At 49.9% G+C, this 58,765-nt stretch overlaps 5 protein-coding genes across 5 annotated transcripts; all 5 read left to right on the top strand.

Annotated features, from left to right (window-relative positions):
- The first annotated feature begins 2,710 nt into the window (after window positions 1–2,710).
- On the top strand, window positions 2,711–6,064 carry S100A2 (S100 calcium binding protein A2). Its single transcript, XM_081121167.1, has 3 exons — window positions 2,711–3,045; window positions 4,729–4,876; window positions 5,810–6,064. Exons 2-3 carry the CDS (start codon window positions 4,736–4,738, stop codon window positions 5,960–5,962), a joined length of 294 nt encoding a protein of 97 aa, XP_080977293.1. The 5' UTR covers window positions 2,711–3,045; window positions 4,729–4,735; the 3' UTR covers window positions 5,963–6,064.
- An 8,231-nt stretch (window positions 6,065–14,295) lies between these two features.
- On the top strand, window positions 14,296–17,302 carry S100A3 (S100 calcium binding protein A3). Its single transcript, XM_081121166.1, has 3 exons — window positions 14,296–14,349; window positions 16,211–16,356; window positions 16,795–17,302. Exons 2-3 carry the CDS (start codon window positions 16,216–16,218, stop codon window positions 16,957–16,959), a joined length of 306 nt encoding a protein of 101 aa, XP_080977292.1. The 5' UTR covers window positions 14,296–14,349; window positions 16,211–16,215; the 3' UTR covers window positions 16,960–17,302.
- Window positions 17,303–18,574: 1,272 nt separating this feature from the next.
- On the top strand, window positions 18,575–20,770 carry S100A4 (S100 calcium binding protein A4). Its single transcript, XM_081121165.1, has 3 exons — window positions 18,575–18,672; window positions 19,532–19,687; window positions 20,472–20,770. The coding sequence occupies exons 2-3, from the start codon at window positions 19,547–19,549 to the stop codon at window positions 20,634–20,636; spliced, it is 306 nt and encodes a 101-aa protein (XP_080977291.1). The 5' UTR covers window positions 18,575–18,672; window positions 19,532–19,546; the 3' UTR covers window positions 20,637–20,770.
- A 2,130-nt stretch (window positions 20,771–22,900) lies between these two features.
- S100A5 (S100 calcium binding protein A5) lies at window positions 22,901–26,341 on the top strand. The gene is made up of 3 exons (XM_081121168.1): window positions 22,901–22,939; window positions 24,172–24,323; window positions 26,060–26,341. The coding sequence occupies exons 2-3, from the start codon at window positions 24,186–24,188 to the stop codon at window positions 26,201–26,203; spliced, it is 282 nt and encodes a 93-aa protein (XP_080977294.1). The 5' UTR covers window positions 22,901–22,939; window positions 24,172–24,185; the 3' UTR covers window positions 26,204–26,341.
- A 670-nt stretch (window positions 26,342–27,011) lies between these two features.
- LOC308549344 (protein S100-A6-like) lies at window positions 27,012–28,511 on the top strand (the record flags this gene model as incomplete). The annotated part of the gene is given in 4 exon segments (XM_081121883.1): window positions 27,012–27,062; window positions 27,791–27,853; window positions 27,857–27,941; window positions 28,321–28,511. Coding segments are annotated over 4 exon segments (390 nt in total).
- Between the last annotated feature and the right edge of the window lie 30,254 nt (window positions 28,512–58,765).

The raw sequence follows: 58,765 nt of genomic DNA, 5'->3' as shown, positions 1-58,765 counted from the left end.
CTGATCTTTTCTTCCACTTTCCATCTGACCGCCTCTGTGTTTCTCCTTCTTGTCTCCATCTCTCCCGGATGGGGAATTTGCTCATTGGGCCCCTGGAGTGAGATGTTTCCTGCAGTCTTTCCTCAGGGACTTGTAGCTCTCTGGAGCTCTGTTTTCCATCCCAGTGTCTCAGTTCCACCCCTGGGAACCAGAAAAGAAGTTATGACTTGGTAGCATAACTTGGGGAGGTGAGAAGGCCTTCTGCCTTCTGAATACTACCCCTAGTGACCCTCTTCCCCGTTGCCACTCAGTAAGCATAAACACTGGTTGGCACCTGGTGTGGGAGAAACCCTTTGCTCACGCAGAAATGAGTAAGACCCAGTTCCTGCCCAGTGAGCTCACCATGGGGGGTGGTGAGGGCAAGAGAAGACGAGTGATTCAATCTAGAGAAGAATGCTCTACGTACACAAGAACAAAAGGAGTGCTTTGTATGGGACAGAGCAGGTAGAAATGGAATCTGGTCGGGCCTGGGGAAGGCTCTATGAAGTAGGTGGCATATAATTTGCCTTTGAAGGATAGGTGGAATTTCAACAGGGCCCCTCTGCACATTCCGATCAGAGGGATCAACATAAGCAAAGGATTTTGGCCATATCAGGTGCAGTATCCATGCATTTAAGTCACAATGAGAAAGGCAGTTAGAGTACATGCAGGGGAGAGTAGAAAGCAGGTGAGGACCAGAGCCTGAGCACCTCACTGCTGGGCTTCATAGAAGAGCTGGGGGGACACCACTGCAATTTCTGAGCAGAAGAGGCATCTGCTAAAGTCCTCAATTAAAATGAAGAACCGCTGAGAAAAACAATGCAGTGCACCTGTTGATGAGCACAAAAGGGTCAGGAGGCTTGGGTTAGAAATAGAGGCAAAGCTTTATTCAAGGGTCTTAGGATTTGCAAATCAAAAACACAACTAGGCAATAACCTGAGTGTTTTGAAGAAGAACGAAAAGCTGAGAGTCCTTATAGGAAAAAGTACATTCTTGAGAACAGTCAGTCCTGCATTTTTAGCCTCTGGATTGGTCTGTGACAATAATATTCCAGATGTTCAGTGGTCTGGATAATGGATGTCAGGTGGTCTGGACACACGGACTTTTTTCCCTAAGTCCTTCAGAGGGCTATCTGTAGGAATTTATGTCTCTCCAGGCACTGATGCACAACTGGAAAGTTCAAAAGTTTAAGACCTCAGGCCTTAGCTAAAGTAAAATAAAATCTATTCCTCATGCTTCAGCCCATTTGATCTGAACCAGCTTGACAACAAAGAATCCATTTTAAGTCAGCTTAGCTGTACCGACTCCATGTTGTTTTCTTCACTCATTCCTCAACACCCCCATCCCCTCATCGGCCCTTACACTCAGGGTGAAGGATTTTTATTCCAAGCTCTATGTGAAATAGGTTTTGATGGGGAAGGGCAGTAGCACGAGGGGTTCAAGTGCCTTGGGGAAGAGGGCACACTGGGCGGCGTGCAAAGGTCTAGAAGACATTTGAGCTCCAAGCCTGACTTTATACATGGTGCTCAGGTGGCCCCTAAGTCCCAAGGTGACCCCCAGGCAGAGACCAGTCTGGCTTCACATCTGATCCTAGCTGGTTTTCGTCTGAACTCTGTGGTGTGATAATCCAGAGCTCCCCAGGGTGGGCTACTGCAGGCCCTGGTATCAGCACTCTCCCCCCGGCAGGGTTGGAGTTTCCGCCGGCTGCCCTGGCCCTGGGGCAGGGGTGTGGCGAGGGTGCCGCTGAGTCACTGCCTGGGCATCTGGGCTTTCACCACAGGGTGAGTCACCTAGGAGGGGGCGGGGAGGTTGGGAGCTGGGGGAGGGGAAGAAGCTGCTGGACATCCGGAGGGGGGAGGGGAGCTGGGGCTGCAGGAAGGGCCGTGCCCAGACTGGCGGGAAGGGCGGTGCCCACACTGGGCTGGGGATAAACCAAGAGCAGTAGGTAAGGTGGGCCTAGGTGGGGGCAGCGTGAATCCTGGCCTCCCGGCTTAGAAAGCTGTCCTGCCCCGCCCCTTCCCTCCAGACTATGGCTTACCCAACGCCAGTTATAAGCAGAGGCATCTCCATCTCTCATGGTGTCTCTGTCTCCTTCCAGACCTTTTCCTACCCAAAGTGGGTCTTTCAAGGTATTTTTTAAGCACACCCACGCTCCTCATTAACAGGTATTCTGGTGGTGGCTATTATTTATTTATTTATTTATTTGAGAGCAAGAGAGAGAGAAACATCGATTTGTTTTTGCACTTATTTATGCATCATTGGTTGATTCTTGTATGTGCCCTGGCGGGGATCAAACCCACAACCTTGGTGTACTGGGAGGACGCTCTAACCAACTAGGTTACGGGGCCAGGGTTTCTGGTGGTGGCTATTCACAGTAACTCTGTTTACCCCCCTCCATGAAGCCTTACCCTCCTCTCCTTCCCGAGATGCCCCTCCCCACACCTTTTCTGGGTCTCAGCTTTCTATGGGTGGCACAGACTGCTTCAAACTCTCTCTCTGTGTCTGTCTCCCCCCCCACACACAGACACCCTCTCTCTCTCTCTCTCACACACACACACACACACACACACACACACACACACACACACAGAGGCCTGTGAAGTCCTAGTGTGCGCCTGCAACCTATGACATGTGAATGAGCTGTGACTCACAGGCATGTCATGAGAACAAGGCCTGGCATGAGTCTCCAGGCCACACAAACAGCTGCCTCCCCTCACCCTGGGCCCGGGCTGCCTCTTCCCATGACACCTCCCATTCACCCCGTGCCCTGGGTGGGCCCGAGGGCTGCCTTTTGGGCCTAGGGCTCTCTTCCAGCTGGTGGCAGAGCTGGCAGTCTCTGAGAGGGAGGGGACCCGGTGGGAGGGCGTGGGGGTGGCTGGAGGCCAGGTTTTGACAGGATCAAGTTAGGGCAGGTTCGGCTGCCTGAAAATGCCAAGTTTGGGGCCAGTAGGGCTGGCATATAAATCCCCATTCTGTGAACCTGGCCCTTTGCTTTCCTCCCCGAGTCTCTCTCTGCCATCTGGCCTGGTGAGTACCTCTGTCGTGCTGAGGGGGGTGGGAATGACCCCTACGGGTATCTGCCTTTGCTCCTTTGTCCTGATCTTTTTCTCCATAGTTTTCTCTTTCTGGCTTCCTTGGTAGATCAGCCTGGGACCTCTCTGCATCTCTTCCATTTGAGGGGATCTTCTGTGAAGTGTCAGTTTGAGTTTTATTTCCCCAGTTCCTCTGTGAGGTCTCAGTTTGGGGGTTACTCTGAGGCCCTCTCTTGGGTCTTAGTCTGGGGGCCCCCTATGGGTCTCTCAGTCTAGAGGTCCTTCTTGGGGGTCTGGGTCTAGGAGTATGAGGGGGCGGGGTGTGTGGGTGCTTTAACGAGAATCCTGAGTTTGTTTTGTTTTTTGCAAAGTTCTGGATTCTAGCAGGACTAAGGAGCAACAGCCAGGGATCTCAAGTGTGTGGGCCTGCTGGGGTCTGCCCTGAATAGCAGCATAGGTCTGCCCACTACACTTCCTGTCTCCTCCTGCCCTGCTGCTGGCTGGCAGGATGGGCCTGGGGTTTTTCTTGCCTCCATCACCAGCTCCTCTGGCCTCATCCTGGGACCTGCCTAATCCTCCTGGGCTGGTCTGAACATTTTCAGATGCAAGGCCTTGGAAAAGATGACCTCTGAGGTCTGTCCTTGTGTTCCCAGATTCCACTCTGATTTCAGAGCAATGGACATTTAATTTCTTTAGTACCAAACCCAGTGGTATCCTTCCTGGTGGGGAGGGTGTTCATGCCCTATCTGCAAAGAGCCAGCACCCCAATATAAAGGGAGACATATTCCCTATCCTCTAAGAGCCCATAGTCTGAGGGAGGAGACATCTCTGCCTGAGGGAGCTTCCATTTATTCTTATTTTTTAATTTTTAAAAAGTTTGTGTTTATTTTATTTATTTTATCTTTATTGTTGAGAGTATTACAGATGTCCCCCCCCCCCCATTGCCCTCCTCCATCTGGTTCCACCCCACCCCAGGCCTTTACCACCCTATTGTCTGTGTCCATGGGCAATGCATATATGCATTTACATTCTTTGGTTAATCTCTTCCCATTCACCCTCCCCACCCCCGCCCCACCTCCACCTTCCCTCTGAGATTCATCAGTCTGTTCCATGTTTCCATGCCTCTGGTTCTATTTTATTCATCTGTTTATTTTGTTCATTAGATTCCGGGGAGAGTGACATCCTTTGGCCTTAGGAGCCCCATCTGAGGATGGAATCGACTCCTCAGGGAACCTCGTATCTAGGCTGTAGCCACGTTTACTGCCCTAGCCCAGTGAATCTCAGCTAACTAGCCCATGGATATGCCTGTTACCCCAGTGTTGGCACAGAGTCCACTGGCCTGGGAAGGAGCCAAATGGAACTCTGATCGCCCTGTCATTCCCTTTCCCACAGACACTCAAACAGGGGAGCCCTGCTCTGGGGTGTGTCCCAAGGGCGATCAGAGGAGACATGAGGCCCTGCCCTTGGTGACTTCCAAACACAGGGGAAGGTTTAGCATCTGCCTTCAGAGTGAGGTGGAGGCGTGGCCCCTGCCCAGGGAGCCACAGTCTGGGGGGGAGATGCAGCCCCTGCCTTCCCTTCGGAAGGTTTGGAGAGGCAGGTTAGGGCACAGGGGCAGCGGTGGGCCCTGCAGGCTGGGCTGAGGCGTCTCCAACACCTGTCATCCATTTGGCTCCAGATCCAAGATGTCCAGTCCCCTAGAGCAGGCGTTGGCTGTGATGGTCACTACCTTCCACAAGTACTCTGGCAAGGAGGGCGACAAGTTCAAGCTGAGTAAGGGAGAGATGAAGGAACTTCTGCACAAGGAGCTGCCCAGCTTTGTAGGGGTGAGTGGGGTGGCCTCAGGTGGGAGGGTCCTGGTGTATGTGAAAGGGCACCGGTTATCTCTTCTCCCCTCTTGAGGGTGCCTGCTGATGCAGACACCGGGGTGGGGCTGGGCCCTTCATGATCTCATTGGAGTGGGAGTAAGGCCACGTGTGAGAACCCTCTTACTGGCTGTTCCCTGCAGCTTTCTAGAGAATAGATGTGCTGTTAGTGCCCTCAAAGTCTATTCAATCCCCTCATTGGAGAGCTGAGCAAACCAGAGCCCAGAGAGAGGAAGTGCCTGGCCCAAGATCACACAGATCTTTCTCTCTCTCATTTTTTAATATTTATATGCCAAATTAAGGTGTGTTGGGGGAGAAAGGTCCAGCTAAGACACACACTCTGAGATATTTGCAGAGAAATGCAGTCAACTTTCAACCTGCCCCTCCCCCTCCCCATACCAGCTCCTGGATAATCCCAAAGTCAAGTCTCAGACTCTGAACCTATGAAGTGGGTCCTTCTTTCCTTAAAAATATTTTTTGGGGTCAAACTTTTAAAGTTTGATTTTACTTTGGTTGTTTTAAAAAGAGTTTGCCTTTTCTGAATTCACCTTTCTGGTGATGGAGATTGGCAGTGGCTCCAGAAAGCTTTAATTTCTTTGTCAGCAAAATGGGAGTTATGATGCCCACGCTGGGCTCCTGTGGGGAGAAGAGCTGATCCTGTGCTTGGGGGTGCCTGGCGTGCTCCCTGCAAGGAGAACTGGAGGATCTCACCAGTGAGCATCCATCTGTCCTCAATCATGGGCCCTCTTAGTAGCTCCCAGGGGCTCTCTGCCCAACGCTTCCCAGGTTTCCCAGTTCAAAGGGAGAACTGGGCTCTGACCAGTGAGTGTGTGTTTGGGGTGGAGGTGGGGTAGAGATTGGCCTGGTGATCACCCCATTCTCTCTTGCTTTCAGGAGAAGGTAGATGAGGAGGGCCTGAAGAAGCTGATGGGCAACCTGGATGAGAACAGTGACCAGGAGGTGGACTTTCAGGAGTATGCTGTTTTCCTGGCCCTTGTCACTATCATGTGCAATGACTTCTTCCAGGGCCTTCCAGACCGGCCCTGAAGCAGGGCTCTCAGCTCCCTGCCATGGGTCTCCTGGGGCCCCGGAGGACTTTGTAACTTTTTTAGTTTTGTACTCAATAAACTTTTCTGTTTGTTGATAATATTTTAATTGCTCAGTGATGTCTTGTAACCTGACTGGCAACGTTGCGGTGCTGAAAACTGAGGGCTTCCTAGATCTGACTCCTTTTTGAGCTCTGACTCTCCATCTGGAAGTCTCCCCAAGGCCAGAGCTATGCCTTAGGTTTCACACTTTGGGGTTTCAAATACCTGGAAAATTTGGAAATTGAGATAGTTTGCTAACATTTTTGAAAAATTAAAAAAAAATTGATTTTAGAGATAGAGGAAGGGAGAAAGAGAAACATTGATGTGAGAGAAACACATGGATTGGTTGCCTCTTGTATACACCCCGACCAGGGTTTGACACCACAGCCTAGGTATGTGCCCTGACTGGGAATTGAACCTGTTGCCTTTCGGAGCATGGGACAATGTTCCAACCAACTGAGCCACCCTGCCAGGGCCATTTGCTGACTTTTTTTTCCCTTCCAAATAAAGATATTAAAAAAGGCAAATCCCATCTACTATCACTATCATTTCATAAAAATATTCCAACAAAGAATGAAAGATATAATCTCAGAACAAAGGACAGACTTTGACATTCAATACTGTGAGCAGCCAGTTGTATTGGGATCTGCTCAAGAGACATAAGTTAGTCTAATCAACCAACAAAACTTCATATTAAGGACTTCTTGTCTGATTGCAAGCCATAGGCAGTGTCCCTGTTTTCAGTAAAGCTGTATTTCTTTTTATATCTGCTTTCAGATTTCCTAGCTCTAGTTAGAGTTCATTCTTCTCCTGTTGGTCTCTGCTGAAAACTACTAGGGACTAGCTCATATCAACATTCTGATTTTTTTTCTACCATTTTCCCTAAAATTGTAACCTAGGATGCTGTATATTATGCATCCTATTGTGCATTATCAGATGATAGTTTGACCAAATGCTTTGCCATCTCATAACAAGATCACTAACTTTCCAGTTTGCAAAGGTCCTCATATTTTATTCTTTTTTTTTCTTCATCCAATTCCACATTTTGGGTTCTTTTTATTTTTTATTTTTATTTATGGATCTCACTTCTAGTTACCAAATTCTCTACCAGTTAGGAATATATCCAGTTGCAAATTATAGGAAACCTCACTAATTGTGGCTTAAATAAATAAGCATTTAAATGCCTCATATAATAAAAAAGTCTGGTGTATGCAATTCAGGTTTGGTTCAGTGACTTGAAGATGCTGTTCTGGTTACCTATTGCTGCATAAGAAACCACCTCAACACTTGGTGAATTAAAATGTAAACTTATTATTTCTCAGAGTTCTGTGAGTAAACTGGGATCAATTGATTGGACTTCCACCACATGGGTTTCTTATGTGGTTTCGGCTGGAAGTTGGGGCTGGATTCATCTGAAAGCTCAAATGAGCCCAGTGGGAGTGGCTCAGTTGGTTGAGCGTTGTCCTGTACACCAAGAGGTTCCTAATTCGATTCCCAGTCAATGTACATACTTTGGCTGTAGGTTCGATCCCTGGTTGGGGTGTGTATGGAAGGCAACCAATTGGCCTCTCTCTCTCTCTTTCTCTCTCTCTCTCTCTCTCTCTCTCTCTCTCTCTCTCTCTCTCTCTCTCCCTCTAAGTATGTCCTCGGGTGAGAATTAAAAACAACCACATTAAAAAACAAAAACAAAAACAAAGTTCAAATAAACTCAACTTCCAAAGTCGCTCACTCAATGTACCTGTCAAGTGATGCTGGTTGTCAGCTGGGAGCTCAGCCAGGACTGTCATCTGGAATGTCTACCCATAACCTTTCTCAGTGTGGCCTGGCTTCTCAGAATTTTGTTCTGAGAGTGAGTGTCCCCAAAGCGAGCATCCCAAGAAGCTCAAATAGGATCTGCAAGGCTTCTTAAGATTTATCTCAGAAATCCCAGAACGTCACTTCTGTTGCATTCTATTGATCAAGCAAGTCATTAAGTCTGGCTCTTATTCAAGGGGAGGAGAATTAGCTCCATCTTTTAAGGTAAAATTGACAGTAACTATCTTTGGAGACTATATGTCATAGTCTGTCTTTCAGCAACCACAGTTCACAGTTCATTTCATATGCAAAATGCACTCACCTCCTTCCCAAGACCCACACAGCATCTTATCCCAATAAGGCATCAACTTGAAGTTCAGAATTTTGTTATCTAAGTCAGGTTGAGATATGAATGAGGCTTCCCAGGGGCAGTTCCTCCAGTACAGCTATTCAAGAATAACTCCCCTTGACCTGGAGATCTGTGAACAACAAATTCAATGTACAAAGGAGAGACAGAGATAGATAACTGAAATAAACACTCCTTTTCAAAAGGGGGTGGTGGTGGGTTGGAGGCGCAGAGTGGTCATTGGTCTATAGCAATTCTGAATTAAGTCAAACACATGTCACCAGATTCTTAGCTATTCTTCCTATAATGGTTCTTGGCTCTACCCTCTAGGCTCTTGGTTTTATTTTCTGAGCTAACTTTCTTTTCCATCAGAAATGTCTGTTTGCTTCTTGCCCATAAAAAGTTGAAGACACAAAGTTTCTTTTTGTTTTGAGGTGTCTCTGACCCTTTCAGTCCAAGATGATACAATTCTTTTTAAAATGTTGTGGCATTCCTATGTATTAACTTATAATTCACTTAATTAGACCCAAACCACATTTACAAATCTTTGAGACTGGCCCTCCTCTACCTTAGACTGAGAGTCAGGGTGTTATGAGAAAATGCCCTTTTGATTAATTTTTAAAAAATATATGTTTTTATTGTTTTTTTTTTTTAAAGAGAGAAAGGGAGAGAGGGAGACAGAAAGAGAGGAAGAGAGAGAAACATCTCCTGCATGCCCCCTAGTGGGGATTGAGCCCCGCAATGAGGAGGAATCGAACTGGGGACCTCTACGTGCATGGGATTACACTCAACCTACTGAGCTACACCAGTCAGGGTGCCCTTATGATCCTTAAAGACCCTCTTGTCTGAAAAGCTCTAGGAGGCACACTTCTAAAATTATCAGACACCATATCGTTTATCTGAGAAGATCTGTGAGACTTGCCCTTGAATCTTTTCGAGGTTTTCATAAAGAGTCTTACCTCATCTTTACCGTGAGGTCTTTTTTATTGGCAGGGCCCTGGATTTTAATCTTCGCCCTGTGATCATTTATTACATTGAGAGCCATTTACTGGCTGAAAAGGCTGTCCTGGGTCCTCTGTATTTTCTCTAAATTCTGCTAAAAAACTGAACAGCTCCTTCTTTAATTCATCTTTTTCTTCTCATATTTTACCATTAGCACCCAGAAGAAACCAATTGGCAATATTCTGTCTAAAAATCTCCTTAGCAGAACCATGAGTTCATTTGGCACCCTTTTCTATTTCCATTAGTTACCCTTTATATTTTTCTCATTGTCACAGAAAGTGGTACTTCCAGATACTCCACCAGGGTTTGCCTTTTCTTCAACTTCCAGTAGCAATTTTTCACTGCCCTCCAAATGATTATTAAAAACCTCTTTGAGGTAATTCTAACTTCGTTCATTGCCTAGTCCCAAAGCCAATGATACCTGCTTTAGGTTTTTGTAATAGCAGCATCTTACTCTTGCAGGTCTTTGATGAAAGATGCAAGGAGCCCGCTCATGCTTTCTAAACTTTTCCTACCAGTCTCTCTATCACTACACCAAGGTTGCCCTTTGGTCTGCACCCCAAGATATATCAGGAGACAGTTTGACTAAATATTTTCTCATTTCATAACAAAGATCTCCGACTTTCCAGGCTGCACATATTGGGTCCTCATATCTCACTGCCTTCCTTCCTCCACTTAGCCAATCCCACATTTTAGATTATTCTACTTGAGGGCTCCACTTTCAGATATAAAAATGTTTTCTACTGGTTAGGAATTTATTCAACTATGAGTTGCAGAAAACCTGTGTAATAATAGTGGCTTTAGTTGTCCTACATAGTAAGAAGTCTGGATAGGCAGTTCAGGATTGGCTCAGGGGCCCAGAGATCCTGTCTGACACCCCGTATCTTTTCGTTTTTTGCCCTGTAATCTATAGCATATATGTTTTCCCCCTTGTGCTTGTTGCTTCATGATTACAATATGGCTGCTATACCTCCAGGCCTCACTGTCCGTGTTCCAAGCTGGAAGTCAGAGAAAAGGTTAGGTACAAAAAGTTTTCTTCTTTGCCCTTTTATTATGCAAGAAGTACTCTCCCCAGGTATTTCCACCTACATCTCTTTGGCAATATGACTAGCCTTAGCTGCAACCAAGTATTTTTAGCTCGACATGTTGACACTTTGGTAAAAAAAAAGAATGTTAGTAATAAGGAAAGAGGGGATGAATAGTAGACAAGCAATAGACAACATTTTCCTGAATTGTTTTTTTACTTTTATTACTTCCCTGGGAAACTCTGATGCTTGGGAACCACTTACAGAGTAGCTCAGACTAGCGCTCCCCAGAGATGGAGAGGAGCTGAGTGAGGAGGTGCTGGGACAACTTATTTGTTCTCACTGTTCTGCCTCAACTGCGTGTCTAGGGCTGGGGAGGCAAGGCCAGGCAGGCTCTAGCAATAAAAAATGAGAAGCCCACTTTCCTAATATCCTGTAGGAAAGGGAACCAGTGAATACAGGTCAGGGAATCCTGATGATGGTAATTAACATTTCCACAGCAGTTCTCAAAGCTCTGTTGGTGTACATTGTCATTCCAGCCTCATGGTAATGTGGGGAGGAGCTATTATTAGGCCCTTTTAGAGGGAAAAGCACCTGCCACTCAAGGAGCACCCCTCCTGGCCAGGCTCTGTGCTGGGCCTGCTCCAGCACCATCTCATTGACTCCTCAGCAATTGGATGAAAGATGTGCCCTTAGTTTCTGCACTTCACAGAGGAAGGAAATAAGGGCTGGGAGAGGTTAATTAAGGAACAGTGCTGGAACTTGACCTGGGTCTCTAAGAAAAGGTCTCACTCCTATGCAACATGGGGGTTGCAGTTCAGGTTTTCCTCCCCTTCCCCCCAGCCATCTCCAAAGCCTTGGCTTTGTGTCAGGTGAAGGGAACCTTGGGTGAGCAGAGTCCAAATGCTCTGGATCAACGGAGAACCAGGCCCACTTGCTGGCGGTGGCATTAGTATAGTCTGATTGTTCATGTATTCGTTATTGCCTGTTTTCTCCATTCAGGTGTCATCTTCACAGAGCAGGGACTTCTTTTGCTTTGTTTATAGCTATATCTTCAACGCCTTGGACAGGTGTTTCTAAATATTTGTATGAATAACAAATGGCTCTGAGCCCTGCCACTGATTAGTTATGTGACCTTGGGCAAGTTACCTACCTCTCACATCTATGCCCTTACCATGTGCCAAGCACTACTTATCCATGAGCTTTGTATATATGTATTAACTCCTTTAAGCCCACAGCAACCCTATGAAGTGGTTACCATTATTATCCTCAGTCACTGACAGATGAAGAAAATGAGGTTGGGGGGTGGTGGTGGAGTGGGGTGAGGGGGTGACCTGCTTCTGGGAGGTGGCTGGTGGCGAGGCTAGGATATCATAGGTGAGAATAAGTGCTTGACCTAGAAATGAATTAATTGCGGGCCCACTCTGGCCCCACCTCTATGCCCTGCTCCCCATAATTCCTTGCCTATAAAACAGGGCTGTCCTGGCTGGTGTGGCTCAGTTGGTTGGAGTGTTGTCCCATGCACGTAAGGGTTGCGGGTTCGATTCCCGGTCAGGGCAAGTATAGGAGGCAACTAATCGATGTTTCTCTCTCACATCGAAGTTCCTCTCTCTCTCTCTTCCTCTCCCTTCCTGTCTCTCTAAAATCAATAAAACATATCCTCAGGTGAGGATTAAAAACACACCCAAACAACAGGGCTAATCGCAGCCCACTCTTCCCTCCCTGTCGCTCACTCCCTTCACCCACAGGGACTGTCTTCAAGGAGCTGATGGCATGGGCAAGGCTTGGCTGCTGGGGACCTGGAGTGAGCTCAAGATATTATATCTCTGGCTACCTCCAGGAGCACTAGGGCTTCTTCAGAGGCCTGGGAGATGACCTCTCCTCCCCCTCCCACACTCTTCTGGGTCTTGGGTTCTCTTTCTGTGAAATGGGAAGGGGTCTCTCAGGCTCAGGGATGAGGGAGGGAATGGAGAAGGAATATGAAGTGTGGCCAGGAAGGAACTTTCCTCTCCCCTTCTAGGTTCTTCCAGATGGTGCAATAATGAAATCAACATGAGACATATTAACAGCAACGAAAACAAAAAAGCCAAATTTAATTACATATATATGCATGGAAACCCCACATACACGAAAAAGTCAGAGGCCCTACATACCTGAAAGGTTCAGAGACAGAAAGTTAAAATGAGGTGTATGGGACATTCTGAGCTAAGGATGAGGTCTGGAGCTGGGGCTTCAGAGGGGACGAGGGTCATTCACTGGACGATAAGAAAAGCAGGTGTTCAATAATTACATGTTTGCACTGCCATACAGATAAGGCAAAAAGTTATTTCTAGGGATAACTCTTATTATGGACAAGATCCCTAATTAAAGTTCTTTAAGGGAGAGGTAAAAGTTTCTCATGAACCCACAGGGTCTCAGTTGCCTTCAGGTCAAAATAATTCACATGCCCAAGTGGCACATCTTGGAGAGGTCTGTTCCGAACCCCTTCAGAAGGGATTTCCATTTCTGGTAATATGGTAATCTGTGCCTGCTCCAACCTAAAACAACAAAATATGCTGCACAGAATTAAATAAAAATCTTTTTCAAGTATGCAAGTGCTGACAAGGCAGTAAGGAATGTAGAAATCAAGATTTAAGTGAAAGCAGACTCCAGGAGACCAGCAGGGCACCAGGGCCCCTTGTGCCCTGAAGGCATTGATCAAACTGCCAAAACGACCTTTGGTTTTGATGGTTAGTGAAGTGATGAAGACAGAGATAAAGCCCCGGGCTCACTTGACGGGGGGGGGGGGGGGGGGGGACGGGGGGGGGGACGGGGACGGGACACGACACACGAGGGGGACACCTCTCCATCATTCTGGGACCCTAAAGGGTTACACATTTAAGCTAAAAGCCAGGGGAAACCCACCTCACCTCATGGGTCTTCAAGAAAGGGTGGCACTAAACGGAGCTGGGGAAGGCAGGAAATGGGCTTAAAGAGCTCTAGCCACAGCCAGCCCACGCGGAGCCTGCAGTCCACGGTCACTCACAGCACCGTGGGGGGGGCGTGCGTTCTCTCCAACTCGGCCTAGACTGCTGCAAGTGCCCCTGTGAGCAAGGCACCTTCCCCCTGTGCCTCAAAGACATCTGCAGGGGTTTGGAATGAGCATTCCCAGAATGTACCACCCTGGCATGTGGATTATTTGAGCTGAAGACAATTGAGTTCCAAAAATCTCAGGGAGAGCTTTTACGGACCCCTTAGCTGCCTAAAAGAATTTAGATAAAGGAAGAGCACTGGCCAGGAAGAGCACTATCATCAGAAGGATCTGCAAAGGATGTGGGCTAAGTGTGGGAGAGGAGACTCAGCGGGGCTTGGAGACAATCCTCTCTTTGTCCCATTGTCTCTTTCTGACCCAGCAAATATTTGTTTTTTCATCTCCATATGTATTGCCTTTCTCTCCTTTGAAGTCCCAGAGCCTAACCCCTTGTCCTTAGTTCAGAATAGCACATAAACCTCACTTGCCTGACCACCTGTGGGCCCCATATTCTTATGGATCACCCTGTATGTACAAAATTAAATTTCTCTCTCCTGTTAATCTGTTTTACGCTAATTTTATTATTAGACCAGTCAAAGAGCCTGGAAGGGTAAAATAAAAACTTTTCCTCCCTGACACACCCTCCAGATGATCTCCCCAAATGCAAAAGGATCTGGAGCTTAGGCAGGGGGTGTCCCATGTCTCCATCTTCTCATCTGTAAATGCTCCAAGATCCCCTCAGGCACAGGGGCTCTCTGGGGATAAAAACTTACTCCAGGCTAGAGTGTGTTCCCACTTTGTATTCTGTGGCGCCTGTTCTGAGTGAAGTATAGGGGATGGATGTGATGAACTAGCCCAGCCTGTCTCCTCCAGCGACAGAGGAAGATGAGCTGGAGGCTGTCCCCAGTTCCCAGCTCTGGGGGAGGGTAGAAGGGGAGTGAAGGGAGGTGGTGTCTGAGGCCCAGACTGGGCCTTTGATGTGTGTATGGATAGGTGAGTGGGTGGGCCTGTAATAGGGGCTGCCAGGGAAGGAGGCAGGGGAGCCCCTGGGGGCACCCTCAGCTTGACCTACTTGGGCTCCCCTATAATTGCCCCCTTCCTTCCTTGGCAGACTACAAATAGGGGTGTGCTGCCTATAGGCTCCTACAGTTGAAACGCCAACACCAGTGGTAAGTGCCTGCTGCTTGGGTTGTGCTGTGGATTGGGTGTTGGGTAGCCCAGGGTCTTGGCATGGGGCTGGAGGGATAACCACAGCAGGGTCTGATGAGGTGAGGGAAGTCATATATGGTGGACTCAGGGTTTCCCTTGTATAGTGAGGGGTCGTTGGGAAGTTTGGGTTAGGGGGTGTGCAGAGCTGAGGTTTGGCCCTGGGGTGGAGGCAATGGGCTCAAAGCACTGGTGCTGCCCTCAGTTAGCTCCCTCCTCCTCCCCCTTGCCTCCTTCTTTCTTCCCTGCCAATGGATTGAGACAGGCCAGGCTGCACAGGGAAGAGAGGATTCCCTCCAGTTTCCAGGCACCAAGCTTCTGGAAAAACAACAGTGGTGGCGCCAGGCAGGCTGGCAAGAGCCCAGAAGGGCAGCCGAGCACCTCTGAGGTTCCTGATTCCCTGGGACCATAGCCCTTTCCTCTCCTGGGAACCCGGACACCCTGCTTCAATCCCGGGCTGTCACAAAGAGTTAGACCCCTGGGAGTGCTTGGACCCATTACCCTGTTCCTCCTCTTCCCACACAGCCACAATCATTTGCTGGCCACATGCACCATAGGGCCCAGCAGAGGGGGAATCATCAGGGGGCGAGGCTTGGCCCTGGCTCTCTTGTGTTGAAAGACTCCTGTCCCCTGGGGAACCAGGAGTGAGTCATTGGGCTCACATGAAAACAACACTTGCCTTCCTAGCTGCCTTATGGTTTCACCAGGCTGGAGGTGTCCTCCCAAAAGGGCGGTAAAAGGAGCCAGTGGAATGGCGTGGGGAAGTTCCAAGAAGGGCTTCCCCTCTAACAGAACAAGGTACCCTGCCCTGGCTCAGTGGTTAGAGCACCAACCCTCAGACCGAAGGGTCACTGGTTCTCGGTCCATGGATTCGGTTCCATCAAGGGCACAGTACCTCTGTTGCAGGTTTGGTTGGGGGCAACCAATCTATGTGTCTCTCAAATAGGTGTTTCTCTCTCTCTCTCTCTCTCTCTCTCTCCCTCCCACCCTCCCTCCCACTCTGTTTAAAAATCAATGGAAAAAATTTCCTCAGAACAAGGTACCCCTATGTAGAGCCTTCTGTCTCAAGACCATTAGGGGTCAGTGGGATAATCTCAGATGGGGCAGATTAGAGAGGTATATACCTGAGCTGACTTCCTGTCTAGGCCTGTGAGGTAAGATTGACTTCACTTTATAGATATGGCACCTGAGACCCAGGCAGGGTCAACAGCTCATCCAGGGTTGCATAGTTAGTGAGAGGCAGAGAAGATCTCAGAAGCATTTCCTTTGGATGTAGCTTCCCTGAGTCAGGGGAGGAGGGATGGTGATGGGTGGTGGTGGTGAGGGGTCCCTCTCAGACCTGACCCTTCCTGAGAATGCCTAGCTTCTCTAAGGGCCTGAGGACAGAGAGCATGGGGCAAGGGTCTCTTTGAGCAAATTCCTACAGAAACTCTGGGGTCTTGAAGGGGAGGAGGCTTCCAGGGCCAAGGGCTGTATGTCCTGGGGTGGTGCAGAGTAGGACTGAGTCCTTCCTGGGTGTCTGGGATGAGAAAAGCTAGAGAGAATCAAGGACTTCTCAGGGAGTCCCTGTGGGGTTTGCAGAGATGTTGGAGAAATGAGACCTCTGTCCAGGAAAATAAGAACAGCAGGGATTGGTGGTAGGGAAATAGATTAGGTGGCACTGGTGTGATCAGGGAGGGCTGCTCAGAGGAGGAGGGGCTGATGAGGCCAGAAGCCTGGTGGAAATTAAGACAGGCCTGGGAGCAGTCCCAGAAACACGGAGGGCAGAGGTGCAGGGCAGTGACCTGGGCTTCTGCTGCGGCTCACCCCCTTGCTCTGTGACAGTGAGGATGGCTAGGCCTCTGGAGCAGGCGGTGGCTGCCATTGTGTGCACCTTCCGGGAGTATGCGGGGCGCTGCGGGGACAAGCACAAGCTCTGCCAGGCAGAGCTCAAGGAGCTGCTGCAGAAGGAGCTGCCCACCTGGACCCCGGTGAGCTCGTGGGATGCCCACCCTTGGGGGAAGCTTTGCTTGGACAAGCTCTGAGCAAGAGCGGGGGGGGGGGGGGGCTAGACCATGGGGAAGGGGCTCTAGGAAGGGAACTGATGCGGCGGGAATCTGTTTCCTCATCACCCTGCTGCGGGGGGGTGCAGTGGGAGCACTGTGAAGAATGCCTAACCTAGAGGCGGCAGCAGGAGTGGGTGCTCAGCAAATGGAAGGGGGGTTTGGGAGGGGATTGGCATGGTGAGTTATCAGGGCAGGTAGGCTGAGGTTGCCCCCAGAAGGGGTGTGGGTTGGGATGGGTGGGATCACCCAGGAGTGGGGGGGAGGGAAGCAGTCTGTGTGTGCGGCTGCTGCCCCCCATAAACCCCACTCATCCCCCCCAACTTCAACCTGCCCCCCATAAACCCCACTCATCCCCCCCAACAGACGGAGTTTCGGGAGTGTGACTACAATAAGTTCATGAGTGTTCTGGACACCAACAAGGACTGTGAGGTGGACTTCGTGGAGTACGTGCGCTCGCTTGCCTGCCTCTGCACCTACTGCCACGATTACTTCAAGGACTGTGCCCCCGAGCCCCCCTGCTCCCAGTAGCTTCTTCTCCAGCGCTGCCTGTAGGGGTCTGCTCAAATCTGCTCCATCTCTGCCCTGAGGCAGACCTGGGCATGTCACCCACACCCTTTCCCCTCTTTCCTGCACCCTTTCCATTGGGGGTCTCCCAGGTTTGCCCCTGATATCTTAACCCATTTTGCCCATGGCGAGGGGACCTGTTCCCAGGATCACAGCTAGTGGCATGTAGAGCAGCCACTCACTGTCTCCCTACAGTGGCCTGAGATGAGCCGAGGTGGGGATCTGCTTTGAGGCTGTCCAGGCCTGGGAGAGTGAATGAAACCACGACAGGAACAGACCTCCTAACTCCTAATAAAGAACTGCTGTCACTTGGCTTGGTTTGGTTATTCTAAGAGGACAGCTAGGGCCTTGGGGCACAGTCTGCTGATGTTCTTTCTCCCCTCTGGCTTTTTCCACTGACAAAGGGGGCGGAGGGAAGTTTCAGACCCTGCAGAAACAAAATGGTCCCCACCACCCAGCACAAGGTTGATGTTCAAGGGAGGCTGGGGGTCTCTCTCTCTCTCTCTGGGGTCTTTGAGGGAGAAGCTCCTTTGGGTTGTCTAAGAGGGAGAGAGGACAGCCTGAAGTTCCCGGGGGATGGAACTCAGTCCTCAGGACAGGATGTTCTGAGTGAGGGTGGAGCTGTGGGGGTGGGGCCGGTTTGTTTCTTGCCTGGGGCTGTGGGAGCCCAGAGCACAGCACTAATAGGATTAGGATGCCAGAGGTCTGATTAGGGTGTTGCCCCAGCCAAGGAGGGGTTCCTTGCATTGGAGGAGGAAAGGGAGACCTTGAGACAGACCCCATCCCTGAATCCACAGCCACCTGAGGGCCTTAACCCCCCACTTGTGACCCTCACTCAATCCCTGAATTCACACCCCACCCTGAGGGGCTAACCATGATCCCTAACTCCTTCCATTTGGTGCCATTTCATCTCTAACTTTCCACCTGACACCCACCCCCCTGATGCCCTCCCTGCCCACCTGCTCCTGGTACCGTCAGTGCACCCCTGAGCTCCCATGCCTGACTCCCACTCCCTGCTTCATCACTTCCTCACCCAGGACTCTTCTCCACTGAGAAGCTTGGGTGGTCCCAGAGCCTCCTTTGGGTGTTAGCCTGTCCCTTCTCCCAGACCTCCAGCTCCTGCCCTGGGTCTTACTCAGCATGGCAGAGTAAGACTTTGGGGAGGAGAGAAAGATAGCATGATATATCCCAAGCTCTGAGCCTGGGGTCCCCTCCATTAGTTCCTGGGCAGTCACATTTTCAGGGCAACTTCCCAGCCATCACCCACCACACTTGGATTCCCTTTCCTAGCTGCTGGGTGGAACCACTCGTTCCCTGTCCCCCATGCCCCAGGCATAGACTGCCCCTTCTTCCAGGTCCCTAAAACTCAGGCTGCGCTGTGTACATTAGGGGTGCCCACCTCATTGAGGCCCCTTGCCTGTGCCCACTGGGACTTCCTCATTGTCCATTGTCTGTCTTTGACTCCTCAGGGCAGGGAGCTGTGTTTCCAGGCTGGGTTGGTGGAGGGGGCCCTGGCACGCACCACATTGGCCCAGGAGGGAGGGCTGTCTCCCGCTCTCCCCCGTCCTGCCATGGGCAGGGCCTGGCCGGGGTATAAATAGGTCAGACCGCTGGGCTTTCCCCACTCTTCCTGTCTCCCCAACCTTCTCTCTTCAGTGCTTCTTCTCTTTTGAACTGGTGAGTTGTGGTCACCTGACCGGAATGCAAGGGGTATCAGGCTGAGACTTGGGACAGGAACCGGGGAGGCTGGTGGGGGCCAGATGTGCTAAATGGGTCCAGATGTGAGATTCCAATGTGGAGGCTCTGGGGCGGAATGTATGCGTGCATGCCTGTGCATGTGCGAGAGGGAGAGAACAAAGAGAAAGATGCATGCACTGGCTGGATTTGAGCTATAGAATGTTTTTGCTATAGTATGTTTGGTGTGTATGTGACCTGTGGGTGAGTACGTTGGCTTGTGTTTGCTGGCTTGCATAAGCCTGTGGTGCATACTCCGGTGTGGGAAGCAAAGTGAAGGCAGAGGGCAACTGTGGGCTTTCGTCTGGTAGTGTCCCGTGAGCGTCTGTCCGGCACCCAGCAGCCCAGCCCAAGGGAGCTCAGCCTCCCCTGCATCCCTGCCTCTGCCACCTCACCCTGCCCCTCCCTACGCTATACTGCTGGTGTTTTCCGCTACAAACTCCTGGGCAGGCCTCCAGCAGCCTCGCCCTGCGCTGGGAGGGAGGAGAATGAGCTGGGCGGGCTGCTGTGGGCTGAGCTGTGGGACTGAATGGACGGAGTGAGGCCCTGGGAGCTGCTTGCTGCCTGAAATTCAGAGCCTGTGCAGCGGGCCCTGCAAGTGTTTGCTGTTGAAGCTCACATTTCCCACTGTGCACACCCTCCCCTCCAGGAGCTGAGCCCCACCTTTCTAGGCTTCCCCTTGTGGTGCGAGCAGAATGTCACCAAGTGCTCCTTGAGTGATGGGAGTGGGGTGGGGCATTCTAATTACATAGCTGGGGTGGGGTGGGGAAGATAAGGGTGCCTCTGTGACTCCCACCCCCAGATCTCGACTGCCACCATGACGTCCCCCCTGGAAAAAGCCCTGGATGCGATGGTGTCTACTTTCCACAAGTACTCGGGCAAGGAAGGTGACAAGTTCAAGCTCAACAAGTCTGAGCTAAAGGAACTGCTGACCCGGGAGCTGCCCAGCTTCTTAGGGGTGAGTGACTACTGCCTGGGAATGAGTCCTCCTCTTGGGTGGTCACCACAGAGGAGGGGTTAGGCCTTGGGAGGCACCAGTCTTTCTGTAGAGCAGTGGCTACAGCTGACATCTATCACCTAGTTGGGGAAGTCGAGGCAGACAGCTTGCTCTGATTGCCTGGGTTGGAAATAGAGTGAGTACCCCTACCTCTCACATCCTGGCGCCCAGCAGAAAGGTGGCTGAGAATGAACAGGTAGGTTACAGGCCAGACAATTGGCCAGGGGCTTTGTACAACTTAACTGAAGGGCAACTAAAGCTCAGAGAGGCTAAGTAACTTCCCAAGGTAATTAGTGTGCTAAGCTGAGACCTTCGAGCCAGGACAGTCCACCATCACTCCAGCAAAAAACAATTTTTGAGTTTCTATTAGGTTTTTAGATGTGAAATGTGAAGACACAGTTATGGAGACACTCACACGCCTGTTTCCCCTGATCAGTCACAATTTCCATCTGTATCCGACTCACTGCAGTTTATATAGTGCTTTCATGACCGTTGTGTCATTGGATTCTTAGAAAGACCTTGGGGGGAGATGTGCTCCCCTTTTCCAGTTGCATCCTGGCTTTCAGGTCTCCTCACCTGGGGGTAACCCACCCCCCGGCCTAGCTTAGCCCTGAGGCTTGGAGTTCCAAAGCTGGCCCCAGGGTGGCCGCGCCTCCCTGAGCCCCATCTGCAGGTGGGAACCTGGTCTGGCCTTGGCTCTGTCCCCTGGACCTCTGGTGTCTACATGTAGCCCCTTCCCCCGCAGAAAAGGACAGATGAAGCAGCATTCCAGAAGCTGATGAGCAACCTGGATAACAACAAAGACAACGAGGTGGACTTCCAGGAGTACTGCGTCTTCCTGTCCTGCATCGCCATGATGTGCAACGAGTTCTTTGAGGGCTTCGCGGACAAGCAACCCCGGAAAAAATGAGGGCTCCTCAGATGCGGTGGGGGCCTGCCAGCCTGGGCCTTCCCTGTGGGCAGTGGGCACAAAGCCTCACCCTGGCTCCTCCAGACATGTGTAGGATGCTGAGAAAGTTCAATAAAGATTCTTGGAAACTCTAAGACTGATGGTCTGAAAGATGCTGGGGGCATGGGGTGGGGGCTGAGGGGCATGGGGGTGGGGAGCGCTGCGAGTTGAGCTGCAATTTTGTGGAGAGAAGATTAGTGGAGGTGGGGGAGGGATGTGGTGCGACTCTGTGTGCGTGTGCGTGTGCGTGTGCGTGTGTGTGTGTGTGTGTGTGTGTGTGTGGGGCACAGTTGACTCTGATGGGACCAAAGGCTGATGAAGGGGGCCCCCAGGGGCTTGGAATGTCTTAGCGAGGGCACTCACCCCTCCCGCCTCTGCAGTGCTGTCTCTGGCAGGACCTGTAACTGAGGCTGGGATGGGTTGAAGGTTACATCTGTTCCTGGCTGGCGTTTGCAATGGAGTTTGTGCGTCCTGGGGGAATGGGCTGAGTCACGGGGAGGCCGGTGGAGGCCAGTGTGGGATTTGGAGGAGGGCCGAGTCCTGACAATCACAGCCCAGGCCCTGTCCTGCCACTACCTTCCAGCGCGTGGCTTAAACCCTCAGGGATGGACGAGTCCTTCCTGGACATGGTCGAATCAGAGAGGCGATGTGGAGGGAGACCAGCTGTTGGCAACAGCCTGAGAATATCGTCCTTCTTGAACCCCTGTCTCTGTCCCAAAGGTCCTGGGATGAGTGAGCTCTGTTATTAGTTAGCAATCATGTTCCTTCAGAGAAGGGCAAAGGACCTTGGAAGGGATGAGTGGATGACAGTGACTGGGGTGGGAAAGAGGGAGATGGTGAGAAGTGACCATACTTTTGAAGACAAAATTGCAGACATATGATCTGATATATAAAATTGAGCTTTATCCCCCATCCCTGAAAATATCAGGCATGGTGTTGCTTTTCCTTAGGTTAAAGGCTGGTGGCTACAGCCTCCGGTGGGCGGGATTGAGGTTAGCTTTCCAGGCCACACCTGGGCAGTGTGGGGACCTGTAAGGAAGAGCTGAGTAGAGGGCAGGTCCAGAGGCAGGGAGGGTTTGGTCCCTGGACCTTTCAAGCTTTCCCCTTTTCTTCTCATTACATTGTGTTTTTCTCTCAAGTTTCAGGAGAATGGGGTAGATGACTCAGATATTCCGTGAGTGTGACTACAGAGACTTTGGTAGAACTCTGGCCAAAAAAAGTTTTTCTCTCCCCCCTTCTCTCTCTGCCCTGCCCAAGTCTGCCCATCATCCTGGGGGTGCCCTCCCCTGAGCCTCCTCCTGCTTCCCTCGCCACCCTCGAAGCTCCTGTTGCCAGGCGACCAGTCCCTGCTGCCTCTCCAGCCTTGCCAGCTGGGGGTGGGAGTGGAGTGGGGCCAGCAGCGAGGACCCAGGCAACCTACGGTGGGGCTGCAGCAGCCATAGGGGCTGAGCCCCTAACTTGGTTCTGTTTTCAGACTTGGACTGATTGGTGGTAGAACAATGAATCTCTCCTAGGGTAAGGTAACTCTCCCTGACCCCTGACCCATTCATTACTGCACCTGGAACCTGCTTCCCACAATTGAAACCTTTACCAGATTACCAGGACCTACCCTTCCCTGGATCCCCTCCCCAATCCCTGATTCTCAGTCCTCAATTCCAAGTGTCTCTGACAATTCTTTCCCATGAAGTTGAGTGACAGAAGAAATCATTCATTTGAAAGCCCTTTAAAAACCTTAGGCTCCACACTAGCTAATGTCCTGGATCATGCCTTTGGCAAGAAACACCTTCCCCCACTAATTCCCGTATCCAGGTGTGTCTGCTCTTTTCTTGGTGAGGGTGGGAGCTCCCAAGTGGACAGCGGCCTAAGGGCATAGGAGATACCCTGTGTTTGGCCCACACCGCTTGGGTCTTCTTTCTAGGACAGCCTGTCTTCTCCTCTTTTGCCCTGCTGACCCACTAGATTGTGAATTCTGGTTTTTGGTTGGGAAAACAGTTTCTGGGGCTGAAGATGTATATGCCACGGTGGGATCAGTGTGCCCTGTCCCCTCTGTTTGGAAATAGGAAAGTGAGATTGGTAGAGGGAATTTCCTCCTGGCCTGTCTCAGGAGGCTCTGGTCTGGGTCTCCTCATGTCCCTGGCCCCTTCTCATTGGCCCTGCCCCTCCCCTGATTTCCTGGGGACTGGAGAGAGGGAATAAAGGCAGAGAGCAGTGGGAGGGAGCCTGTTTCTGCCGTGTGGATTCTCTGGATTGCTCCTCCTTCCTTGGTGAGTCCTACCTTCTGATCTCCCTGCTCATCGATATGGTGGAGCAAGCTGGGCAATGAGGCCAGACAGTGACAAGCCATGCTGACCTCCACCAAGGAAGGCCCAGCCCAATGAGTGAGAATGCGTTCAGGGCATTTGAACTGTGGCTTCCAGCATTTCCTGAGAAGGGCTCTGGGGGTGGAGGTGGGGATTGGAACCAGCTAGGACATTGCTGCCGTTGCCCAGAGGCCCTGGCCTCCACTGTAGTCCTGGCTGAGTCTCCTGGAGATGGGGAGAAGCAGAGGTTTTTGGGAGGTGGGAGGTGAATGAGGTCCAGTTCAAGAATCACTGGTGGTCTTTGGGCTGCAGGTGAGAGCCAGCAGCTTCTTCCTGTTTGCTCCAGACTCTGCAGAGATTTACCTGCAGCCTCCAAGTTCCTTGGGTGTTGCCTCCTTCCTCCGGAAGGGGGAAGTGGTTTTCAAGTCTGAGTCACGGGAGCTCCAGCTGCCTCTTTCCTTGGATGGGTGTGGCTGTGCTCATGAACTAGAGGGCCCCATCCAACGCAACCTCTGGATCTAGCTAGCTCTTATATGATCCTGGACATTTTAACAAGCCCATCCCCCCTGCTGCCTGTGGCCAGTCTGCATGTGCAGCTCTCTGGGCTACAGACTGGAGACCAGCTGGACAAGTCCAATCACTTCTGTTCCATTCCTGTTGAGACTTTATCTCCCAGTTCCAGCCCTAGCCCCCTCCAACCTCCAGACTCTCTCCTTGACCTGTTTCCCACTCCTATAATGGAACACTTCCCAATATCAGGAGATCTGGGCAGCCAGGCAAAGGAGGGTGACTAGGGTGAGGGCTGCCTCTGAAAATGAATGCCCAGGCTGGATGGGGCAGGGAGAAAATCCTGACCCCTTACCTGCTCCACCATCTATCATCAGTTCTTTTAGGGAGTTCATCTTGTCATTCTTCTGTCCCTAGAACCCTTTTCAACATTCTCCAAGCAGGGCAATGTGTGGTCTTCGGGGGCTGGTCAGTCTCACCACTCTGACTGTTCCAAATGAGCCTTGGGTCTCACTCGAACCTGCCTTGACACATTTGGTTCCACCTGTTTGTTGGTGGATTTTGGTCTCATCATGGATTCCAGTCTCTGGTCCTTGAGGGAGGGGTCTGGGAACTAGGCTAGTAATAGGAGGCAGCAGAAGGTCTGCCTTCCCTGGAAATGTGATCTGCCCCCTTCCTTTCCCCTCCAGAGTTGCACACCATCATGGAGACCCCTCTTGAGAAGGCCCTGACCACTATGGTCACCACTTTCCACAAATATTCGGGGAAAGAGGGCAGCAAACTGACCCTGAGTAGGAGGGAACTAAAGGAGCTGATCAAGAAGGAGCTGTGTCTTGGCGAGGTAGGTGGTTGTCCCCCCTAACCCCTGCCCCCCTCTCCAAAGTTCCAGTGCTCCCAGTGGGCACCATAGGAGGGGAGGTGAAAAAGAGGAAGCACTGATGTCACTGTCAGGGGGTCCCAGTGGAGTTGGGAGACTGGCCCTGCCTCCATAGAGACCCAGAGTGAGGGGACACACACCTACACTCAGGGTACTCTAGTCTCAGCCAGGAGCAGGGTGGACAAAAGGGACAGAAACCAAAGGAAGAGGGTGGGCATCTTGGGCCAACAGAACTCTAGACCTCTGCGCTGAGGGATGAGGCAGGTTTCACTGGGAAGAAGGAAGTTTGTGTGAGGGTTTAGAGAACAAAATCAAGGAACCTTTGATGTGGCCAGGCCCGCACGGTGGTGACAGAGCCTGCGTGAGGCACTGTAGGGGACGATGGGACCCGGGAGTCTAGGTGGAGCTGTGCAGAGCTCAAGGGCAGGGCCCCCACACGCAGAGCTCCCAGCTGGTGCTGACACAGGAACCAAAAGGATCGTGCTGCTAGTCTGTGCACACAGGGTTGGAACGAGAAGGAACTGATTCTTACCAGATGCAGATGGTGGGAGGGAGGCGACTGATGGAGCGGAAGGCCTAAGAGGTAGTTATAATATTATTTTACAGTAAAAAAAATAAAATAAAGATCGAAGTTCAGGTACATTATATGACTTGTCTAGGAATATCCAGCTTGTGAGCCTGAGCTGGGATTCCAGGCCAGGCCTGTGGATCTCTCTCCCCGTTTCCTTTAAAATGCAGCCTGGGTGCATCTCCTGTCATATCCTGAACCCTGGTGGGCCTCTGCAGAGGGAAGCTCCCCGAGCGTGCTGCTATGGGCAGGGGACTGAAGCAGATGTGGGTGTCACCGGGCCTGCTCTCTGGCCTTCCTGCCAGGTTCTCTGCATCCTGGAGTTAATGAGGGCAGAGGGAGGGGCCGCAGGTCCAGTAGGGGCTAATTACAGGAGGACAGAAGCCCTGGGGAGGGACTGGCTATAACTGGAGCCCAGACTGGGGACAAGGATTGCATCACAGAGAGCTGTTTCCATCTCTGTATGTCCCAACGTCCTGTGTCCCATGGAAAAGCTGGAGCTGGGGGCAGTGAAGAGGGGAGGGCAGGATGTCCGTGTTTTTTTTCTGTACCAATCAAGGGCCCTGTCTCCATTCTCTTGGTGGAGCTGTGCTGGGAGGGCAGGGGATCAGACAGAGATTACAGTTGGGCGCCAGGCACTCATCTCCATACAGCTGTCCTGCAAATTCTCCTGGCAGTGAAAGGACACCATGGCTTTTCAGCTCCAACACACCACTGTCATAGAGAGATGTGCAGTCTGGGTCAATCCTCAACTATTCCCTATAGGGACAGAATAAGTTAGAGACTAGGATCATGCTCAATGCCATATTGTCACCAAGCTGTTACTATCAGGTGTTGTATAAAATCTAGATTATTATTTGTTTGGATGCTCGAAAGTGGTGAGGGAAAGCGAGGGATGCCTTGCCTTCCTATTGTAATTGAAGTTCAGATGTCAGGTGCCCACGCCCCTGCTTGGTGCCAGGCCCTGTTGGGTTGTGAGCTGGGGGAGACTGAGGGTCGAGATGCTCAGAGTGTTGCTGACCCAGCTGAGGATCACCCTGAGGCTGCCTTCCCAGGGGATGGGAGGCACCGTGCAGTGGTGGGGAAGGGCCAAGAGGGGTGCTGACTTTTCCCTCTACCTGGGCCCTCCAAGAAGATGCAGGAGAGCAGCATTGATGACCTGATGAAGAGCCTGGACAAAAACAGCGACCAGGAGATCGACTTTAAGGAGTACTCGGTGTTCCTGACCACACTGTGCATGGCCTACAATGACTTCTTCCTGGAGGACCACAAATGACCTGGCTCAGCCCCTGCCCCAGCCTCTACAGCTCCCCTCACAGGTGATTTGTAGCCCTGTGCCCTCTCTCCCTCCCAGGTGGACCTTGTTCCAGCTTTCCCCTCCAGCAGAAGAAATAAAGATTTTCCATGCCAGGTGTCTGGAGGCTGGTTTGAAGATGTTTTGTCCACCTTGGCTGGGGGTGGGGTGGGGCAAACAGAGCTTCTCCTTGAGTGGGTTGAGAGCCTCTGGGTGTTAGGTTCCTGGGCTGCCACTCCACTCCCTGGTCTTCTTCACTGTGGACGTCACTGAGCTTATCGGGGCTTAGTTTTGCCCTTCTGGAAAGTGGGGAGGTGGGGCCAGGTTTTTGCTTGCCTTCCATCGATGCTAAGATCCACAGAAAGCTAAGGGGGAAAGTGCTTTGAGAGTGAGGACACTGGGAGTCACTGGGGGGTGGTTTCTGAAGGCAGTGGTGGACAAGCCAGTCTGACTTGTCACCAGCTCACAGGAGGTCACCCTGACAACACTAATAAGAAGGGCAAACTAGCCCTGGCTAGAGTGGCTCAGTGCCTGCGCAACAGAGGGTCTTGGGTTCGATTCTCAGTCAAGGGCATGTACCTGGGTTGCAGGTTCCATCTGTTTCTCTCTCTCCCCGCACCCTTTCCAGTCTCTAAAAATCAATGGAAAAAATATCCTCACTCCTTGGGTGAGGGTTAAAAAAGGGGGGGGGGCAAACTTGGCAGCACCCTTGTCTCTCCCCCATTTCCCCCTCTTTGGCAGCGAGTCCCACCTCAGTCATTACCTTTCAGTGGGGGGTAAATAACTAATGATGCTTACAGACTGGCTCATTAACCTGGAAAATGTCCAGGTGGAATGCCAGGTAGGCGGGGAAGGGAGTTGGATCGTGGCAGAAATTTATTTTTGCTGGCAGATAGGTGTTGTAGAAATCCGTTAAGTCATATCCTGTACACCACTGGCTACTCTCCCCACTCCCGTATCTAGGTTTGAGCTGAGCACCCTCTGGGGGGCACCCTTTTCCACCCTCTTCTCCCTACACATAGACACACACTGCTCTGGCTCTCCACCTCCTTCCCTCTGTGTCACACTGAGCAGAAGTCTCCACTGGGTCCCCCATCTTCCCGCTAGCCACCCCCACCCAGGACAGCCCCGGGGCAGGAGGCATGAAAACTTTAGTGGGCCGGTGGGTGTTGTGCAAACCGAGGGGTGGGGTGTGGCACGAACCTGGCTGGTGCTACTCAGTGCATCCCCTCCACCGCTCCCGTCGGCTTGGCTGCAGCTACAGGGTGAGTTGTGGCCTTGTCAGCAGTCCCTCGGCGGCCAGGGGCTGGTGCAGCGACCCCTCCTCCTCAGCTCTGGTCCCCCTCAGGCCACTGATCTCTTGGCCCTAGAATCTGCCCCCTTCCCCCCCTTCAAGCCCTGGGTGGTCTCCGAATGTCCCGGGTGTGTGCCTGAGGCTGGGTGGTTCAAGCAGGCTAGTCAAAGGGAATGGAGGGTGGTGGGGACAGAGCTCTTGGGGTGTGTGGGTGAGTTAGATGGCCCTGCAGCTCATGGCACTGACCAGTCCCTCTGCTCCAACTCTGAGTCCAGTCCTCAGCCACAGCAGCCTCCTTGGATCAGGTCATTAGCCTCCTCGTGTCCATCTTCCACAAGTAGCCTGGCAGGGAGGGTGACAAGAACTCCCTGAGCAAAAGGGAGCTGAAGGATTTGATCCAGAATGAACTGTTCATTGGTGAGGTTTGTGAGTGGCCCCCTAGACCTCCTCTTCCTACCTCTTGTCCTTTAGAATCAGGATTAGGAGAGGGGGAGGTGCCAAGTGCATCCGACTCACATTTATCACATTCTGGGCTCCTAGTTCACATGCCTTACTGAGCCCATTGGTCCACTCCCCTGAGGGGGTGGGGGTACTCTCAGCCTGGTACTCACTCCCACTGAGTGAGGGGCAGGAGCAGAGGAGAGGTAAAGCCAAGTGAACCCGAGGTGGACTTATGTCTTTGGTGACAAGTGAGCACCCCCCTGAGCCACTGATATGAGTGAGAGCTGCCTGGGAGGGAGAAAGGGAGAGCACCCAGGTTCTCATAACCATTGACTCTGGATTTCTCATCCTAACACACTAGAAGCTGCAGATTCCGAAACCGGAACGCTAATGGCCAACCTGGACCAGAATAAGGACCAGGTGGTGAACTTCCAGGAATATGTCACTTTCCTGGGGGCCTTGGCTATGCTCTACCATGAGGTTCTCAGTGGCCAAAAAGAAATCGGACAAGTGGTGGCACCAAGTCAAATTCAGTGGTGGATAATTGTACAATAAACGCATATATATTTGTCAAATCTCCTCCTGTGTCCTGGCTTCCCGATGACTTCTCCTTCCTCCTCTGCTTGGTGCTGTACCAGCTGGCAGAGGGTTGTTCAGTCACCTCTGGGAGTGACTCAGTGACTCACGAGTCAGGGGAACTGATGGGAAGGCCCGTAAGATGATGCTAAGTTCACTGCAGCTGCCCATGCCCTGGCCCAGGGGGGAGGCACGCTTCAGGAGCCCTGCGTTCAGGCAGAGGGTCCTTTACGTTGGGGCGGTGGTCGGAGGAGCTGGCAGCTGCACGAACACACGAATCACAGAGTCCGCACACCCATGGGTTGGGGTGGGGTCCCTGGGACTGGGCAAACTGCAGCTTTAAGCCTTTCTGCCAATATCGAGACCTGCCCATCCCTGCAGACTCAGCAGAAGGAGTCAACTGGGTTATTCCCTGGAGCCAAGCCTGACTCTCGGCCCCCATCAGGGAGGATGACTAATTGTCGGAGCCCATTGTTTGCATTAGTGTTTTCAGGCAGGGCGTGGAGGCGGGGCAAACGGGTAAACTGTGCGTCAGGGTGTGCAGCCTTTGTCACAGTTCTGTCCTCTCCAGGCCTAGTCTGAACCAGGCGAGTTCCTCTGTATGTTCTGGGGACCTCAGAGGAAGACCATGTCCTCCTTCCCCTCTTACCTACCTCCCCATTTTCCTGGGGGCCCAGCTTAGTGGAAGTAGGTCTTCTTCCTCCACTGGGTGGGGTGAGTGAACAGTCCTGAGAAGGCTGGAAGCTCCACCCTTTGGAGTTGTCTCCTCTGCCCCTCAGGGAGTAGAAACTTGCATGGCTGGACAACTGGAAGGGACCCGGGGCCTGAGTCCTGGTCTGCCCAGTCACGTCCACGCCTTGGCTCTATTCAACTCCCTTTGGAAAAACCTCCTGGCCTGTGGTGGCCGGTTATTTGGGGCATGGAGCGAGCGCCCTCGTGTGGGCAGAAAGCAGGACAGGGTGGGCAGATTGGGTTAGTTTTCTTGAACCCCTGGGGAGAGGTGAGTGGTGGTGGCACCACAGCCCTGGCCATCGGGGAGACCTTCCTGTGAAGAGGAAGACAGGACTTGAAAGCCCAGGAAATTTATTTTAAAATTCCACTGAATCTTTTTTGAAGAGAAGAAATAATTGCACTTTGTAACTTCTTACTGGTTTTTAATGTGGACAGACAGGGCAACAATGTGGACAGAAGAAACCCGTATATTTGGTGTCCTTTACTTAGCTTTTTTTCACCTGTTCCAAGTGGGCCTGTCAACACGTGACATGAGGCTCTGTCTGCTTTGGATAGACTCATCTAGAGTTTGTAAACAGGCACATCTATGAAAATGAATCAATAAAGTATTTTAAATTAAGGCGTACCTGGCCAGATAGCTCAGTTGGTTAGAGTGTCACCCTGATATGCCAAGGTTGTGGGTTCGATTCAAATCAGGGCACATAAAGATTGAGTGTGCAACCGAGGTACATGCCCCTTGATGGAAATTGAACCTGAGACCCTTCAGTCCGCGGGCCGAAGCTCTAACCACTGATCCAAACTGGCCAGGGCAACCTTCTCCCTTTTAAAATAAGGTCAGCCAACCCTGGTCGGGTGCTCAGTTGGTTAAAGTATTGTCCTGATACTTTAAGGTCACGGGTTTGATCCCCAGTCAGGGCACATACAAGAATCAACCAAAGAATGCATAAATAAGTGGACAAATCAATGTCTCTCTCTCTTTCTCTCTCTCTTGAATCAATGTTAAAAAAAATGACAGCTATTTTTAATGCCTCAAAAAATTGGGTTGACACCTAAATAACATCATAGTTTGATCTATTTATTTAAACCCTCTTTTTGAAATTTAAGAGACGAATTAAATATGTTTTCCATTCATTCTACCTAATTTTATAGTCAATTTAAAAAATTATTTGTGTAAAAATTTATTTAGAAGTATTAAAGGATCCTCATTTCAGCCATCTTGGTGTTAATGGGAATCATTAATGGTCATTAATGGTCAGGGCACATACAAGAATCAACCAGTGAATGCATAAATAAGTGGAACAACAAATAGATGATTCTCTCTCTAAAAATCAATAAATAGCCCTGGCTGGTTTGGGTCAGTGGTTGGAGTGTCGGCCTGCAGACTGAAGGGTCCTGGGTTTGATTCTGGCCAAGGGCACGTACCTCAGTTGCAAGCTCTGCCCCAATGGGGGCGTGAGCGGGAGGCAACCAATCAATGTGTCTCTCTCAGGTCGATTTGTCTCTCTCTCTCCCTTCCACTCTCTCTGAAAAGCAATGGAAAAATATCCTCAGGTGAGGGTTAAAAAATAAAAATAAAATAAGATAAAAATCAATAAATAAAAATTAAAAAAAAGAAAATTTCTTCAAGTCAACTGGTAGAGAGCTAAATTCTTTTTAATGGCTGTATATTATTCCACAGCATTTAAGCACCACAATTTTTCTGATCATTTCCTATGCCCCTAATCATGGCATTTCCTACCCCCATTTTTTCACTAAAAACAATAATAATATCACTGAATAAACATCTTTGTATACAAGTTCTTTTTTTTTTTTTTTTCAAATTATAAGAGAAAGTTTATTTAGAAAGTTATGGAGGTAATAGAATTGAGTCAGCTGGGCTGTGTAGGCTCAGGGCCCTTGCAGCTTAGGAGAGAGAAGGGAGAAGGGAAAGGCCTGGGTGCGCTCCTGAGAGGGAGAGCGCGCTGTAGACACATTCTTAAGGACTGATGCTTTTATTTCTTTAGTACAGAATCCCAGGAGTGAAACTGCTCAGTTGAAGGATATATGCATATTTAATTTAAATAGCTATTGCTATATTACTTTCCACCAAGGCATTAACAATTTACACTTCCCATTAGTAGGAAATGAGAGCAGCCTTTCCGAGCATGGACAGCCTTAGGCGGTATGACTTTAAAAACTGTCAGCCAGTTTGATAGGAACTACAAAAGCTCTAGTGAATCCCCACAGGGGTTTCCCCATGGTGGGGTGCTGGCTCAATGGGGAGTCTCCTGGCCCCTTACCCCATTTCCACCAGAGCTCCATATGTTTTCATATATCAGCCCCCCCCCCTGAGGCTTTATTTTAATAAATGGTTCTAAAGGAACATTTGAAAACCCTGTCTCTGAGCTATGTGTGTGGGGTGGGTATTGAAGATTTTGAATATGGTGGTGAAAGCCTGGACTTCAAAGAGATCTGGAGCTTGGGAAGGGGCACTTGGAGTGGGGGCAGGCCGCCCCACGAGGAAGCCGGTGGACCACGCAGGTGGGGTAGTGACGCCTGACCTGGAGCGCAGTGCCGCCGCAGGAAGAGGGCAGGCAGGTGTGCAAAGACGAACATCTAGGATCCATTGGATGTGAGGGAGGCTGGGTGGAGGTGTAGAGTCTAGGATACCCCTGGCTGGCGCCAGCTGGCCAGGAGGCCTGTGATGGCACTCCCAGAGATAGCACCTCAGTCCTCCTGGCATCTTGGGACTTACCTAGGAACCTAGTCCTGGAGTGCAGGGACACACCCAGAGGAGCCAAAGAGAAGCTGGGTGCGGGAAGGGAAGGTAGGGAGGGCCCTTGCCCCACTCCTCAGGAAGACCAGTCTCAGCATAACCAGACCCTCCTGCCTCCAGGCTCAGTTTGGGGTTTTCAGATGGGGCAAGTCCCAGGCAGTTCCTGATGCTCCTTCAGTGCACATCTCTTTTCCCTCCTCTCACAATTCTTTGAGTCTCCTAACTTTAAAAATAAATAAATTTATTGATTGATTTTAGAGAGAGAGGAATGGAGGGGAGAGAGAGAGAAACATTGATTTATTGTTCCAGTTATTATTTATGCATTCATTGGTTGATTTTTGTATGTGCCCTTACGGGGGACTGAACGTGCATCCTTGGTGTATTAGGAAAATGCTCTAAGCAACTGATTACCCAGCCAGGGTACTGAGTCTCCTAACTTATCCCTTGGTACACTCCACTACTCTTTTTTAAAATTTTTATATTTATTGATTTCAGAGAGAGGAAGGGAGGGGGAGAGAGATAGAAACATCACTGAGAGAGAAACATTGATTGGCTGCCTCCTGCATGCCCCCTACTGGGGGTCAAGCCTGTAACCCATACATGTGCCCTGACCAGGAATCAACCGGTGACCTCCTGGTGTATGGGTTGACGCTCAACCGCTGAGCCACACCAGCCAGGCCACCACTCTTCTTATATAAGGACATCCCAGTCTTTAGTCCCTTGGCACTTTAGAAAGCTAATAGAGCTTTCCTGAGCCAGGCTTTGCCAGCTCTGGAGGGTTCCCAGGATGGGGATGTCGATGTGTGCTCTGACCCATTCTTTCTCTCCAGGCTCTGACTGATTTCCTCGCGAATTACCTGGAAGCACTTCCACCAGCCCTTGGTCCTTTTGCTCTGGGGACTCTTTCCTCCAAAGAAAAATATTAAACATTATATTTTATGACTGTGTTGGTATAAAGATAAATGCAAACCAAGATGGATTAATTATTCTATATTTATTATTATATTAAAATTTTTGTGTGCTGTTAAAAGAAATGAAAACATTTTTGAGATCCTTCCTTCCCACAGTGCCTCCTGTGGGATGGATGTCGCCACCTGGAGGCCAGAACTCAACATACAGAGTATTTTCTTAAAAAATTGCCTAGTCTCTTTTTTTTTTTTTTTAACAGCTCTTTGAGGCATTGAAGTTAAGATCTTGAACTCCCATGTTCATTTGCAGCATTACTCACAATATCCAAGATATGGAAACAATCTAATTGTCCATCATGGATGAATAGAGATGTGTGTGTGTATATATATATGTGTATACACACACACACACACACATATAAATATATAGATGAATGTTATTCAACCATGAGGGAGAAGGAAATTGTCATTTGCAACAATGTAGATGAACCTCCTTGAGCACATTTTGCTAAGTAAGATGTCAGGCAGAGAAAGACAAGTACTGTATATCTCACTTATATGTGGAATCTAAAAAAGTCATACTCAGAGAAAAGATCAGAGTGGTGGTTACCAGGGCTTAGAGGGTTGGGGAAGTGGGGAGATGTTGGTCAAAGGCTACAAACTTCCAGTTATAATATTAACAAGTTTGGAGGTCTAATGTGTGCCATGGTGGTTAGAGCTAATAATACTGTATGGTGTACTTGAATGTGCCCTTTGAGTATGATGTTCATCCTCCCTTGTTACTGGACAGTTAACCTGCAGCCACTCTGTTCCACTAACCCCTTAGCTGGCCTGAGGAACCCAGGAGGAGTGGCTATGGCCCTAACCATAGAGTGACCTGCAGGAAGCTCCCAGTTCAAGGGATGAGGACCCAGTCCTGCTCTGAGAGGGAGACAGCCCCTACCCACTGGAGTTGTTGGTCTAATGGTAAGATAGGGCTTCTCTCCAGGTGGGTCAGAGAGAGCCCAAAATGGATCCCTCCCTTGCCCTTCCAGTCTGATGCCAAGAAGATAATGATGTGTCCTTGGCCTCCTGGGGGCAGTAGTTGGAGGGTGGGGCAGAAAAGCAGGCAGGACAAAGGCAGCCGGCTGCAGAGCAGTCCAGGGCCATTGCCAAGATAGGCCAGGAGGGGGCAGTGGCATTCCTTCTGTAGGAGAGAGGGCAGGTGGAGGAGGGAGGGAGCAAGGAGGGAAATGGTTCAGATTTAGGAGGCTCTCAGAAAGGGGGTGGAGAATGGCTTGGTGGAAGCTGGTGGACGCAAAGGTGAGGGGAGCTAGCAAGGTTCCCACCCTGCTTCACATCTGGAATTGGGAGCGGAGGGTTGCATGGTTTCCTGGCTGCCCCACGCAGGGCTCTGCTCACTAGAAATTTGTAGCTTCTGTTTTACTGGATCCTGAGTAGGCCAGGTTGACTTTTCCTCCATCTCCACCTTGCTCCTAGTAACACCTGCTTTTGATGAAGAATATACTCTTCTAGTGCATTCTGCCTTTGATCTCAGGAAAGTTTGCTGGCTTTCTTTCTTGACTTCTGAGAGTCTTCCCTGAGACTCTCCCTTACAAATATTTAGCAACATCATTGACATTCATGAGTACACTGCATGTTTTTCACTTGTGTTTTGTTTTGGATGAAAATTGAGGAAAAAGATTGAATTTCCATGTAACTCATGGTATAGGACAGATATTTCATGCACGAAAACAGCCTCCAGAGGCCAAGATGAACAAGAGAGTGTTATGTCTCCCGAATTTGTAGAAGTCTTGGGAAGGGCTTTGGGCATATGTGGATGGAATCTGCACAGAAGTGGTGGTGGCAACAGACAGGAAGACCCCGTTGACATTTAGTTAACAAATGCAATTTAGAAATTTTAATGTATAGATTCTGGTTGAGAAAAACATATAAACTTAAAACATTTTGGAAGTACGTGCTGGAAAAGTTTGAAATGGCTGGAGACGGTGTTTGTGGTATTATGGATGGATGATGCTCTAAGCGACTTTCAACATTTTTCATCTCATGGTACACATAAACTGCTAAAATTCCTCCACCAAAAAATGTATTATATTTTTTGCCAATCTGACCAAAAAAAGAAGGTATAATTTTTTTTTTTTTTTTTTAGCCTTCACCTGAGGATATTTTTTCCATTGCTTTTCAGAGAGAGTGGGGGAGAGAGAGAGAGAGAGAGAGAGAGAGAGAGAGAGACGGATTAACTGGTTGCCTCCCACACAGCACACATGTGCCCCGACCAGTGCCAAACTGGTGAGGGCAAAAATAGGTATAATTTTGATTCGTTCATGCCAGATGGCTATGCTTGTGTTGGCTGTTGTCATTTTTTTATTTGACAATCTAAGGGAAAAGAGGTCAGCGCCCCTGACTAAATAGTCAGGTATTGCATGTTTCAAAAATCCTTGTGGTCCGCCGGTGAAAATTGCTGCTCCAAGACCTGTGAACAGCAAACACCAGATGCTGCCCGGGTTTGTTAAAGGCCTCAGTTGCTATTTCTGGGATGTGCTTCTTTGGATGGTGGCAGATTGGATCTGCATTGGGAAGGCACTGGAAATCATGCTGCTCACAAATAAAATTGTTGTGAACCTGTCCTTTGGGTCAGGATTGAAACAGGCAGAGATTTGCTCGCACGTGCTGGAGAATCTTTAAGCCAGTTTCCTCTGGGGCCATGACTCAGGGAGTAGGGTCCTGGTTTTTCTGACAGTCAATAAGCGTTCATGGCAGTTAAATGGTGATGACTGTCATTAGGGGGCCAATAATGTGGGAGGAAGTAACATCTCAAGCTGTGGTGGAAAAAGTCTTGCTGTGGTTAGGGAGGCTTTGCAGAGCGAGCGGGACTTGCTCTGGGCTGGGAAGGTGGAGGTCCTGGGTGGGAGAAAGAAAGAGGGAGGCATCCCCGGGGGGGGGGGAGAGCTCGGAGGAGGGCGTGGGGTGGGACTGTGAGACCTGTCACACCACAGCCAAAGTGAACTGGAGGGGCTGTGGAAGGCCTTGAATGCAAGGACATAGAATAACCAATTTAAAGTGAACTATAAATAGAGGGTTATTATCTTATATCACAAAACATCTAGATGTCAGAGGTTCCTGGTTTGGTTAATTCTGCTGCTCACCTGTGCCAATTACTCTGCAATTCTTTTTGCTCCCCTCAAAATGCTCCAGCGGCAACAAGCATAGCTCCTCCAAAGACAATAGCTAAAGTAAGAAGGGAGGGCAGGGGACACATTCTTCCAATATCTTTTTCTTACGAAAGCAGGGAATCTTTCTCATAAACTCTCCAGAAGACTCCTTAGGATCACTGGCCAGACCACCGGCCCCTTCCAGATGTAAAGGGAGCTTTGAAATGTTTTTGGTATTTCAGCTTTTGTCATGGAAGGGGGAGGGGACTGGTGGATGGTTGGCCACTGCTGCGAACCCCAAGGGTGAAGGGGCCTCGGAGTTGCTACAGAGGAGAGGGCGAAGACCAAGTCCTTGGGGCTTGCAGGAGGAAGAGGAGAGCTCTTGGGGTTAGAAATGGCCTATAGGTTGGGCTCCAAAGCATAACTGGGCTGTGTATTGGGTGTGAGGAACACCCCACCCGCATGGCACCGGTACTGGGGTTTACTTAAATCCGAGATCAAAGCCACCTCAGTCTCTCTTCTTCCTTTTGCCAGTTTCAACCTCAAGGACCCACCTTGAACCCACAGGGTGGAGGCTGGCATTGTATTGTTGTGTCCTGCTCTGTGGGGAAAAGCCCCTGGAGGCCAGACACTCCTGGACATGGGTGGAAATGAAGAACTGGGACCAGAACACATCTCTCTTTCCTGAATTTCCAGATTGGAACATCTTGTCCTTAGCAGCAGGAGGAGAGCAGCGCAGGTGGAGCAAATAGCAGAAACCTGTCTGATGGGGAAGAAGGAGCCCCGCCCTCAGGCAGTTCCCTTCTTTGAGGGGACATGGGGACCCAGGGCTCTGTCTGATAAGGCCTGAGCTGAAAGTCAAGGGCCTCACTGTGGGGAGCCTTTGTGGGGACCATGAATCTGGATGGGGGTGCTAGATGGAGGGAGGGGCCAGGTGTACTCAGCAGGGAAAAGGTCTAACAGGAGGATTCAAGGAATGGACCCAAAAGAGGAGAGTTTAGGAGCAAAATAGCAAGTCTCCTAAAGTCAACCCATTTTGTCACCTCAGGAGTTCCCAGAACCCCTGTGGGGCCAGTGGGCCTGAGTGGGGACCTTTCCCTCCCTCTATACCTGGAACACTGTCCTGGGCAGGGCTGTACCCCAGGGCCTGGACTGAGCACGGAGCTGGATGGAGGTGAGGTGACTCACCTTAGGCTTGAGATGGGGCCTTTAAACATGCTTGGGGGTGAGGGTGCATTTTCCTGCAGAACCCCCTAGGACGTCCCACCCCAAAGCCCCACCTCAGTGCCCCCTTATCCAATCTTGGGGTCAGGAAACTACTTGCTTGTCAACTAAATGGTCAGCAAATTGCATAAGTATTGCCTCTCTCAGGAGTAAATAAGGCCCCCACATTGTCAAAAGGGCACGAGTGCCAGGGTTAGGGTTCAGGACTCTGTTAAGACTTGGTTCTGCCCCTCACCAGCAGTGCAGCCTTGGGTGTCACTTGATCTCTCTTGACCTGGGTCTCACCACCTGTAAACCAGCAGCATTCCCAGGCTGTGGGGAGACTGACGACAGCTGGAGCCACAGCTCAGCCTCTGCGTGACTTCAGAAAGATTAACCTCTTTCAGTCTTTGGTGTCCTCACCCAGAAATGGGCACTGGATTGTTTAGAGTTAAAGCAGCGCCTGGCACCTAGTTGGCACTCTGTGAATGTTAATTCCCCCTTTTTCTGGATGAATTCTGCACATGCTATTGTGCTAACTTTTGACAGGTGCAGAGTTAGCAGCAGCAGCTGTGAAAAAACAAAACAAAAGGAGACATCTCATTGAGTCATTAAGAGGGATTAGCATTTGACTGTGGGGATGGCTCAGAAGTGGAGTCAGATCAAGATGACTATTGTCCTGAGACTAGATGGGATTAAGAGGGTTTATAATCTGAGAAGGGCTACCAGGACTGAGGTGAGAATTAATCTCCAGAAAGGAAGCCCACCTGGTGGCCTTTCAGACACTCTGACAGGCTTGATCTGTCCCTCTGCCCGCCTGAGACACAGGAGGAAAGCCGAGTGGGTGAGAAATGGGGGAACAGTCTCTGTTCCTCTTTTAGCAGTTCTGCACCTGCTCGCACCTGGGTCCAGAAGGAGGACAGCTCAACTTTTAGGATCAAGGGAGAACTTGAATGAATTTCAAGGTTTGATTGTAGAGCCCTTAGGTTTTGCAGTTTCACTCTAGTGGTTGAATGTCCCCATTCATGCCCTTGAACTCTGATTACGATTGACACTCTTGCCACCATCCTCCAACTGCTAATACCACTGCCACCCACTGCCACTTCTGCTACTGTAGAGTCATGACTCACAAAGAGGGTAGCATGAGACATAAAAATAAGCATATTTAAAATAGGTAGCAGAATCTAGCAGTTATGAGCACTGACTCAAGAGCTGGACTGTCTGAGTCCAAATCCAGGCTCTGCCATTTACTACCTATGTGATCTTGGGCAAATTACTTAACCCCTCTGTGCCTCAGTGTTCACATCTATAAAGTGGGGGTGACAATAATAGTTCCTACCTCTTTAATTTGTTGTGAGGGTTAAATGGATTCATATGCAGAAAGCCCTTAGAACAGTGGCTGGCACCAAGTAAACCCTAGATAAGTGTTAACTATTTGTATCCTTGAAAGTCCTTCAGGATGTGGTTCCATTGGAGATTCACGTACTGTTTGTAAATAAGTCTAACACAGACAAGTTTTTCAGTTGTTGGGAAGGGTGGCTCTTTCCTCTGAGGAAGCACTTGGCTTGGGGTGAGGTGCTATGTTGTATGACGGGGATGTTTCTTTATCATTAATGACGATTCCCCATGGGAGCCAAGATGGCCCAGGGAGCTGGGGTTTCCCATCTCCCATTTCACACCCAGGCAGAATTTCTAGCACTATTTTAATTGGCTTTTCCTCTGCTGCTTAGATGTAGATGGAGTTGAATGTAAGCCTGATGGCATCACATGGCTCTGCTTGCTATTGTTGCTATCAAACTGTTTACTAACTGCTTTACAAGTATTGTCTTGTTAATCTTTAAGAACTCTGTGAAGTGAATATTGTTATCTCTATTTTTAAAGGCTGAGGTTCAGAGAAGTAGCTTGGCAAGGTCACATAGCTGGGAAGTAAAGGAACAGAATTCTAATTTGTGTTTGGCCCCCAGGCTAGTGTTGTTCACCATGAGATCATATACATCGACCTCCTTCACTGGGTCCATTCTTTAGCATAGGGACAGTGTCTCCCATGTCTTTCCTTCACACAAAAGCCTCGCTTTGTGAGCCTGGCACTTGGCACATGTGATTTTAATACAGTGAAAACATTGGCACATCTGAGCTTCCTTCCAGGGTGTGCCTGTTTTCCTGAATTTTCTAATTATAATTTCTATATTGTTCAAGCCCTTGCATAAGGTGCCCGACTCGGGTTTTTCTTTCCTGGTGACTCCCAGGGCAAGTAGTAGTACAGGAGACTCAGGGAAGGAGGGTGGTGGAAGGGAGTGTCATTCTACCCACACAGATGTATCGTTGGCCTCTGTTACAGTCATTTGGGAAGGGCTTCTAGCTCAGTGCTGTTGGTGTTCCGGGTGATTAGCACTTGGATGGGGCAAGTAATCTATTCTTTAGATGAGATTTATTTACCATTTGTTTTTATCTCAGAGACAGAGAAGAAGGCAATATCTTCAGTAAGATATACATAAGTTGATTCTAGGTAGCAGACCTCATCTCATATGGTCTTAGAAAAGCAGGAGGAACAAAGGAAGACCTATGCACACACACACCCCACACAACATAACAAGTAACACAAGAAATGCCCAATTACCCAGCTTAAGTTATTAACAATTACCAAAAACCTAAATGCAAGAGCTGAATCTATAAAACTTGTAAGAAAACATGGGGGAAATCTTCATGAGATTGGATTTGGCAATGATTTTTTTTGCATATGACACCAAAAGCTCATGCAACAAAAGAAATAAATAAATTGGACTACATTAAAATAAAACTGTGCATCATGGGCCATAATCGAGAGAGTGAAAAGGCAACCTATGAAACAGGAGAAAATATTTGCAAATTATGTATCTGATAAACGGTTAACATGCACAGTATATAAAGAACTCCTATAATTTAACAACAACAAAATAAACAACTCAATTTAAAAATAGGCAAAGGACTTGAATAGACAATTCTTTTCACAAATGGCCAATAAATACATGAAAAGATGCTCCACATCACTAATATTTAGGGAAATGCAAATGCAAATAAAAACCACAAGGAGATATCACCTCATACCATTAAGATGGCTAATATGAAAAAAACACACAAACAAACCCAGAAAAAATAAGTGTTGATAAGGATATGAAGAAATTGGAACTTTTGTGCTCTGTTGGTAAGAATGTAAAATGGTATAGCTGCTGTGGAAAACAATATGTCAAAGTGTTAAACATATAATAACCATATGATTCTGTAACAGCAAATAGCAAGTGTTGATTCATAGCTCCTGGCAGATAGACTACTTTTTTTTTTTGCTTTTACAAATAATCCCATAAATATTCTTTTTTTTTTTTTTTTAATATATCTTTATTGATTTCAGAGAGAGGGAGAGAGAGAGACAGAAACATCAATGATGAGAGAGTCATTGATCGAGCCCGCAACCCAGGCATGTGCCCTGACCGGGAATCGAACCCTGATCGCCTGGATCCCAGGTCGACGCTCAGCCGCTGAGCCATGCCCGGCCGGGCTCCCATAAATATTCTTATACATATTTCTTTGTGCCCAGGATTCTGGAGGGAATAAGTCTAAATATGAAATTGCTGAGCCATAGAGAATGTGCATTTTTTGATATTGTACATATATTTGATATTGCTGATAATTTTCCAAAGAGATTATACAAATTTATACTCCCACCAGCAGTGTACAAATTTCTGTGGCTCAAAATCCTAATTGTCAGATTAAATATTTTTTTCCTACTCTGATATCTCAGTGATAGGCTTGAAACCGCACTTCCATCATTCCTCTTCCATGAACTGCTTGTTCTTAGCCTTTAAACATTCTTTCTAGTGAAATTACTTGTCTTTTCATGTTAATTTGTAGGAATTATTTCTATATATTGGATATTGTACCTTCATTAGTCATCTGTGTAATAAATATTTTCTCCTAGTCCTTATATGGCTTGTATTTTTTCAATGTGTCTTTTGATGAACACAAATTTTAAATTTATTCATTTATTTAAAAAGATTTCTTCTTTAAATTAAAAAAAAAATTTAGAGAGAGAAAAAACCCCATTGATTTGCTGTTCCACTTATTTATGCATCATTGGTTGTGTCTTGTATGCACCCCGATCAGGGATCAAACCCGCAACCTTGACGGATGGGGACGATGCTTTAACCAACCGAGCCACCTGGCCAGGGCTAAAATTTAAATTTAAATGTAGTGATGATGTCTTTTCTGAGTTATGCTCTTTTTCTCTTTGCTTAACAAAACTTCACTACCCCAAAGCCATAAAAATCTTTTTCTATATTTTCTCCTAAAAATTTTAAAGTTTTCCCTTCTACATTTAAGTTTTTAACCCAGGTGTAATTTATTTTTGTATATTATGTGATGTAGAATGGAATCCAGTTCTATTTTTTTCCCCACACGGATAATTAATTATCTCAGCATCACTCATGGACTAGTCTGTCACTTCCTGCTGATTTGCAATGTCCCACTCAACGCCCTCCTGTCTCAGAATCAGGTTTCCATTTATGTGGGTGTCCATTTCTGGGATCTCCGTTTTGTTTTGTTTCTCCATCTCTGTATCATTACTTCAATGTCTTAATGATCGCTGGTTATAAGAAGTCTTCTATCTGGTAGAGAAGTCTCTACTATATTGTCCATCTTCTTCAAAATTATCTGGGCCCTTCCATATACAATTCAGAATTGGTATATTAGGTTGATTTCTAAATATTTAAATTATTTGTTCTATAATGAATGGCATTATTAACTTTTTTCCAACAACTCCTAGTCTTTAGGAACACAACTGACTTTTGCATAGACCTACACCTGGCATGGTGTGCTGCACTTGTACGTGCAGAGTGAGGGAGGCAGGTCATGGAGTTTCAAGGTGCCTCTGCTCTCCAAGGGGGGCTGGCAATGGCTGGAGTAACAGAAGTCCTTGAGGCTACCTGTGGCTGGGAATGAAGGACACAGGGGTGTCCTTTGTGATGAAGGACAAAGGGGTGGGGAGAGTGATGTGGCAGTGAGGGAACTGGATGAGAGAGCTGGAGAGATTTTTTTGTGTCCAGATAGTGAGATTTGGGAGAGAGAAAATGGCTTCTGGTAAAAATTTCTGGAGATTTCTTTATAGTAGTGTGATTAAATCCCTAGATTGAGCCCTTAAGAAGAGCTATAGCTGCTACTGTAGTCAGATTTTGACTGTAGCTACGTGCAAATCCAGCTAAATTGCTGAGGTAAAGTGGTGGGAAGAGTCAGTATTAGGGATTAGACCTGGCTCTGAGTAGCTTACCAATAATTGCCAATTGAGTGATCACATCACATCAGCTCTTGGCAGCACATGAAAGCTGGCCCTGCTCACCTCCTTTCTTTGTTGACTTGATGGGATCCTCCCCATCATTTGATCCCTAAGGAGCTAGGATGAGGGCATGTCTCCCTTCCTCTGCCTTCTGTGCCTAGAGGTCTGAACCAGGGTCTAGAGAGAGTCAGAGGCAGGAGAGGCCCTCAGGAAGCCCCAGTCTGGGTGGAAAGACTGAGCCCTGACCTGAATAAGCTGCCCACCATGGAGGTACACACCACCTAGGGAGGGAGGAGAGGTCTCACCCTCAAAGGCGATAGAGTCTGAGGGAGAAAGACACAGCCTCTGCTGAGAAGGCAGGAGACAGGCAATCTGGATAGCAGATCTAGGGTGATGGTCTGGGTGGCAGGGCTCTGAGATGGGGGTGGTGTTGGGGGGACACATCAAGGGTAGAGCTCCTGGAGGGGGCAGAATTTCGGGTGGGGAAAGGCTTGAGAAAGGCCTGGGTGGGAGAAGGAATGTGGGGGGAGGAAGGGGCTGAGGCTGGGCTGCACAGCGGCAGATTGTGCCAAGGCATATTTAGGCAGTAAGATCATAGGGCTCACCTGCATTGGTTGGTGCCAACATCCAAGTGGTAACCTTTCACAGAAACTCTTCCCAAGCAGGGCAGTGTCTATGGCATGGCAGGTGTAGCCAAGATCCTGGGCTGAGAGAAGGGGTGTGGAAGGTGAGGTTCCTGGTTCCCAGAGTGAGGAGGGGTTTTAAGAAATGCTTATGACTGGTAGTGGTTTCTCTGGAGTCCTCCTTCCTACAGGAGAGCTGAGGAGGAGGCAGAGTATCTTCCATCTCTCCCTTCAGGTCCCCCCTCCAACCCCTCTTCAAATCTCACGTGTCTTTCCAAGGGCCTTGCTCTCAGCTGGATGCTAATTAATCACCACCAAGTGTCAACAGATGATAAAGGAGTATTTACATTTTGATGATTTTTTAAAAATGGAACTTATTGGGGTGACATTGGTTAATAAAATTATATAGGCTTCAGGAGTACAATCCTATAATCATCATCTGAATATTGTATTGTGGTTGCTCACCAGCCCAAGTCAAGTTTCCTTCCATTACCATTTATCCCCCCTTTACCCCTTCCTACCTTTCCTCACCCTAGATCACTTAGCAGAGAGTGACTCTGACCTTACTGTGGGGCAGGCTTGTGCTGACTCCTGGTGATACAGCCATGAACAAATGAGACCCTTCCTATAGGCATCTCGTCCTCTTGTCCTCCCCAGGAGTCCTTAATATAGGACACTTGACCATCAGGGGGCCAGGGAAGGTCCTCTTGACAGATGCCTAAAGCACAAGTTAGACAGGTAGAATGAAGGGTGGAAGAGTGTTCTGGGCATGTGGAATAGTGTGAGGGAAGCCCCTGGGGTGGGAAGGAACATGGCCTGTGATGAAGGATCTGGAAGGAGGCCAGAGCAGATGGAGGTGGGGAGTGTCAAGGGGAGAGACCCGAGCCTGGAGGGCAGGGGCAGATCACCCAAGGCTTTGAACGGCAGGGAGTTTTTAGTTTATTCAAAGAGGAATGGGAAGCCTGTACTATATCTTTTTCAGTAGGGGATCTACTTAGGGTGACCAACTCATTCTTGATTTGCTGGGGACACTGAGGTTTTAGCAATGAAAGCCCTGTATCCTGGAAACCCCTCAATCCCAAGCAAATTAGGAAGGACTTGATTGATTAGATTTATGTTTTAAAAAGGTCACACTGACTGCAGAATGAATAATGGGATTAGAAAGGGCAAGAGAGAGGATGGAAAAGAGCATTTAAGAAGCTGGGGGAAAGAAGTCACAGGTGTTACAGGTGATTCATTGGGCTGTACATTGTTGTTCGTTGTACTTTTCTGTATGGTTGATCTATATTAAATAAAGAACATAGATAGAACATTGGCCAAAATAATTATTTACATTGGTGAGCATAAAAATAAACTGAAACAATATATTGCTTTTCTTGGGGAATTGAACGGTAATGGAGATGAAAAGGAGATAAACAAAATAAGAGAGAGACCTTGCAACAGAGTGATGATACCTAGACTCCTGAAGCTGAGGATTATAAACAGCTCAGACTCTGAAACTAAGGCTGAGCTTAAACAAGGGAAAACTTAAATATAAAAATTAAAAACTAATTTTAAGAACTTTGACATTGTTCAAAATTCAAAAGCTACACTAGGACTTAAGTGGGAATGAGGTTTCTGCTCCCCTGCCGGAAGGCGCCCCGTCCAGGTTTCCTGTGTATCCTTTCCAGCAGGATTTTATTGAGGGTGAGAATAAATTGAGTGAATCAGAGAGGTCTGGTGCTGGTGCAAATATGGACGTAACTGGGGACAGAAAGGCCAGGCTGCAGCGTGCAGGCCCAATGCATTGGGAGGCCCTGACCTGGGCTTGGCGGCGGCCTGGGCCCAGGGTGCGCAGTGTCTGAGCAGCTCCCTCGCCCCATGGGAGGAACTAAAGGGAGCAGGGAGCAGGAACAAGAACTCAGTGAGTCAGCAGGGCAGTTACCCAGAGGTGCCCAGACCTCATCCTGACCTCCAAGCTCCTGTTTCCTGCACCTGAACTAGATTTTCCACAGCAGGTTGGGACACAGCAGACCCCAGGGCATGGCCACTCACTCTTAAGCAGACTGTTTTGCATCAGGGAAGCAGGAACATCATTGAAGAATTTATAGCAAGTCATCATCATGGATGGGAGGCAACTTTGCCCAATCTCCTGCTGGCTCACTTCATGGCTGTCACTGAATTCAGATCCCTGAATCTGGACAGTGGCTTCCTTGGTGGGCCCAGGCAGCCCCTACAGCTGCAAAGTGAAGTTCAAGAGTGTGAGGCTAACATCAGGACTCAGAGCTCTGACCTCGTGTCTTCCTTCACCTGCAGGTGACATGCTGAGCCACTACTCTCTCTGTGTCCCTGGTCTGTCACTGTGGGTTATGAAACCTCTTTCCCTCCTGGCCCTCCAGTGAGGACCCAACGTGAAGATAGGAGTGAGGTGACCCTGCTTCCCTCCCCTGGACTTTGAGGTCACAGACCCTGCAGTGACCCCAGATGTTTAGCAGTGGGGTTAGGAGTGAGGTTTTGATCAGGCTTTTCTGGGGTCCTATCTTGACCTGTCTATTAGCCTTGTACACATGGGAACTTTGCTTACCTCTTAATCCCTCAGTTCCCTGTCCTCAACATGCGGGTAACAGTACCATCTCATAAGGTTATGAAGGTTTAGGAGGAATGTCAATATGGCAGGTATGGTGAGTTTTTGTTAGATATCAGAACAAACTTGTGGACGGCCTGGGTCATGAGTGAGCAAGGACCATGCTGCCTTTCAGAGTCCCACCCTCTTTACGTTCAGAAACCTAGTTTTCTCTACCAAATTTCCTGTCCTGTTGTAACACATCCCACTGTCTTCTCCACCTCAGCCCCAGGTCCAGTGAGGGACAGAAGAAGACTCTAGTCCTTTGGGAGTTGCCTGGGATTTTACCAGGAAACGCTGAACACACACTCCTAGGTGTGTCCCGCCCACCTGAGTGGAGCAATGGTCCAGGAAGCAGACAGAAAACATGACCCCAGGGCTCCCAGTCCCTGGGAGGAGGCAGACTGAGCCTTATAAAGGGACCAGTCTTTGCCCAGATGCACAGCACACTCAACCTTCTCCTCAGTGACACCTCGTCAGCTCAGGTAAGTCTGTACCTGACTCTTTGCCAGGGGGACTGCTCAGGGCCCAGAGTGTTCTGCCGTCTGCAGGAGTAGGGAAAGCAGCGATGGGAGAGGATTCAGGAGCCTGGGTCCAGATGTGATGGGGCTCTGCCTGTAATGGGGCTGTGTGACTTCATCCCACTGGGGTCCCCAGGTCCTCATCTACAACAAGATGACTGGACCGATGCTCCCATTGCTCTGTTGGCTCCTCTGTGACAACTCTGTGGGAATATCCTTGGTGGGAGCTGAGGACACGACCCTCCCTCTCCTTGTCTTCTTTTCTCTCTGGACTCACCTGACTGTCTAGCCCTGGGTTGTTGACCCACTGTGCACCCCAACCTTGGGGGAGAGTGGGTGTCCCTACCAAAGTCTTGAAGGTTCTCCTAAATCCAGGCTTAGGACCCATCAACCAAAGGTTCACACCTCCTCCCCTGGTGACCTTCTGTGCACAGTGCTCAGCTCTGAGAGGCCTTGGTCAAGTTGACAGAAGGCCTTGGGTGGTTCCACTTATTGACATAACAGCAAGGATCTTTCTTCCAGATCAGGAGGCAATGGTAATTTGTGTTAGATGTCCGCACATGTGAGCCATGCACATTTCTTGGGAGCTTTGGAAAGTCTGGGATGAGGGCTGCACTGTCCCATTTTTCTGCTTGGGATCCAGACTGTTGGTGGAGGTACCAGCTTTGGGAAGTCAGACCTCTTTATTTAAATATGGTCTAGCCTTGGGGTTCCAGAGAGCAAGGAGGTACAAAGGTCATCCAAAGGTACCTATCTCCCCACATTCTACCCAATAGCCTAAAACTGGGGCAGGTATTTCTGTTTATTTCAAATGTAATGCCAACTCTGATCTCCAGTCCCTCTTTCCCACTGGTGGAGATGGTCCAGGAAAACCTCTGCTGGAACTCAGGACAGGACTGTGTTTCTCTGCTCACACTCACCACCCTATCACACTCACTTCTGGGAGCTTCCATGGCCCATTTCACTTAGAGCTTGCTTTATGTTCACGCTGGACCCCTGGGGGGCGGTGTTAATTCCAAGAGGAGCCCAGGGCAGATCAGACCAGGTTAGCAAGGAAGCTATTTTGTCTCTGTGACTCTAACCCTGACATTGACTGGAGGAGATGGCTTTGTTTGGCTTGGGTCCCAACTAAGACTTTAGTCATTTCCCTGTGGTTGACCCCTACCCCCTCTGCTTCTGCCTCCTGTGGTCCTGTCCACAGCGGGCTTCTGTGTTCCCCTCCATCTCCTCTGGACCCTGACCTGCATGGGCCCAGGTCCCAGCCTTGGTCATACTCTCCTCTTTATAAGCATCTTATCCCACCTCCTAGAGTTCCTTCTGCTCCACCTGAGCCTCACTTCACTGCATCCTCAGTTCCCACCCCATTGTCCTGACTTAGAGACCCTCACCTGGGTGGAAGGATGACAAAGGTCACTGTCTTTCTCTCTGGCAGCTTCTTTGAAAACCAAGATGAGCCACACTCCAGCTGAGAAGTCCTTGATGGACATGGTCGTCCTGTTCCACAAATACACCAAACCTGATGACAAGATTGACAAGCCAGGCCTGCTGAAGATGCTGAAGGAGAATTTCCCCAACTTCCTCAAGGCCTGTGTGAGTTGTGGTGGCTTCTCAAGTTTGCTTGGGCCCTGGGATGGAGGAGGACACTTTGCTGTGGGACCTTGGATAAGTCACTGCCATTCCCTCATCCTCAATATTCTCATCTTCAAAAAAGCCTAAGCACACTTTATATCTTAGCTTGTTATCAGGATGTAAGAGATGATCTGTGTGGCAAAGTATAAAGACCTGTGGAGATCAAGGGTAGTTCTTAGGTGGTCCCTCAGGAGAATAAAGGATGGGTCCCCTCCCGCTTGTCACACTCCATCCAGGAGACTGAAGCCATATGCTCAGGCCCTGCCTCTAAAAGCCTGTTAGATTCTCTGAGATCCAAGGGAAGGTGATAGAAATTCCATTGCTGATAAAATTTAACACCTTTCTTTAGAATGAAAAAGCTCATTTGTAGACCTGATTCAATCCGACAATTAGAATGTACTGAACTGGTTACAAAAAGAGAGGTTACTAGGTGGCCCAGAAGTAGGTGAGCAAAAGAAGGCACTGAGCATGGAAGATTCAGGAAGCCAAATAGAAGGTAGGAGAGGAGGGTTAGGAATGGAGAGGACAAGGGGTGGGGCCCATTTTGAGTTTCTGGGTAGAACTTAGGCAGGTTGGGTCCTTGAAGTGGGTGGAGGGAGCGCATCTGGGTCTAGAGACCCCCCACCCCACTGGCTCCTTGATCAGTGGGGCTCCGGGCAGAGCCTGCTCACCAGGTCTCTCATTCATGCCAACAACCAGGCCAAGGAATGTCCCTCAGTGAAGTGCAGGGTAATGCAAACGTCCCCACCACCCCACAGCCCCTCCATTGCCCTACCCTGGCTGCTCCTGTGGGGCCCCAGGGGCTTCTCTCCCCCTCTGCCTCTTCCTGTTCCACCCACAACACTTTTAAGACTGAATTTGTCTTGTTCTGTGTCTTTCCCACAGGAAGAGAAGGGCAAAAATTACTTGTCCTCTATCTTTGAGGACTCGGACAAGAATGCAGATAAGAAGATCCAGTTCTCTGAGTTTCTGTCCGTGATGGGCGGCATTGCCAACGACTACCACGAGCAGAGCCACGGAGCGCCACCCTGCTCTGGGGGAAGGCAGTGAGCCCATCCAGCCCGAGGCCACCCGAAACCCCAAGAAAAATAAAGTGTCTCCTTCACCAATATGGCCTATTTCCTGCTTTTCTTTGGCTTCTTATGGTGTCAAAACTGCCCCTTCTTGGTGAATGTAATTGTGGATGCTCCATGGGGGGGATTTACCCAGGAATGTGCCAGGAGGGTGCCCTCCCTCTGGCCTCCAGCATGACTGACCACCTCTCTAAGCGGGACCTCTGTTGTCCTCTAGCCCTGCTCCTTAGTGCAGCCAATATGCCAGGTCCCAGGGGTGGGCATACGAAGCATTCTGCTGGGCCCAGCCATGCTTTTCCTTCTCAAGCCTGGATCCGCATCTGGGGATCAAGGATCTGCAGGGAGCAGGAGCCGAGGTGTTCACACAGGGCCTCATGCCTACCTGCTCCTGCCCAGCATGACCCCGAGAGCATGGGGGAGATGGCAACACTGAAATAGGCATTCCTTGGGGGGCACTGGGGACATGTGGCACTTGTCACTGTGAATGGGACACTCAGCAGTGCCCAGAGGACTAGATCCCACGTCCTGTGTCTTGGGCTCCTGAGCTGTTTCCTGTCCTTGTGCATCTGTGTGTGTTTAGCCTATGTGGGTGTCCCTGTGGAGATGAGAGAGCCACCCTGTCTTCTGAGCTGATGCTCACAATAGTTTGCTAAATGCCAGGAGCTGGGTGTCTGCGGAAGCCCATGTGGTGATGGGTGTTCCAGGTATGAGGAGCTCAAGTTAGTCCTGGAGACCAGACAACCACTGGGTTCCCAGTGAGAAGACAGGCCCTTATCGGAGCAGGGAGGAGAGGGCTCTAAGGGATGAGTGGAGAGCTCATGCTGACTGTCATAAGTGACAGTCCACTCCATTAGCCATGGAAAGAGGCATGTCATTACCCACAGGACCTTTGAGACCAGACAAGGTGGTAGGGGCCGAGCATTTAGAAAGAAGCAAGGCACAGGGGCTGCCTGAGCAAGCGCCGGCTCTCCCTGCAGTAGGGGCCTCTCCATGATGCCAGGAGGCTGGTCAGCACTCGCCTGTATATCCAAGGCCACCTCTAGACTTGTCCCTGCTGCTTCAGTAGAGCCCCTCCTTGAGAATCCCATCATCCGGCTGTGCCACTCCCTACCTCTAACCCCTCAATCAGGCCAGCATTCTTTAGGGAGAAATTAGGCAACTGTCTCCAAAATCTCCTTCTGTCCCACCTGTAGGAAACTCGGCGGGTGAGTTATTTGTCCATGTGATGACTCCTCCCTCCACTCCCCAATACTCAGGTATATTTTTCCTGGCACTCGGCATAACTGTGCGGACACTTGGAGGCAGGTGTCTGGCCAGAGAGGAGGTTAGAAAGAGGTGACTGTGGCTGGAGGGACACCTATTAGTGATCTATTGCTGCGTGGTGTTACCTCACAGTAGTGACAACCAGGAAACACTCCCGCACAGGTTCTTGGACGAGGAATCCAGCCTGGCCCAGCTGAGTCCTGCCAGCGACGCTCAGGAGGCTGGGGCTGCGGTCTCAGCTGAGGCGCGCCCTGCTTCGCTCAGGATCCGAGCTCACTCGGCGTCTCGCCAGGAGTCAGCTCGGCCTGAAGGCCTGACTTCCTCTGTTTCTCTCCCTCGGTGCTAGGCCACGTGGGTCTCTCCAGATAGCAACTCATAACACAGAGGCTGAGTCCCCGGAGTGAGGGAGCTGAGAGAGACAGAGGCAGAGAGGGCGCAGGTCAGAGAGGGCAGTGGGTAGGCACTGACTTTTCATAGCCAAGTCTTGGAAGTGTCCTTGGATTACTTTGCTGTCTTCTATGGAGTCACTAATGGAGTCCACGCGTAAGGGAAGGGCACACATCCACACTACACGAGGATGTGTCCACCAGGAGGGGGGGTGTCATAGGGGGCCACTGGGGGAGAAGAGGAAGGTTCTGAGAGGCCCATGCTTTGCCCAGTGGTCAGAATGCGGATGGAGCCAGGGATGACCCAGCTCTGTGTGCTCGCAGTTGGGGTCCTAGCTGCACCCAGGCTTTCTCAGGGGCTCTGGAAGAGGCTGCGCCAGTGTAACCATGTAGAGACATGGAGATGGCACAGGGGAGAGGGCAAGCATTTGGCAGCCTAGACGGGCATTTGGCCAGTCCTTGTCTGAGGAGAGGCCAGGTCAGAGAACATGGAGTGCACCCCTGCCCACAGCCACGCAGGGTGGAGGGGGCTGGGGACCCCTTTATGCAGAGCTCATGCTTATGCAGTTTTGAATCTCGCTCTAAATTGGAGGGAGAGGCAGGGACTGGCCAGGGTATGTGACAGGCAGAGTCCAGAGGTCAGGAGTATTCCAACCTTCTGGGCAAAGGCTCCAACCTGTCCCATAGGGTTGGCTTGGGAATTAGAAATCCTGACAGATTGAAAGCTCTTGCCGATTCCTGCTTATGTGGGGCTATTTCTTCTCAGATCCAGTAGATGAGCATCGGCATGTGTGCCTGCTCTCACACACACTCTCTCACACACACACACACACACACACACACACTCACTCACACTCTCACACACACACACTCACACACACACACACACACTCACTCACACTCTCACACACACACACACACACACACACTCACTCACACACACTCACACACACACACACACTCACTCACACACACTCACACACACACACGCGCGATGTAATGATTAAGGGAGGGATACTAAGAGGAGGAGACACAGAGGAGGTGACAACAGAAAGCGAACACAGGTTGGAGGCACGGCCTCCACGTGACAGCACTGCTCCAGCTTTACAGCTATTGCCCCACATGTGCCTGAGCATCCCTGAGAAGTCCCTGTGCAATAATCCACTGCGTGGGCAGGAGAGACGGGCCCTGACGGGCACAGTGGCTCAGCCAGGATCTAGAAGAGGAAAGACTGAGGAGTTGAGTCTGAGCCCAGGTCTGTCTCCTCAAATCTGGGGCCCTGGCTGCACCCAGGCCTTCTAGGGGGCTGTGGAGAGGGGCGTGTTGGTGTCACTGTGTACAGTATGGCATTCCATGGAGAAGGGGGTGAGCAGTTGGTGGCCCACAGGACTGTCTGTGTAACTGTTATCAGAGGAGGGGGCTCAGGGAAGGGGATCCCAGGAAGTGAGGTCACTTTCCTAAAGAACTTGGAACCCCCGTAACCAGGCAACCACGTTCTTGAAACAGCCCAACAGCCAACTCACTTGGCAAGAGACATTTGACAGTTTAAGATGTTCTCTTGCTGTGTCCCCCCTTACCGGGGCTCTTGCTTCTGGAAACCCCTCAGTGAGCGTTTTTCCAAACTCTGGAGACGTTGGTTCAACCCTCACCCCCAACGTCTCTGGTCATTCTCCAGGAGACACCCTCAGGAAACCCAAGGCAGCCTCGATCAGGCCGCCTCAGGCCAGGCCACCTCTGTGAGCCATCCCTGGGCAGCCCCCATCCCCTCCTCTTCATGTGGGGGGAAGAGGGACCTGAAGGGAGGACCCTGGGCAGGAACAGGTTGCTGGGTGGGAAATATCCCAGTGACCTTGTCCTGATCACAGCCCAGGACAGGGCAGGCTGGGTGGACAGGGCTTCCCGAGGGGCCTTTAATTTGTGTCAGTGAGAATCCTAGGCCCTCCGGCTGTCACGTCTTTTCCCTCCTGGGTGGAGGCCTGAGTAAATGTGGGGGGTGTGTGTTTGGAGTGGAAAGAATCGCAGGGTCTGAGAAGCAGCAGACAGGGCTCTGGGGTTTTCCGCCTGGTGACTGGGCACTGTCTTTACAGAGCTCCACACAGAACAAACAGGAGCTGACCGATGGGGTCCTCGACTCCACCCCCCTGCAGGGGGAACAGGTGTCCCACACTGCCAAAAGAGTGCAGTTCAGGCTGAAGGTGAGTGCGGGTGCCCAGGTGACCCGCCCTCCAGGACCCCAGGGAGTCAAAGGGGCCCGGGTTCCAGAAGCCACCCTGCTACTCCCCCGAGCTTCTTCTAGAGTCCTGTTCCCAAAGGAATTGGGTTTCTATCTTCTCCCCAACCCGCCCTCACTGTGCAGCCCCTTCCTGGCCAGATGCAGTCACTGTCCACATACTTGTAGTAATATCGCAAAGGAGACTTTTGTACCATTTCACCTCATGTTCAGTCAAGAATATTTTTGTATTTTTCTACAGATTTTCCTGTTTTAATGCCCATCCCCAAGTGCCCATGTTGGCCTGACAATTCTTGCCCGCCTTCTCCCAGTCTTACACATCACTATGATTAGTAGGGATGCTTTCCCCCAAAAAGACACGGGGCTCCTGGTACCATGCCGGTTGCTCTGCCATTTTCTGCCCTGGAGGACCACATCCCCGGAGGCCCCCCTGGGTCAGGAGCTGGGGTCTCCCAGGGCTGTACATCCTGCCCTGAGGGGGACCGGTTACCATGGCAGTCCAGCCCTTCACTCCTGTCGGACCTGGATGTGATCCCCTCCTGTTGTCATTTCAGTGGTGCTGCCCTGAAATCTCATATGTCCTAATGTCCTGACCCCTCCCACCCCAGAAAAAGCCTCTGTGTTCTCATCTTAACATGGGATGTTTTGTCAGAAACCACAGGGATGACACTGTTAATACAGGGAGGTGCTGGCCATCCCCAGCTGACAAAATATGACCTAAGACACTAATGTGTTTAATTGCTCTGCACTTTTATTCTACTTTTTAAAAACTATGTTTTTATTAATTTTTAGAGAGAGAGGAAGAAAGAGAGAGAGAGAAACATTAATGAGAGACATACATCTATTGGCTGCCTCCTGCATGCCCCCTACTGGGGATCAAACCCAAAACCTTGGCATGTGCCCTGACCGGGAATTGAACCTTCTCAGTGCCTGGGACGAAGCTCAACCAACTGAGCCACACCGGCCAGGGCTCCAATTCTATTGTTCGTGCCAAGAACATTTTCTCTCCTGCGAGCACTGGTGTCCCCCCTCTTTCCACCAGTCACTGAGGGCTTGGGGGTTTGGTCTGAGATGCAGCTGCTAACCCCTCTGGTGGTCCATGATGCTGCCTTTGACCGCATGTCCCTCCTCTGTCCCACCGCAGGGACAAAAAGCACCAACTGGGAACACAAACAAGATCTGCATGGTGCAGACCACCCAGGCACACCGGCTGCACAAGCTGGTTGATTGCCTGGTGCCCGCCTTCCTGGGCAGGGACCCCGCCTTCGTCCCCACCTTTCTCTGGACCTACAGAACTTTTGCCACCACCCAAGAGGTGTTGGACCGACTGTTTACCAGGTGAGCGCCCTGCCCCTCCACAGCCCAGTGGTCATTCGGCCACCTGCTGGCTGTGTCTTCAGAAGGTCACTGCACCTCCCTGAGTTTGTGTGCTCCTCTGAACAGCGGGCAAACCCAGGACCAGCCTCATAGGATTATTGTAGAAACCCGGTGGGGCCCTCTCTGGAAAGTGCTCTCTGGGTGCCTGGACAGTGGAGGGGTCTGCGGGAGGGGCTGTGGTTGTGCTAATTGGTCATTTCTCTTCCTTATGACAAAGCCTCTGCCTCACCCCTCATTTTCCTCGGGGTCTTGGGCTGAGCTGTTCTCTCATTTGGAAAGGAGATTGGAGGTTTCATTAGGGGTCTCGTCCTGGGTGAAGCCAGAGCAGAAATTCCAGGGGTGAGCAGCAGGCTGACTGAGATATCTGTGATGGGGCTGGCCTGGGCTCGTTCATTCAGCAAATGCATCGCAGCCCCACCAGGTACAGGCATGGTCTAGGCACTGGCTGTACTCCAGGGCACAGAGCAGGCCCCAACCCTGCTTTCCAGGGCTTCCTTCTAGTCGGGAATGCGACAGTCACACTAGGCTGCACAGGCAGGTGGTGTCCACGGGACAGCCGATATGACGTCCTCCTGGTCTCCTCTAGGTATGGCTGCACCTTCCCGTATGCTGAAGAGGACGGTGGACCTGAGGACCAGCTGAAAAAGTGAGTGGGCTGTGGATGAGGACTGGGGGGGGGGACTGAGAATTGGAGGTGCTGGCAGAACCCCGCATCCCACACATCACACATTTCTGCAAGAGGGCCGAGGCCTGAGGACTTTACCTAGAAAAAAGGGAAGGGGTCAGAGAGCTTTGGATGTGGATTTGGGTGGCGCGGGAGGGCGCCAGGAGGCTGGTGGACGGTCAGCCCCCCCCCCCCCCGCCCTGCCTCCGCTCCCCCAGGCTGCTTGCTAACTCCTAACTCGACAGAACCCCCACAGTGGGTGTCGGCTGGGGCTCCCCGCCCTGCCGGAGCTGAGTGTCAGTGGGAGGAGCAGCGGCACACAGGGCACCTGGTGAATTCATGCACGAAGGTGCAGGAGCTAAAGTGTGAGGTGCCGGGGCGTCCCTCGGGGCCAGGACTGGAGACAGGGTCCATTTGTTTGTTCATCAGTCAGATACTCATTTGGCACCTACTGTGTGCCAAGGAGTGCAATGAACAGAGCAGATACCACCCTTCCCTGCCCTCATGGAGTTGACATTCCGGTGGGAAGGGGGCAGGGACTCTGTCAGGCTTTTCTGAAGAAGGGGACAGGTGGTCATCTCATTGATCAAGAGCTCTCAGTTACGGAGGCTTCGGCCAGCCCCTCCTTGGTGGCAGGAGTATCTCTGCCAGGACTGCCAGACTGAAGGTGGGCAAGGAGTAGGACTGGCTTCTGGGTGGGCAGGAGCAGGAGGCACAGGACCCCAGGCTCCCACGGGAGTACTCTGGAGCTTAGTGTGGAAGGCAAGGCCGGGCCTCAGACTCTGCTGCCTACATGTCTCTCTCCAGGGCCATCTCCTCCATCCTGGACATGTGGCTGGAACTGTATCCTGAAGATTTTTTCCAGCCCCCAGAATTTCCCTGCCTGACGATGCTGTTGGCCTACCTAGAGCTCAACTTTCCAGGCTCGGACCTGAAGCATCAGGCCCAGCTTCTGCTTCGAGAGTTGGAGCACCTTGAGCCCACAGAGGCAGAGATGGAGGGTGAGGATTCGGGTGAGTGATGTGGGTGTGTGGGGAGGAGGTGGGGCTCGGCCACACAGAGAAGAGCTTTTAGAAGCTGGGGGTAGGCCAAGAGTAAAGAGTGGGCTCAGATCACTATCCCCATGGCCTGCAATCTGGGAAGATTTCCTGGAGGTGGTTTTTTGAACTGCGACTTCATTGATGGATATGAGAGATTTTCTGTCTTTAGAAGGTACATAAAATACAGTCATGGTGATATGTTCTGTTCTTGGATCTACAGAACTAGCTCCAGAGCAAGATCAAGAAAGACCTCAAGAGGCAACACCAACTCTAGTGGCCTCTCCAGAGCCAGAGCAGGCTCCAGGCTCAGCTTTCATTGAACTTCAAGAGGCAGAAGAACCACCTGCAGCATGTGAGCAACTCACCCCAGCTCCTGCGAGGCCTGTGGTCCCAGGTCCTGAGCCTCAGAGTGTGTCAGCTGCCACGGCAGAGAGGGCTCACTGCTTTTAATTGCAGTTTTTACGTATTTGTGTTTATTTTACATATTAATTTTTTACTGTAGCTTTTGTAATATTCAATTAAAATGTATTTTAAATAAAATCTAATAAAATGTTAATAAAAATAAAATTTAATTTAATAATATATAAAATTTAAGTCTATGATCTTTCAAAATGTACATTCCAGGGGCATTAAGTACATTCACAGTTTTTCACAATCATCACATCACAACTACTCTCTAGTTCCAGAACCTCTTTCCGTGGTTGTGGGAGGTGTTGGCAGCTTTAGTTAGCGAGGGGTCAGGGGTTGGGGGGTTAGGGGCCGGCAGTGCACAGCTGTGGCTCAGGCAGGGGGGGTGGTGTAAGTTCATTTCTATCCTTCTCCCCAGCACATAGTGCACATGGCAAAATTTGGAAGAAATGTCAGTATTAAAAAGGGTTGATCTCTAATTGTATGAACCTAAAGTAATTTAAATGGCTACTAGTAATAGATTAAAGAACAAATTTTGATATATGCAAATGACACTGTGCACTCATTAAAAAGCAGGCTAACATTGATTTAGTGTGTGCGCAGATGTCCACAGCATAGTATTAATGAAAAGTCCAGTTACAACACAGTCATGGAAGGAGGTCATCACTGTGTATTGGGACAGTGTGTGTGGGGTTGTTTTTGTCCCAGATCGAGAAAAAGGCAGGGTAAAGGGGGGTGCAATATGAACCCCTCCCCCAACAAGCTCTGCATCAAAAATGGATTTTTTTTTGAGTGACAGGTTATTATCTAGCAATTGTCCAAGGTCATATTGGCACACCAAATTCCTTAATTAGGTGGTTTCAAGGTTTTTATTTGGCTATAGATATTGTTGTGGTAAACACCTACTTATTGCTTTTTAACCATATTTATTGCTGTTTAATTACTTTCTTGGGATAAATTCCCAGGGGAATGACTCTAAGGTATTCAATAAATTCTCTATGACTAGCTTGGCATTGACAAATTGTTTTACCTTTTAGAAACCTGAACCTTTTTAAAATTTTAGTGTATTGGTGAACCACTTATTCGCTGAGGAAATCATTATGTTGAGTAGATAAAGGCTCACCCTGTAAACTGGAAAAAGTTTGGCTTCAGTGTTTACCTATTTCTCTCAAACTTTCAGGGATGCAGAAGCTTAATTTCTGGTTCAATAACCTGTCCTTTGGTGCCCCCTTCTGGGAGATTTACTCACCCGCCTGTGTGGCCCCTCCAAATTTCTTAATTAGGTGGTTTCTAGGTTTTTATTTTTATTTGGCTATAGATATTGCTGTGGTAAACACCTACTTACTGCTTTTAAACCAGGTTTATTGCTGTTTAATTACTTCCTTGGGATAAATTCCCAGGGGAGATTTAAGGCAAAGGCAGAAGGGCTGGCTGACAGGACAGCTTAGATGGGGGAAGGCAGTTCACCTGCCACCCAAAGGCCCAGGTGGTTCCTGTGTGGAGCCAAGCCTACACGTCTGGCTTCTTTTAGAGTGGGGTCATTTCCACATTGCAGTCGATTATTTCCCTATAATACAGCAGCTCCTACCACTTGTCTCTCACCTCCCACCTATCACCTAAACCATTTAAAAATCCTGTGCAGCTGTAGCTTGGCACACAAGGCCCTTCGCACTTGTCTCCATCTTTCCCTCCAGCTCTGTTTCTCCTAACTGCTCCTTGTGAACCCTGTGGACACTGTCCCCTAGCAGGCCACCCACTCTCATACCACTAAGCCTTTGACCATGCTGTTCCCATCTGGAGTGCTGGTCCTTCATGCTTCTCCTTACAACAAAATCTTTTCTTCAAGTCCCACCTAAAACATTGCCTCCTAAGGAAGCTTTCTCAACTCTCCAGGCAGAAGGTGTTCCTTCCTGGTTGCCCAGGGTACCCTGTTCGTGTCACTAAGTTAGTGTTCACAGTGTGTGACTGTCCCCTCCACTTGTTCCCGCCCTGTGAGGTGGCCGAATGTCTTACTCATATTGCCTGGAGAGTCCTGGCACACAGAAATATTTGTCAGATGAATGAATGTGCTTCATGACTGTGGAGTTTGGGGGTTCACTAGTTGAGTGAGGACATTCAAGGAAGATGTATTGAAGTTGTGTGTCTGACTCACCCAAGCCCTGGAGCTGGGAAGATGAGCTGGGAGGCAGGGAGATGGATACCCTTGTGATCGTGTGTGGGTCTGAGATGCTTCAGATCAGGCTCTGAGGGAAGGTGGGTCCCCGAAACTGGTCGAGTTAATTTTAGGAAGCAAGTGCCACGTGATGTCACCTCAGGAATGCAATTAAGGCTCAGCTGTGCTGCTGAAGAACCCGTGAGGAGTCAA

Source organism: Miniopterus schreibersii (genome assembly GCF_964146895.1).
Source record: "Miniopterus schreibersii genome assembly, chromosome: 19".
Lineage (NCBI taxonomy): Eukaryota > Metazoa > Chordata > Mammalia > Chiroptera > Miniopteridae > Miniopterus > Miniopterus schreibersii.
This window is presented reverse-complemented; position numbering and strand designations above follow the sequence as displayed.

Bases quoted from the DNA above. Each gene is read 5' to 3' on its own strand.
- S100A2 (XM_081121167.1), top strand. From the start codon at position 4,736: ATGTCCAGTCCCCTAGAGCAGGCGTTGGCTGTGATGGTCACTACCTTC. The intron at 4,877-5,809 runs GTGAGTGGGGTG...TCTTGCTTTCAG, and splicing joins AGCTGCCCAGCTTTGTAGGG to GAGAAGGTAGATGAGGAGGG.
- S100A3 (XM_081121166.1), top strand. From the start codon at position 16,216: ATGGCTAGGCCTCTGGAGCAGGCGGTGGCTGCCATTGTGTGCACCTTC. The intron at 16,357-16,794 runs GTGAGCTCGTGG...CCCCCCCAACAG, and splicing joins AGCTGCCCACCTGGACCCCG to ACGGAGTTTCGGGAGTGTGA.
- S100A4 (XM_081121165.1), top strand. From the start codon at position 19,547: ATGACGTCCCCCCTGGAAAAAGCCCTGGATGCGATGGTGTCTACTTTC. The intron at 19,688-20,471 runs GTGAGTGACTAC...CTTCCCCCGCAG, and splicing joins AGCTGCCCAGCTTCTTAGGG to AAAAGGACAGATGAAGCAGC.
- S100A5 (XM_081121168.1), top strand. From the start codon at position 24,186: ATGGAGACCCCTCTTGAGAAGGCCCTGACCACTATGGTCACCACTTTC. The intron at 24,324-26,059 runs GTAGGTGGTTGT...GGGCCCTCCAAG, and splicing joins AGGAGCTGTGTCTTGGCGAG to AAGATGCAGGAGAGCAGCAT.